The 72,089-nt window shown below is 41.1% G+C and overlaps 3 protein-coding genes, 2 long non-coding RNA genes and 1 pseudogene across 5 annotated transcripts; 2 read left to right on the top strand and 4 right to left on the bottom strand.

The window, feature by feature from the left end:
- Positions 1–15,137: 15,137 nt before the first annotated feature.
- Positions 15,138–16,811, bottom strand: LOC146693601 (spastin pseudogene; annotated as a pseudogene).
- A 6,081-nt stretch (positions 16,812–22,892) lies between these two features.
- Positions 22,893–26,248, bottom strand: LOC146693600 (uncharacterized). Its single transcript, XM_085478627.1, has 2 exons — positions 25,735–26,248; positions 22,893–25,592 (listed from the first exon to the last, which is right to left on the bottom strand). Exon 2 carries the CDS (start codon positions 25,545–25,547, stop codon positions 24,819–24,821), a length of 729 nt encoding a protein of 242 aa, XP_085334753.1. The 5' UTR covers positions 25,548–25,592; positions 25,735–26,248; the 3' UTR covers positions 22,893–24,818.
- A 14,538-nt stretch (positions 26,249–40,786) lies between these two features.
- On the top strand, positions 40,787–45,009 carry LOC146693599 (uncharacterized). The gene has a single exon (XM_085478586.1). The coding sequence runs from the start codon at positions 40,932–40,934 to the stop codon at positions 44,373–44,375; it is 3,444 nt and encodes a 1,147-aa protein (XP_085334712.1). The 5' UTR covers positions 40,787–40,931; the 3' UTR covers positions 44,376–45,009.
- Positions 45,010–45,572: 563 nt separating this feature from the next.
- LOC146693598 (uncharacterized) lies at positions 45,573–51,074 on the top strand. The gene is made up of 3 exons (XR_014923813.1): positions 45,573–46,498; positions 47,638–47,760; positions 50,532–51,074. It is a non-coding gene; the product is annotated as an uncharacterized LOC146693598 (long non-coding RNA).
- A 5,611-nt stretch (positions 51,075–56,685) lies between these two features.
- On the bottom strand, positions 56,686–62,110 carry LOC146693597 (uncharacterized). The gene has a single exon (XM_085478584.1). The coding sequence runs from the start codon at positions 61,958–61,960 to the stop codon at positions 57,320–57,322; it is 4,641 nt and encodes a 1,546-aa protein (XP_085334710.1). The 5' UTR covers positions 61,961–62,110; the 3' UTR covers positions 56,686–57,319.
- Positions 62,111–62,413: 303 nt separating this feature from the next.
- Positions 62,414–63,719, bottom strand: LOC146693596 (uncharacterized). Its single transcript, XR_014923823.1, has 2 exons — positions 63,660–63,719; positions 62,414–63,205 (listed from the first exon to the last, which is right to left on the bottom strand). It is a non-coding gene; the product is annotated as an uncharacterized LOC146693596 (long non-coding RNA).
- Between the last annotated feature and the right edge of the window lie 8,370 nt (positions 63,720–72,089).

Here is a 72,089-nt window from a genome sequence, read left to right as displayed (position 1 = left end):
ATGGTTTTACATATGAGCACTGGGAAATGGCTCTACAGCGCCACCTATGCCTTGTTAAATGCAGCCCTACGACCACATGGTTTGAGCTACATGTATGAAATTTGGCACACATGTGTATCATGCCAAGACGAACAAAAAAGTCTGTGGGCCCATTGACGCAAACCCAACAGGAAGTCCGCCATTTGGAAGAGAAGGTGACATTTTGGCTCTAATTTTGCCATTTCCATGCCTCGAACTTTTGCGAACTCCTCCTTGGGGTTTGATTTCATAACCTTCAAATTTGGACAGTGTCAACTACACCCTTGTGCCATGTTAAATTGCGGAGCTTTTGAGTTTTCACAATACTATGAGGCCGTGGCGCCATGGCGAATTTCGATGACTCGCCATCAAAATCTTATTGCCTCTCATTTTGTCATACATTTTCTGACCTTGACCAAAGTGAACACATATGATAAGGCTCCACCCCTGAACATATTTCAACTGCCATATTTGACGTCAGCGACAGCGCCACCTAGTGGGAACAGGAAATGTCATGTTTTACACTTTGGGGTACAGTATTGTGATGGGTGACATCTGCAGCCTCAAATTTCTCCAGGAAAGGCGTAAGGAGTTGGTCTTGGGGTACAGTGAAAACTGTGACTTTTCACGAAAGGGTGTGACCTCAGCAGCATGGCGAACTTTGATATCTCGCCATGAAGAAACAAATTAGTATAACTCCATGAAATCCAGTCTGATTAGTACCAGACTTTACAGGCATGATATCAGACCCGCCCTGAACAAATTGATGTGCCCATTGTCAGGAATATGAAGAGCGCCACCTAGTGGGAACAGGAAATGTCAAGTCTTACACTTTGTTGTACTGATTTTCACAGGTTCATTGTGGATACCTCAAAAGCGGTGAATGTCACCGTCAGTCCTTCATGATGCTGCAGTGCGAAAATTGTGACTTTATACTGAACGGTGCACCCTGGTGGCAACGCTGTTCACCATGAAAAATGAAGTGGTTTTTGAGGGGCTTGGAAAGTTTAAAAAGTCTTGAAATTTGGCCCACACCTCCAATGTGCTTAAGGCTTTGTTGTTATGTGATCATTTTCATTGAATATCCCAAAATGGCTCCACAGCGCCCCCTACAAAATTTCAAAACCACAGCCCCAGCTCTGTGTTTTATGTATGAGTCTGAAACCTGGTAAGCTTATAGGAGATATCAAGATGTACAAAAAAGTCTCTTGGAGCAATATCCCAAATACAACAGGAAGTCAGCCATTTTAAAATTAATGTGCAATTTTGGCAACATTTTCCCCTCTTTCCAGGCACCGTTCTTTGACGAACTCCTCCAAGGGATTTCATCATATTGAACCAATCTCCAGTGTGTGGAATCTAAAGACCTTTGTGATGTTAAATTGCGAAGCTTTTTACGTTCAGGGAAACGGGGTTGTCATGGCGGCACGTGGAGTTTCAATCACTCGCCAAAAAGCAGTAATCTGCTGTCACTCAAAATCAAAATGTCCAAACTCTCCCAAAGGTCGCAGGCGTGATGAGACACGAGCTAGGAAATGTTTGTTATGCCATTTGTCAGTAATGGTTAGAGTGCCACCTAGTGGGACGACTATAATGATGATTGAATGAGATGAAATGTTAGCTGGTGGTTAAATGCATGAATTCCATCAATGTGACATCAGATCGGAGGTGCTGGTTGTAGGTGTTGGGCGTGGCTCGACGCGATGGGGTGCGAGGGCCCTCATAACGCTGCTTGCAGCTTTAATTATTATTATTATTATTATTTCGGCAAATGAATTGGCCGTTTGAGGGCCTAAACATGCTCGAAAACTCATGAAATTTTGCACACGCGTCAGGTCTGGTGAAAATTTACGTATTTTAATGTTCTCAGACATGGCCAGGGAAAATTAGCTCAGTAGCGCCACCTAGAAAAATGAAAAACGCGAGCCCCCGATATGGGTATGACCTACATGTTTGAAAGTCGGTACACCTATATAACGTTCAGAGTCGAACAAAAAAGTCTATTATGGCAATGTCCTAAACCCAACAGGAAGTCCGCCATTTTGGATTGAAGGTGACATTTTGGCTCTGATTTTACCGTTTCCATGCCTCGAACTTTAACGAACTCCTCCTTGGGGTTTGATTTCATAACCTTCATATTTGGTCAGTGCCAACTACACCCTTGTGCCATGTTAAATTGCGGAGCTTTTGAGTTTTCACAATACTATGAGGCCGTGGCGCCATGGCGAATTTCGATGACTCGCCATGAAAATCTTATTGCCTCTCATTTTGTCATACATTTTCTGACCTTGACCAAAGTGAACACATATGATAAGGCTCCACCCCTGAACATATTTCAAATGCCATATTTGACATCAAGGACAGCGCCACCTAGTGGGAACAGGAAATGTCATGTTTTACACTTTGGGGTACAGTATAGTGATGGGTGACATCTGCAGCCTCAAATTTCTCCAGGAAAGCCTTAAGGAGTTGGTCTTGAGGTACAGTGAAAACTGTGGCTTTTCACGAAAGGGTGTGACCTCAGCAGCATGGCGAACTTTGATATCTCGCCATGAAGAAACAAATTAGTATAACTCCATGAAATCCAGTCTGATTAGTACCAGACTTTACAGGCATGATTTCACACCCGCCCTGAACAGATCGATGTGCCCATTGTCAGGAATATGAAGAGCGCCACCTAGTGGGAACAGGAAATGTCATGTCTTACACTTTGTTGTACTGATTTTCACAGGTTCATAGTGGCCACCTCAAAAGCGGTGAATATCACCATCAGTCCTTGATGATGCTTTAGTGCAAAAATTGTGACTTTAAACTGAACGGCGCACCCTGGTGGCAACGCTGTTCACCATGAAAAATGAAGTGGCTTTTGAGGGGCTTGGAAAGTTTATAGAGGCTTGAAATTTGGCGCACACCTCCATTGTGCTTAAGGCTTTGTTGTTATGTGATCATTTTCATTGAATAGCGCAAAATGGCTCCACAGCGCCCCCTACAAAATTTCAAAACATCAGCCCCTGCTCTGTGTTTCATCTATGAGTCTGAAACCTGGTAAGCTTATGGAAAGTATCAAGATGTACAAAAAAGTCTCTTGGAGCAATATCCCAAATCCAACAGGAAGTCAGCCATTTTAAAATTAATGTGTAATTTTGGCGACATTTTCCCCTCTTTTCAGGCTTCATACTTTGACGAACTCCTCCAAGGGATTTCATCATATTGAACCATTCTCCAGTGTGTGGAATCTAAAGACCTTTGTGATGTTAAATTGCGAAGCTTTTTACGTTCAAGGAAACGGGGTGGTCATGGCGGCACGTGGAGTTTCAATCACTCGCCAAAAAGCAGTAATATGCTGTCACTCAAAGACACAAAGTCCAATCTCTCCCAAAGGTCGCAGGCGTGATGAGACTCGAGCTCGGAAATGTTTGTTATGCCCTCTGTCTATAATGGTTAGAGCGCCACCTAGTGGGACGACTATACTCATGGTTGAACCAAATGAAATGTTAACTGGTGGTTAAATGCATGAATTCCATCAATGTGACATCAGATCGGAGGTGCTGGTTTCAGGTGTTGGGCATGGCTCGACACGCCGGGGGTGCGAGGGCCCTCATAACGCTGCTTGCAGCTTTAATTATTATTATTATTATTCACCCCAAACAAGGGCCTTTTTGAGGGCCTAAACATGCTCAAAAACTCATGAAATTTTGCACACATGCCAGGTCTGGTGAAAAATTTTGTATTTTAATGGTTTTACATATGAGCACTGGGAAATGGCTCTACAGCGCCACCTATGCCTTGTTAAATGCAGCCCTACGACCACATCGTTTGAGCTACATGTATGAAATTTGGCACACATGTGTATCATGCCAAGACGAACAAAAAAGTCTGTGGGCCCATTGACGCAAACCCAACAGGAAGTCCGCCATTTGGAAGAGAAGGTGACATTTTGGCTCTAATTTTGCCATTTCCATGCCTCGAACTTTAACGAACTCCTCCTTGGGATTTGGTCCTATAAGCTTCAAATTTGGACAGTGTCAACTACACCCTTGTGCCATGTTAAATTGCGGAGCTTTTGAGTTTTCACAATAGTATGAGGCCGTGGCGCCATGGCGAATTTTGATGACTCGCCATGAAAATCTTATTGCCTCTCATTCTGTCATACATGTTCCGATCTGGACCAAAGAGCACACATATGATAAGGCTCCACCCCTGAACATATTTCAACTGCCATATTTGACACCAGGGACAGCGCCACCTAGTGGGAACAGGAAATGTCATGTTTTACACTTTGGGGTACAGTATAGTGATGGGTGACATCTGCAGCCTCAAATTTCTCCAGGAAAGCCTTAAGGAGTTGGTCTTGGGTTACAGTGAAAACTGTGACTTTTCGCAAAAGGGTGTGACCCCAGCAGCTTGGCGAACTTTGATGTCACGCCATGAAGAAACAAATTAGTATAACTCAATGAAATCCAGTCTGATCAGTACCAGACTTTACAGGCATGATGTCAGACCCACCCTGAACAGATTGATGTGCCCATTGTCGGAAATACGGACAGCGCCACCTAGTGGCAACAGGAAATGTCATGGCTTTAATTTTGTTGTACTGATTTTCATAGGTTCATCGTGGCCACCTCAAAAGCGGTGAATATCAACATCAGTCCCTCGTGATGCTTCAGTGCAAAAATTGTGACTTTAAACTGAACGGCGCACCCTGGTGGTAACGCGGTTCACCATGAAAGATGAAGTGGCTTTTGAGGGGCTTGGAAAGTTTATAGAGGCTTGAAATTCGGCACACACCTCCAAATGGATGTAGGCTTTGTTGTCATGTGATCATTTTCATTGAATAGCGCGAAATTGCTCCACAGCGCCCCCTACAAAATTTCAAAACAACAGCCCCTGCTCTGTGTTTCATCCATGAGTCTGAAACCTGGTAAGCTTATAGGAGATATCAAGATGTACAAAAAAGTCTCTTGGAGCAATATCCCAAATCCAACAGGAAGTCAGCCATTTTAAAATTAATGTGTAATTTTGATGACATTTTCCCCCCTTTTCAGGCCTCATACTTTGACGAACTCCTCCAAGGGATTTCATCATATTGAAGCATTCTTCAGTGTGTAGAATCTAAAGACCTTTGTGATGTTAAATTGCGAAGCTTTTTCCGTTCAGGGAAACGGGGTGGTCATGGCGGCACGTAGAGTTTCAATCACTCGCAAAAAGCAGTAATCTGCTGTCACTAAAAAACACAATGTCCAATCTCTCCCAAAGGTCGCAGGTGTGATGAGACTCGAGCTTGGAAATGTTTGTTATGCTATTTGTCAATAATGGTTAGAGCGCCACCTAGTGGCATGACTATAATCCTGGTTGAATAAGATGAAATGTTAGCTGGTGATTAAAAGCATGAAATCCATCAATGTGACATCACATCGGACGTGCCGGTTTGAGGTGTTGGCAGTGGCTCGACGTGCCGGGGGTGCGAGGGCCCTCATAACGCTGCTTGCAGCTTTAATTAGGGCCCGAGCACTGACAGTGCGAAGGCCCTATTGTAATTGCTCTGTTTATTATTATTATTATTATTATTATTCCGGCAAATGAATTGGCCGTTTGAGGGCCTAAACATGCTCGAAAACTCATGAAATTTTGCACACGCGTCAGGTCTGGTGAAAATTTACGTATTTTAATGTTCCCAGACATGGCCAGGGAAAATTAGCTCAGTAGCGCCACCTAGAAAAATGAAAAACGCGAGCCCCCGGTATGGGTATGACCTACACGTTTGTAAGTCGGTACACCTATATAACGTTCAGAGTCGAACAAAAAAGTCTATTATGGCAATGTCCTAAACCCAACAGGAAGTCCGCCATTTTGGATTGAAGGTGACATTTTGGGTCTGATTTTACCGTTTCCATGCCTTGTACTTTAACGAACTCCTCCTTGGGATTTGGTCCTATAAACTTCAAATTTGGACAGTGTCAACTACACCCTTGTGCCATGTTAAATTGCGGAGCTTTTGAGTTTTCACAATACTATGAGGCCGTGGCGCCATGGCGAATTTCGATGACTCGCCATGAAAATCTTATTGCCTCTCATTCTGTCATACATGTTCCGATCTGGACCAAAGAGCACACATATGATAAGGCTCCACCCCTGAACATATTTCAACTGCCATATTTGACATCAAGGACAGCGCCACCTAGTGGGAACAGGAAATGTCATGTTTTACACTTTGGGGTACAGTATAGTGATGGGTGACATCTGCAGCCTCAAATTTCTCCAGGAAAGCCTTAAGGAGTTGGTCTTGGGTTACAGTGAAAACTGTGAGTTTTCGTGAAAGGGTGTGACCCCAGCAGCATGGCGAACTTTGATGTCACGCCATGAAGAAACAAATTAGTATAACTCAATGAAATCCAGTCTGATCAGTACCAGACTTTACAGGCATGATGTCAGACCCGCCCTGAACAGATTGATGTGCCCATTGTCGGAAATACGGACAGCGCCACCTAGTGGCAACAGGAAATGTCATGGCTTTAATTTTGTTGTACTGATTTTCACAGGTTCATCTTGGCCACCTCAAAAGCGGTGAATATCACCATCAGTCCCTCGTGATGCTTCAGTGCAAAAATTGTGAGTTTAAACTGAACGGCGCACCCTGGTGGCAACGCTGTTCAACAGGAAAGATGAAGTGGCTTTTGAGGGTCTTGGCAAGTTTATAGAGGCTTGAAATTTGGCACACACCTCCAAATGGATGAAGGCTTTGTTGGCATGTGATCATTTTCATTGAATAGCGCGAAATTGCTCCACAGCGCCCCCTACAATATTTCAAAACCACAGCCCCTGCTCTGTGTTCTATGTATGATTCTGAAACCTGGTAAGCTTATAGGGGATATCAAGATGTACAAAAAAGTCTCTTGGAGCAATATCCCAAATCCAACAGGAAGTCAGCCATTTTAAAATTAATGTGTAATTTTGGCAACATTTTCCCCTCTTTCCAGGCACCGTTCTTTGACGAACTCCTCCAAGGGATTTCATCATATTGAACCAATCTCCAGTGTGTGGAATCTAAAGACCTTTGTGATGTTAAATTGCGAAGCTTTTTACGTTCAGTGAAACGGGGTGGTTATGGTGGCACTTAGAGTTTGAATCACTCGCCAAAAAGCAGTAATCTGCTGTCACTCAAAAACACAATGTCCAATCTCTCCCAAACGTCTCAGGTGTGATGAGACTCGAGCTCGGAAGTGATTGTTATGCCATTTGTACATAATGGTTAGAGCGCCACCTAGTGGAACGACTAACTAATCATGAATGAATGAGTTGAAATGTTAGCTGGTGGTTAAATGCATGAATTCCATCAATGTGACATCAGATCGGAGGTGCTGGTTTTAGGTGTTGGGCTTGGCTCGACGCGCCGGGGGTGCGAGGGCCCTCGTAACGCTGCTTGCAGCTTTAATTATTATTATTATTATTATTCCGGCAAATGAATTGGCCGTTTGAGGGCCTAAACATGCTCGAAAACTCATGAAATTTTGCACACGCGTCAGGTCTGGTGAAAATTTACGTATTTTAATGTTCCCAGACATGGCCAGGGAAAATTAGCTCAGTAGCGCCACCTAGAAAAATGAAAAACGCGAGCCCCCGGTATGGGTATGACCTACACGTTTGAAAGTCGGTACACCTATATAACGTTCAGAGTCGAACAAAAAAGTCTATTATGGCAATGTCCTAAACCCAACAGGAAGTCCGCCATTTTGGATTGAAGGTGACATTTTGGGTCTGATTTTACCGTTTCCATGCCTTGTACTTTAACGAACTCCTCCTTGGGATTTGGTCCTATAAACTTCAAATTTGGACAGTGTCAACTACACCCTTGTGCCATGTTAAATTGCGGAGCTTTTGAGTTTTCACAATAGTATGAGGCCGTGGCGCCATGGCGAATTTTGATGACTCGCCATGAAAATCTTATTGCCTCTCATTCTGTCATACATGTTCCGATCTGGACCAAAGAGCACACATATGATAAGGCTCCACCCCTGAACATATTTCAACTGCCATATTTGACATCAAGGACAGCGCCACCTAGTGGGAACAGGAAATGTCATGTTTTACACTTTGGGGTACAGTATAGTGATGGGTGACATCTGCAGCCTCAAATTTCTCCAGGAAAGCCTTAAGGAGTTGGTCTTGGGTTACAGTGAAAACTGTGACTTTTCGCGAAAGGGTGTGACCCCAGCAGCATGGCGAACTTTGATGTCACGCCATGAAGAAACAAATTAGTATAACTCAATGAAATCCAGTCTGATCAGTACCAGACTTTACAGGCATGATGTCAGACCCGCCCTGAACAGATTGATGTGCCCATTGTCGGAAATACGGACAGCGCCACCTAGTGGCAACAGGAAATGTCATGGCTTTAATTTTGTTGTACTGATTTTCACAGGTTCATCTTGGCCACCTCAAAAGCGGTGAATATCACCATCAGTCCCTCGTGATGCTTCAGTGCAAAAATTGTGAGTTTAAACTGAACGGCGCACCCTGGTGGCAACGCTGTTCAACATGAAAGATGAAGTGGCTTTTGAGGGTCTTGGCAAGTTTATAGAGGCTTGAAATTTGGCACACACCTCCAAATCGATATAGGCTTTGTTGTCATGTGATCATTTTCATTGAATAGCTCGAAATTGCTCCACAGCGCCCCCTACAAAATTTCAAAACAACAGCCCCTGCTCTGTGTTTCATCTATGAGTCTGAAACCTGGTAAGCTTATGGAAAATATCAAGATGTACAAAAAAGTCTCTTGGAGCAATATCCCAAATCCAACAGGAAGTCAGCCATTTTAAAATGAATGTGTAATTTTGGCAACATTTTCCCCTCTTTTCAGGCTTCATACTTTGACGAACTCCTCCAAGGGATTTCATCATATTGAACCATTCTCCAGTGTGTGGAATCTAAAGACCTTTGTGATGTTAAATTGCGAAGCTTTTTACGTTCAAGGAAACGGGGTGGTCATGGCGGCACGTGGAGTTTCATTCACTGGCCAAAAAGCAGTAATATGCTGTCACTCAAAGACACAAAGTCCAATCTCTCCCAAAGGTCGCAGGCGTGATGAGACTCGAGCTTGGAAATGTTTGTTATGCCATTTGTCGGTAATAGTTAGAGCGCCACCTATTGGGACGACTATAATCATGGTTCAATGAGATGAAATGTTAGCTGGTGGTTAAATGCATGAATTCCATCAATGTGACATCACATCGGACGTGCTGGTTTTAGGTGTTGGGCGTGGCTCGACGCGCCGGGGGTGCGAGGGCCCTCATAACGCTGCTTGCAGCTTTAATTATTATTATTATTATTATTATTATTATTATTATTATTATTATTAGGGCCCGAGCACTGATAGTGCGAAGGCCCTATTGTAATTGCTCTGTTTATTATTAGGGCCCGAGCACCGAGAGTGCGAAGGCCCTATTGTATCTGCTCCGTTTCTTATTATTATTATTATTATTATTCACCCCAAACAAGGGCCTTTTTGAGGGCCTAAACATGCTCAAAAACTCATGAAATTTTGCACACATGCCAGGTCTGGTGAAAAATTTTGTATTTTAATGGTTCTACATATGAGCACTGGGAAATGGCTCTACAGCGCCACCTATGCCTTGTTAAATGCAGCCCTACGACCACATCGTTTGAGCTACATGTATGAAATTTGGCACACATGTGTATCATGCCAAGACGAACAAAAAAGTCTGTGGGCCCATTGACGCAAACCCAACAGGAAGTCCGCCATTTGGAAGAGAAGGTGACATTTTGGCTCTAATTTTGCCATTTCCATGCCTCGAACTTTTGCGAACTCCTCCTTGGGGTTTCATTTCATAACCTTCAAATTTGGACAGTGTCAACTACACCCTTGTGCCATGTTAAATTGCGGAGCTTTTGAGTTTTCACAATACTATGAGGCCGTGGCGCCATGGCGAATTTCGATGACTCGCCATGAAAATCTTATTGCCTCTCATTTTGTCATACATTTTCTGACCTTGACCAAAGTGAACACATATGACAAGGCTCCACCCCTGAACATATTTCAACTGCCATATTTGACACCAGGGACAGCGCCACCTAGTGGGAACAGGAAATGTCATGTTTTACACTTTGGGGTACAGTATAGTGATGGGTGACATCTGCAGCCTCAAATTTCTCCAGGAAAGCCTTAAGGAGTTGGTCTTGGGTTACAGTGAAAACTGTGAGTTTTCGCGAAAGGGTGTGACCCCAGCAGCATGGCGAACTTTGATGTCACGCCATGAAGAAACAAATTAGTATAACTCAATGAAATCCAGTCTGATCAGTACCAGACTTTACAGGCATGATGTCACACCCGCCCTGAACAGATTGATGTGCCCATTGTCGGAAATACGGACAGCGCCACCTAGTGGCAACAGGAAATGTCATGGCTTTAACTTTGTTGTACTGATTTTCACAGGTTGATCGTGGCCACTTCAAAAGCGGTGAATATCACCATCAGTCCCTCGTGATGCTTCAGTGCAAAAATTGTGACTTTAAACTGAACGGCGCACCCTGGTGGCAACGCGGTTCATCATGAAAGATGAAGTGGCTTTTGAGGGGCTTGGAAAGTTTATAGAGGCTTGAAATTAGGCACACACCTCCAAATGGATGAAGGCATTGTTGTTATGTAACCATTTTCCTTGAATAGCGCAAAATGGCTCCACAGCGCCCCCTACAATATTTCAAAACATCAGCCCCTGCTCTGTGTTTCATCTATGAGTCTGACACTTGGTAAGCTTGTGTAAGATATTAAGATGTACAAAAAAGTCTCTTGGAGCAATATCCCAAATCCAACAGGAAGTCAGCCATTTTAAAATTAATGTGTAATTTTGATGACATTTTCCCCCCTTTTCAGGCCTCATACTTTGACGAACTCCTCCAAGGGATTTCATCATATTGAACCATTCTTCAGTGTGTAGAATCTAAAGACCTTTGTGATGTTAAATTGCGAAGCTTTTTCCGTTCAGGGAAACGGGGTGGTCATGGCGGCACGTAGAGTTTCAATCACTCACAAAAAGCAGTAATCTGCTGTCACTAAAAAACACAATGTCCAATCTCTCCCAAAGGTCGCAGGTGTGATGAGACTCGAGCTTGGAAATGTTTGTTATGCTATTTGTCAATAATGGTTAGAGCGCCACCTAGTGGCATGACTATAATCCTGGTTGAATAAGATGAAATGTTAGCTGGTGATTAAAAGCATGAAATCCATCAATGTGACATCACATCGGACGTGCCGGTTTGAGGTGTTGGCAGTGGCTCGACGTGCCGGGGGTGCGAGGGCCCTCATAACGCTGCTTGCAGCTTTAATTATTATTATTATTATTATTATTATTATTTCGGCAAATGAATTGGCCATTTGAGGGCCTAAACATGCTCGAAAACTCATGAAATTTTGCACACGCGTCAGGTCTGGTGAAAATTTACGTATTTTAATGTTCTCAGACATGGCCAGGGAAAATTAGCTCAGTAGCGCCACCTAGAAAAATGAAAAACGCGAGCCCCCGGTATGGGTATGACCTACATGTTTGAAAGTCGGTACACCTATATAATGTTCAGAGTCGAACAAAAAAGTCTATTATGGCAATGTCCTAAACCCAACAGGAAGTCCGCCATTTTGGATTGAAGGTGACATTTTGGCTCTGATTTTACCATTTCCATGCCTCGAACTTTGACGAACTCCTCCTTGGGGTTTGATTTCATAACCTTCATATTTGGTCAGTGCCAACTACACCCTTATGCCATGTTAAATTGCGGAGCTTTTGAGTTTTCACAATACCATGAGGCCGTGGCGCCATGGCGAATTTCGATGACTCGCCATGAAAATCTTATTGCCTCTCATTCTGTCATAGATTTTCTGACCTTGACCAAAGTGAACACATATGATAAGGCTCCATCCCTGAACATATTTCAACTGCCATATTTTACATCAGGGACAGCGCCACCTAGTGGGAACAGGAAATGTCATGTTTTACACTTTGGGGTACAGTATTGTGATGGGTGACATCTGCAGCCTCAAATTTCTCCAGGAAAGCCTTAAGGAGTTGGTCTTGGGTTACAGTGAAAACTGTGACTTTTCGCAAAAGGGTGTGACACCAGCGGCATGGCGAACTTTGATGTCACGCCATGAAGAAACAAATTAGTATAACTCAATGAAATCCAGTCTGATCAGTACCAGACTTTACAGGCATGATGTCAGACCCGCCCTGAACAGATTGATGTGCCCATTGTCGGGAATACGGACAGCGCCACCTAGTGGCAACAGGAAATGTCATGGCTTTAATTTTGTTGTACTGATTTTCACAGGTTCATCGTGGCCACCTCAAAAGCGGAGAATATCACCATCAGTCCCTCATGATGCTTCAGTGCAAAAATTGTGACTTTAAACTGAACGGCGCACCCTGGTGGCAACGCTGTCCACCATGAAAGATGAAGTGGCTTTTGAGGGGCTTGGAAAGTTTATAGAGGCTTGAAATTTGGCACACACCTCCAATGTGATGAAGGCTTTGTTGTTATGTGATCATTTTCATTGAATAGCGCGAAATGGCTCCACAGCGCCCCCTACAATATTTCAAAATATCAGCCCCTGCTCTGTGTTTTATGTATGATTCTGAAACCTGGTAAGCTTATAGGAGATATCAAGATGTACAAAAAAGTCTCTTGGAGCAATATCCCAAATCCAACAGGAAGTCAGCCATTTTAAAATTAATGTGCAATTTTGGCAACATTTTCCCCTCTTTTCAGGCACCCTTCTTTGACGAACTCCTCCAAGGGATTTCATCAGATTGGACCGATCTGCAGTTTGTGGAATCTAAAGACCTTTGTGATGTTAAATTGTGAAGCTTTTTACGTCCAGGGAAACGGGGTGGTTATGGCGGCACTTAGAGTTTGAATCACTCGCCAAAAAGCAGTAATCTGCTGTCACTCAAAAACACAATGTCCAATCTCTCCCAAACGTCTCAGGTGTGATTAGACTCGAGCTCGGAAGTGTTTGTTATGCCATTTGTACATAATGGTTAGAGCGCCACCTAGTGGAACGACTAACTAATCATGAATGAATGAGTTGAAATGTTAGCTGGTGGTTAAATGCATGAATTCCATCAATGTGACATCAGATCGGACGTGCTGGTTTTAGGTGTTGGGCGTGGCTCGACGCGCCGGGGGTGCGAGGGCCCTCATAACGCTGCTTGCAGCTTTAATTATTATTATTATTATTATTATTCACCCCAAACAAGGGCCTTTTTGAGGGCCTAAACATGCTCAAAAACTCATGAAATTTTGCACACATGCCAGGTCTGGTGAAAAATTTTGTATTTTAATTGTTTTACATATGAGCACTGGGAAATGGCTCTACAGCGCCACCTATGCCTTGTTAAATGCAGCCCTACGACCACGTCGTTTGAGCTACATGTATGAAATTTGGCACACATGTGTATCATGCCAAGACGAACAAAAAAGTCTGTGGGCCCATTGACGCAAACCCAACAGGAAGTCCGCCATTTGGAAGAGAAAGTGACATTTTGGCTCTAATTTTACCATTTCCATGCCTCGAACTTTAACGAACTCCTCCTTGGGATTTGGTCCTATAAACTTCAAATTTGGACAGTGTCAACTACACCCTTGTGCCATGTTAAATTGCGGAGCTTTTGAGTTTTCACAATACTATGAGGCCGTGGCGCCATGGCGAATTTTGATGACTCGCCATGAAAATCTTATTGCCCCTCATTTTGTCATACATTTTCTGACCTTGACCAAAGTGAACACATATGATAAGGCTCCAGCCCTGAACATATTTCAACTGCCATATTTGACACCAAGGACAGCGCCACCTAGTGGGAACAGGAAATGTCATGTTTTACACTTTGGGGTACAGTATAGTGATGGGTGACATCTGTAGCCTCAAATTTCTCCAGGAAAGCCTTAAGGAGTTGGTCTTGGGTTACAGTGAAAACTGTGAGTTTTCGCGAAAGGGTGTGACCCCAGCAGCATGGCGAACTTTGATGTCACGCCATGAAGAAACAAATTAGTATAACTCAATGAAATCCAGTCTGATCAGTACCAGACTTTACAGGCATGATGTCAGACCCGCCCTGAACAGATTGATGTGTCCATTGACGGGAATACGGACAGCGCCACCTAGTGGCAACAGGAAATGTCATGGCTTTAATTTTGTTGTACTGATTTTCACAGGTTCATCGTGGCCACCTCAAAAGCGGTGAATATCACCATCTGTCCCTCGTGATGCTTCAGTGCAAAAATTGTGACTTTAAACTGAACGGCGCACCCTGGTGGCAACGCTGTTCACCATGAAAGATGAAGTGGCTTTTGAGGGTCTTGGCAAGTTTATAGAGGCTTGAAATTTGGCACACACCTCCAAATGGATTAAGGCTTTGTTGGCATGTGATCATTTTCATTGAATAGTGCGAAATTGCTCCACAGCGCCCCCTACAAAATTTCAAAACCACAGCCCCTGCTCTGTGTTCTATGTATGATTCTGAAACCTGGTAAGCTTATAGGAGATATCAAGATGTACAAAAAAGTCTCTTGGAGCAATATCCCAAATCCAACAGGAAGTCAGCTATTTTAAAATTAATGTGTAATTTTGACGACATTTTCCCCCATTTTCAGGTCTCATACTTTGACGAACTCCTCCAAGGGATTTCATCATATTGAAGCATTCTTCTGTGTGTAGAATCTAAAGACCTTTGTGATGTTAAATTGCGAAGCTTTTTCCGTTCAGGGAAACGGGGTGGTCATGGCGGCACGTAGAGTTTCAATCACTCGCAAAAAGCAGTAATCTGCTGTCACTCAAAAACACAATGTCCAATCTCACCCAAAGGTCGCAGGCATAATGAGACTCGAGTTCGGAAATGTTTGTTATGCCATTTGTACATAATGGTTAGAGCGCCACCTAGTGGAATGACTAAACTATCACGAATGAATGAGTTGAAATGTTAGCTGGTGGTTAAATGCATGAATTCCATCAATGTGACATGAGATCGGACGTGCTGGTTTTAGGTGTTGGGCGTGGCTCGACGCGCCGGGGGTGCGAGGGCCCTCATAACGCTGCTTGCAGCTTTAATCTCTTGTTGCTGCTTTTGTGCAAGCATTTCAGCGTTTTCACACTTCAAGTTGTCTGAGTTCAACAACATCTCATTAATGACCTCTGAGTGTTTTTTCGCCATTTCATTGATCCTACGCTGCATCTTTGAACATCGTTTTTCCAATACTTCTCCTTCCAGTTCAGGTGTTCTGTCCTTCATTGTATTAATTTGTTCAGTTGTAGATTTCTTCTCTCCAAGTCCTGGAGAATACGTTTTTTTTCTTTTTCCTGTTGCTCTTTCTCTTGAAGAAGCTCTTTATTTTTGCACTCTGTTTCATCCAGCCTGACTGGATTTGGATTTATTGAAGAAGGACCACCAAAATCTTTGTTCTATTTGGTGTACATGTTAAGAGTTGCTGGACTAACAGTTGGTTTGATTTGCTTCAGAGAATCCTCAAAGTCTTTTATCTTAATGTTGCGCACCTCAGCAGCAGCTATAACACGGACTTGTTCTGGTGCCAACTCTCTTATTGGGCCAAGTGCAGCATCTTTGGCTAATGCTGTCAAATCGCTCCCTGAATATCCTTCAGTCACTTTTGCAAGACAGGACAGTTCGTCTTGGCTCAGTGGACTCCCGTGCGTTCCCAAAAGATTTTTCAGCAGCGTAAATCTTGTCTTCTCATCGGGTAAGGTCACATATACTCTTTTTGCAAAGCGCCTTAATATTGCTTCATCGAGCTCCTGGGGCCTGTTCGTTGCTCCCATTACAAGTACTCTGTCATCCTTTCCTGACTGCAACCCGTCAAACTCAATGAGGAACTCAGTTTTTAAACGGCGAGAGGCGTCGTGCTCCCCCTCCCTCCTTTGACAGAGCAAGCCGTCCACTTCATCGATGAAGATTACTGAGGGCTGTCTCTCTCTTGCAACTGCAAAGAGTGCTCGTACGAGCTTCTCGCCTTCTCCCACATATTTGGAGGTCAAACTAGCAGCACTGATGTTGAAGAATGTTGCATTAGACTCTGCAGCAACTGCTTTGGCGAGCATGGTCTTCCCATTTCCTGGTGGGCCAAATAAAAGCAAGCCACGTGCAGGAGCTCTCAGACCAGTAAAGAGATCAGGTCTTAAGGCAGGAAGGATGACAATTTCTTGAAGTGCTTGCTTTGCCAGATCCTGCCCTGCGATGTCATCAAATGACACAGTCGCTCCACTGTATACAATTTCATTTGTAATTAAGCTGACCAGTTTACTGTCCACATTCTTTTTCATATCCCTCTTCGGGGGCTGTTTCACAGCTGCCGGTCTTCCATTCTGAGTTTTTCCCACCCGAGCGGTTTTCTTTGCATCAGTTATTCTTAATGGAGGTCTTACAGAAGTGGAGGGTCTGATGGTGGTGGAAACACCTGCGGGTTGACTTTTAGGAACTGACTTTGGCTTACTTGCAATTGTTTTGGTCGACATTTCTCTTGCGCGACTTCCCCCCTGTTCACAGTCATAACACGGTAAACTAGTCATAAACGAAAACGTTTAGGCTATTTATCGCATTTAAAGGTCTTTCTTTGGGACAACGTCACAGAACACAGAAACGTCACAGGGCTTTGGAGCGTGATGTTACAGAGGTTTACAAATACTTTCAAATATAGCTCTGGTCGAACGTTTGAAGGCTGCGAACAAACTGACTAAAACTTGCTGCTCCTGACCCCTATTTATAGAAAAACTTCAAAGGCTCAAAGGCATGTGCTTGTGACATCATCACATGTCCTTGTGACATCATCACATGTCCTTGTGACATCATCACTCTTCATGAATCAGATTGTCACATGACATTTTAGAATGGGGATGTTTTTTTTTAAACCGTTTTCAAATTTAACCCTCTGTGGTCCAGGGTATAATTGGCCGTTCTTGACTATTTTTGATTTTACCTCTATATTTCACCTTTAAAATATGTTTTTCTTGCCTTATTTGGCACCATTATTTTCAGCACAACCTCAAATATCTGAAATTTGAGTTATTGTTTTCATTTTGGTATACTATATTAGCACAGTTGATCTAAATTAATAACACAATAAATTGTGTGTGCATCTCCTGTTTTGTCATGGTTGTATGTCCCGGTTCGTGACAGGCTGCATGAGCTCATCTGGTGGGAGTGTAGTACTGTAGTATTTCAGGCATAAAAACGTGGTTTTCACAGACCTTGTCACAGGGTCTGAGTCTAAGATTTTTTTTTCACATTCTGTCTCTCACAGTTGAAGTGTACCTCTGGTGCAAATTACTGACCTCTGTCATCATTTTAGGTGGGGGAACTTGCACAATCGGTGGTTGACTAAATACTTTTTTGCCCCACTGTACCTATGAAAATATACTCACTGTATATATATATAATCAAAGCATTTCTTTAGCAAAGTGCACATACTAGCCCTTTTTAAGTTCATTGACATATGTGCACTCAAACAGGCCCAATGAGATTGAGGGTTATACCCCAATTATTTGTGTTAGGTTTGTAAGCTTTTCCAAATGAATACAGAAAATCAGCAAAACCACCATAAAGAAAGCTTATTTAAATAAAGCTGATATTGGGAGAACAAAGCCCAAGGGGTGGAAAATGAGTAAAAAACCTGTGAAGCAGAGAATAACATGAGGGACTGTTGCAGAGCGCATGAGTGAAACAAGCTCACAGATGAGCTGACAAAGATTGGCAGAAATCACTTTAGAGCAGCCGGGTAATAAGGAACAGGTGAACATAGAGTGGAGCAGATAATTACGAGCAAAAACCCAAACAAATACTTTCAGACAATCCTAAAGCTCTTATTTAGTTGCATAGAGCCATGTGTGAACATTTTGTCTTTACATTTTGCTTCCAAGGAACCGAACTGTCTTTTAATTCTGTAATTTATTTCACGTTCTTCAGGCTTTCTGAAGCTCCTTCAAATTTTTCTTTGGACATCATTTTATTATAATTTTCAGTGCAGTCCTTTATTTGTTTGTTCCTATGAATCATTCACACATAATAAAGGCACCTAACTCAAGGGACAAATTCGTTACTGGCACATTACCAGCAGCTTGTCACAAATACACAATTTGTTTCCTGCACAAAAAATGACAACGATAACACACCAGCAAGGTGATTACCAAAGAGCTATTAGCCAAAAACTTGACATATGTCAAGAAACTAAACAAGTAGAGGACAAAAGAACTGGCAGCTTAAATAAAAACATCTACAGCAGACGAACAGAATTTGAAAGTTGTGTCCTTAAGAAATAACACAAAACTGACACACAACCTGAGAGATGCATCTGGCATCTTATGTTTGCAAGTTTCAGTAAACTGCTGCATCTATTTCCCATTTTCCTAGCAAAATACAAAGACATGATGGCTTATTAGCTCATCCTATCCTAAATAACCACTAATGTATGCCAACTATTGTCACTGCTACACTATCAAAAGCTGAAAACAAACATAAAAAACATACAAATTCATCACCACAACAACACAGTTGATAAATAAAGAAATACAGAAGCACACATGCAAATAGAGAGATGACATAAAAGTTCTCACTCAGCTCCCTGCGGTGCTGTTTTAAGCTCCAACTCACTCTAAACAACACCAACGGGGGTCTACTGCTTCCTGAGCATCAACGACCGCGCCACCTTTTTAAGATAAGATAAGATAAGATAAGATAAGATAAGATAAGATAACCTTTATTAGTCCCACACGTGGGAAATTTGTTTTGTCACAGCAGGAAGAGGACAGTGCAAAGGTTATTCACTAGTTTCAGTTTTATAATAATATAAAACTTAATTATATAATTATATTCAGGTTACATGACACTTATTGTATAAGATAATTATTTCTGGGATGCTGAATGACAATTTGATGTGTATTTTGTTGCTTTCAGTAGAAATCCTGCTGATGACTCAGTGGATTTTAGATGGAAATTCTGTGTTTCACTCACTATAAACCATCTTCTAATCAGAGGGCGAAAAAGCCACTCTTCTTATTTGGTATTAGCTGAAGAAAATATTTAATCTATACTGACCGTCATCGCTGTTGTCGTCCACCAGGATGACCTCCTTGAGCAAGTGTGTGATTGACAGCTGAGTGGACTGAGCGCAGGATCACCGACAGAGCCTCGTTGACGAAGATGAAGATGAGGGAGATTTGGGGAAGGTCTCTTGAGTAGCTGACCTTTCTACATCTGTAGAAAGACACGACACAACACCTGTAAACTACTTGCATTAAGTAATACGAGGTGCCAGTGGAGCACTAGAGTGATGGTTTGGGAAAAGTAGTCTACAAAGTTATACAATTAAAAAGACAATCATGATTTTGTATTGATGAGCCCATTTACCATGATTTCTAACATTTCTGATCAATTGAATGTTGTATTAAATAACAAGGAATATGCCTTTCTTTTTAAAAAATGAGGACATTTCTCAGTGAACCTTAATTTTTGAGTGCTCGCATATTTAATTTTGAATTTGTAAAAAAGACTAAACTACCTCCATAGAGCTGCTGACGTCTTGTTCAATGGGGCTGAAAGGCAGAGCAAGTGCTGCTTCCTGTTCAACTATAATCACAAGGATTTATTTTCCACATTGGCCTTTTAACTGCATGTGCTGTTTCAGATAGAAACCCTATTTTAAACTTGTTTTGTTTAAACAGCTCTAATGAAGCGGAAAGCGGCAGGGTGAGGCTTTGGCTCTAAGTTTAGCACATGTGGGAAAGGAAGGGGCTTCTTTTATTGTCTCCTTTTCACGTCTTTTTTTCTTTTATCGATTATCTTATTTCCTCTGTGAAATAATAGCTAATTAGAAGTTATTCTATAACAAATCCAGTGTTTTCAATTCACGAGGTTGGAGAACACTTTTTTAGGGTTTTTGGCAGGAAACCATTAGAAAACAGAAGGCAACATTAACAAGATTAACCACGAAGAACTGGGACATTTGTCACCTTTTTTCTCCTTCTGATACAATATTGCAAAAGTCTTGAGGCATCCTCATTTCGTTATATTCTGCTGGGAAAATGGGAAATAGGCAGAGCAATTCACTGAAACGTGCAAACATAAATGGAAATACAGTACATAAGGCAAAAATGTACTTGAAAGTCAATATTTGGTATGGCCACCTTTACTATCGAACATAGCCTGGACTCTCTCTTTCCGGAACACACTGCTTTAATAAATGTTGAGGTCTGGGCTCTGGGGAGGCCAATCCATGACTGATCTAGGTATACGTTTACTGCATTCACCGTGTGTTTGGGATCATTGTCGTAATGAATAAAAATATGCCTTTTCCAACTAGATGCTTTTCAGCTGGGACTGCATGATTAATGAAAATCTTAATATCTGGTTCATATTTCCATCAGCTTTCTCAAGATTCCCAACACCACTGGCAGAGCCTTCATCGTGTTTTACAGATGGATGTAAACACCCTCTGTTGGAGTCATATCAACAATTATTTGAACCAAAAATGTCAAATATGAATTCATAATGCTGTAAGACCTGTTGCCACTGATATAGTCCAGTTCTCGTGTAATTTACCATACCTCAGCCTTTTCTCCCTGTTTCTCTTCACTAAAAATGGCTTCCTGACAGCCTTCCACTGAGACCGTTTCTGATGAGGCTTCAGCAAACAGCAGATGGATCCATTAAAGGGCCAGTGCATCTCTCAGGTACTTCAAGTCTTTGCTTTTCTTTATATTTTTCTACATCTTAAGGACATGATTTCCAGATACAGTTCATCTGCTGTACAGAGTTATTTAGTCCTGCTACTTTTCCGGTTTCCTCAATTTTTTTAAGGACTCACAGCACGCCAGATTTTTGGGAACCACCTAGTTGGTTCAAAATGTTATTTTTACCTATCAGATTTTGTTATCTTTTAGATTCTTAAAGTGCTATGCTGTGGTGTGCTGGGGGAGCAGCACAGCAAAGAAGGACTCATCCAGGCTGGAAAAACTGATCAGGAAGGCTAGCTCTGTGGTCGGCATGAAGCTGGACACCCTGGTGACAGTGGCAGAGAAAAGGACACTAAAGAAACTGATGGACATTATGGACAATGCCAGGCATCCTCTGCACACGGCCATTAACAACCAGAAGAGTCTGTTCAGTGACAGGTTGCTTCTCCCCAAGACAAGAACTAACAGACTTAAAAACTCCTTTGTCCCACACGCCATCAGACTGTTTAACTCCTCTCTGGAGGGGAGAGGGAGGGGAAACAGGAGGACAAAGGAGGGGGGAACAACTAAGCTGTAGTGCCTCTTCACCTCACTGTGCAATACCTTTTGTGCAATACTTTTGTAAATAGTCAACAGTGCAATAGACCTCAATACTCGATACTTTGGGAGCCATAAACATCATTAGACCAGTGCACATATTGGTAAATGGACTGGTTCTTATATAGCGCTTTTCTACTCTTCTGAGCACTCAAAGCGCTTTACACAACTTGTGCATTCACCCATTCACACCCATTCGCACAAGCACATTGTTCTAGGTGCTTTCTAAGTAACATTCACACACATTCATACTCCGATGGATGCATCGGAGAGCAATTTGGGGTTAATATCTTGCCCAAGGATATTTGGCATGCAGACTGGGGGAAGCCAGGAATCGAACCACCAATCTTCCGATCAGCAGATGACCTGCTCTACCGCCTGAGCTACAGCCACCCCCTTATTGTCTCTATTGTGCTCTGTCTTGGTTGTTGAGTTGACTAATGTGGAAATAAAATTTATCCAGCAGTAAACCTGAGTTTGCGGTGAGGGAAGCATCTTGTACAGTACAGCACTTTCCAGCAGGAACTTCGATAGAATGTAAAATAAAACATTTTGTGTATTTTAAAATGACATTCAGTGTGTTTTTGTTGTTGCTGCACTAATCAACCACTTACTACTAACTGCAATGGTAGTTTATTGGATTGGAAAGTGTGGCGATGCTCGCCACCTGGTCTCCCTTCTTGCTTGTTGGTGTGGGCAGGTCTCATTTGTAGGTGCTGAAGAGCTGCTGTGGCTCATTTCCATCAGTGGCACTGGCAATACCTGGGCTCATTCTGTCAGTGAGGTAGTTGAAAAACCCCAGTTGGGTAAAGCGTTTGGGGGTTTTTGTTAACAGACATGCTTATCTATTTAGTTGGTGTTATTTTTTTCAGCTAAATTTTTTAGTGCAATTAGCACTTTCAGCATCAATCCATAGCAATGTGTTGTATTTTTCACATTGTCTGTGTGTAAAATACATATGTAAGCATAGATTACACAAAGGATCCTGCACGCCAAGCTGGATACAAATAGAAATCCCTGGAAACAATTCTTTCTGCGCTTAAGAGCAGCTTCCTATTGCAACGCTGGAGGATTTGTCACCATTACTGGATACGCTGCAGAAGCACAGCAAAGCAGTGACTGTGTGGAGTCGAAAACTATTACACCAACTACACTACACAGTCACCCACATTACCCCAATCACTGGCGTGTTTACACAACAGAGACGCTGAGTCTTTGTTACGGGCGCCAGCCACTGTGGCCTCGTTGTGTGGACACAGAGAGACCTTGCTGTGACTCGCGTCTTCCCTGCTGTGGATTTCTGGAAACCGCGCTTAAAGAAAGCACAAGACTTCTTTCGTAAAATGTGCCTTCCTGAACTTGTTGGGAAATACTTCTCGAAACAACGTGCTGCTCTAAATAGCCTGTAATGTTTCATGTTGTGGTTAAAGATTGATGACAGCTGTGTGGTGCGATGTAAATAGTTTGCATTTCATTTTTATGTGATTGCTGTGTACATGTGAATAGATCTATAATAAAGAAAAACAAACAAATATACTATTCTTTTTTGTTTTATTAAAACAACTTCACACAAAGTACAACTATTTACAATGTACAGTACATCCAAAAGAACAGCTTTAAGAATACTCAACAGGAGCAAGTGTCATTTGGCCCTGGTTTGACAACAACACTGGGGCACATATTAACAAAAACACAGCAAACCTTAACGATCTTATCAAGAAGTGTTGTGTCTTCAGCCTCACATGATAAGAGTAATCAGACTGTGTGTAACATTTTGAACTTGTTGCGCAAACTACCTATTACTCGCTCAACATGAATTCTCAGGTGGGCAATTGCTCTCGTTTGTTCAACGTCCCTTGCATCAAGTTGACAGTAGCCTTTTGTGAAAGCTGGAATCTTGACCTCCGCACACATCATTCCTACAGCATCTCTGATGTCAAAGCCTCTGTCAGCCAATACTACGTCCCCTGGTAACAGCTTTTGAAGAATGCCACATCTCTCTATGATGTGTTTATCTGATGCACGACTAGGGCTGGGCCATATTATACCATTCACGGTAATACCGGTATAATGTTAGGCAACGATAGGAAAATGAAATATCGCGATAGAATGGGAGTAAAACGCGCATGCGCAGTGCCTTTGTTTTCATACGCACATGGCCGATTGTTGAGTGAAACAGATGAACCAGAATTGGTTTGTAAAAATGGTGCAACTTCCGTGATGTGGAACTGGTTTGGTGTTTGTCTGTCAGATACACGACAAAGCACATTTTTTTGCAGAACATGCAAGCGGTCGTCGTTATTGTCGTATTTGTCGGACTAAGATGCTCTTAAATCTGGGAGTAATCTGGGTCCTAAACTCCGTATGCTTCAGGTCAAACAACACTGCAGCATCACTGAGAGTTAAAAACTGTCTAAATTCTTTCATCTTTAGTAAAACGATCAGCATTGCTGCTTTACCAGGTGTAACTATAAAGTTTAACTTCCATGAAAACAAAAAGTTATTACATTTAATGGAGTTAGAAGTTAGCAGGAAGCTAGCGGAAGTTAGCTCGCTAGTTTCGCTAGTTACCTAAGCATGATTTAGCATGTTCTGACTGAGAGATTTCTGAAAAAAATCAAACGTACAGCTCTGCTATCACTTCCAACATAAATGAAGACAGGAAACTAAACAGCAGTGACGTTTGTAGGGTTACTGAAGTTGGGCTAGCTGGTATATAATGATGTGCTACGTGATCGCTAGCGACACAGCTATGTTAGCATAACATAAACAGTGAAGCTGGAGGACGAACACTAACACTTTTCCACTTATAAAAGTTAACGTGAAGGTTCTTCATGGTTAGAGACAAATGCAATCGCATGGCAGGATGCTGTAAACGGACCAAACTTCAGTCAGGAGAACAACTGAGATAATCTATCCACAATACCAGGTTAGTCATTAATATACTGCAACAACATGGGAATAGAGCAGCTGCCAGAGAATTCAACATTAATGAATCAATGGTACAGAAGTGGAGGAAGCAAGAAGAATGAGTTTAATAAAGTTTGATTTATCTGACTGCTTTGTTTCGCTTAATGTGCCTTATAATCCCGTGCACCTTATGGTCCGAAAAATGCGTACTGCACACTGCAGTTTAATGTTGCAAAGCACCTCTTTTTAACTTCAGTGGATATTATACATGGTTATGCTCAGGATATGTCAGCCCATTTCTACTGGAAATGCCTTTTGGTTAAACTTTCAGCAAGGAATTTGCATTTGCACTGTTACATTTTTATAAAGCTTTAATGTACATAAAAACCAGCTTCTTGTTTAGGTGAAAATAAATGGAAGGTTGTCTTTTTGCGCTAGTAATGTTGTGGAGTTGTATTTTGTCTCGCATCAATTATATCGTCGGTTATATCATTATCGCAAATTTTCAAATATATATCGTGATAAATATTTTTGGCCATATCGCCCTGCTCTATGCACGACCCCCCCATCCCCTGGAAATGAAAGAAATAGCTCCATGGGGTGTAATCCCGATGAGGTATTTTATGGTCTGTGTACCCTTGTAATGAGAGTATGTTTGTGCGCGTGCCTTTAAATTAGATGGTCTTTCTGTTCGAATCTCAAAACAGTCAACAATGATTGCTACTCGTTTTCCAAAAGTTTCAGTAAACTGTGGAGGCATTGTCGCCTGCAGACAGTGCCTCTCAGGCCAGTGCACCAGTGCTCCTAAGTGGGCATACAAAACATCAATGGTATCGGTGAAGACAGAAGACAGTGTTTTGTGCGACACATGGAATAGATGACAAAGATGCTGGACTGGAAGATCAAGTCTCAGACGCATTAGTGTGAGTAAGAGCATTTGGAAACCTGTCAGTTTCTTCGGTATTGGCAGGAAATCTTTGACAGTGTTGAAGAGGGACATTAAGACTGCATAACAATATAGTCCAGTGTAATATCTTACTTTTTCGGTATCGTCCTTTAAGAAAGTTTCATTCAGCTCTGTCTTTTGCAACTGTGCTCGAAGCAGTCTGTTCTCCTCCAACAGCCGGTTTATTTCTGCTCTGCCCTGTTGACTGCACACACAGTCCTTCGTCTGCCCTTCAGCTTCCGTGACGCTGTCACTCCCATCACCACTGTCCACATTTGCAGCTGGTACGTCAACCTCCACTTGTCCAACACAACTGCTGTCCACTGCCTCCATGACATGGTTGTTGTTCTTCTGTCAGACCTTCATCGATCATCAAGCCTGTAAGATAAAAAATAGTGCATAGACTTAAGGTTAATGTACACCAATATTCCAATGACAGGTGTGTGATTCATCTTTAAGTTATGTGCGGATTAGTGTACCATAAGAGCAATTTAGTATGTTTTCAGAGGGGGGTGTTTACCTGCAATGGGTGCTCTTTTTCGCTTCCGTTGCATACGCCTTGCGTGCCGGTCCGAGTCTGACACAGGTTTGTCGTCGTGCCCCATGTGCAGTGTTGGTGCCCAGTCTGGATTTGTTACATCCATTTCATATGCTGGTTTGCCTGCAATAATGCCAAATCAAAAGCTACTCAGTCGACATGACGTGGTTCTGCAGCATCACACATTAGCATGTTTTATCTCATTATCTATGACCGCAGCGCATTGAAAAAAACCCCACTAAAAGCCTTTTGGTTTGGTCCTTTTACAGCATCCTGCCATGCGATTACATTTGTTCCTGACCACCGAGAACACTCACGTTAACTTTTATCGAGTGGAAAAAAAGTTAGCGTGTTTATATTGTGCTAACATAGCTGTGTTACTAGCGGTCACGTAGCACATCATTATATACCAGCTAGCCCAAGTTCAGTAACCCTACAAATCAATCAATCAAGCTTTATTTATAAAGCACTTTTCATACAGAAAAAATGTAGCACAAAGTGCTTTACATAGTTAAAAGCAGCCCACCCCACCCTCCAACTCACTCCCCACACTCTCAATACACATATATCCCCCCACCCCCACCCACACACACACATACACACACGCGCACACTTAAAGAGTAAAAATTGGGCTGGGCTCGCATGAGCCAAGTGAGGAAACATTATAACAGAGAGCCGTCTGCACCGGGAGCCGGTCACAGACCGCAGCCTCCGGGCTGGGCACACAGCCGGAGGGAGGCCAAGGAGCCCCCCAACCAGGCTGAGAGGACCCCAGAGACCAGCAGCCACGGTCAATAACAGCCCCGGTGCAGAGAGCGCCCTCCGAGGAAACACTGGAGATATGACGCAATACGATATATACAGGGTAAAATGATAAAATAAATAAGAACAGGATACAATATAAATATAAATATAAATAGAGTAAGAAGATTAAAAAATGAATAAGAATAAAATCAAAAAATATTAGGTAAATCCTAAATTAATAATAGAATAACAGGATAGAATAAATAAGCATAAAAAATAAATAAACGCTAAGTAAAAGCTAAATTAAAAAGGTGGGTCTTGAGCCTGTTCTTAAAAACATGTACGTTCTCTGCGGCCCTGAGCTCCTCCGGCAGGCTGTTCCACAGACGAGGACCATACCACTGAAAAGCTGCCTCTCCGTGAGTATGTGTCCTGACTTTAGGGACAATCAAAAGGCCAGTACCAGAGGACCTCAGGGTCCGCGAGGGTTCGTATGGTAAAAGCAGATCTGAGAGATAAGAAGGCCCAAGACCATTAAGACATTTAAAAACCAATAAAAGAACTTTAAAATCGATCCTGAAACACACGGGGAGCCAATGCAGCGATTCTAAAACCGGTGTAATGTGGGCCCGCCCTCTGGTCTTCGTCAGCACACGAGCTGCCGAGTTTTGCAAGAGTTGTAAAGTTGAAATATTCTTCTTAGGAAGACCAGAGAGCAGGGCATTACAGTAATCAATGCGACTGGCAATAAAAGCATGCATCAGCATCTCCGTGTTGGCCCGAGAGAGAATAGGGCGGACTCTGGCTATATTTTTTAGATGATAAAATCCAATTTTGGTTACATGTTTAACATGTGGGATAAAACCAAGCTCAGAGTCAAAAATAACACCCAGGTTTTTCACTTGTAGCGAAGGACATAGTGAAAATGCCTCTAATTTAGACAAGAGTTTCTCTCTCTGAGCCTCAGGACCGACAATTAAAACTTCAGTTTTGTCCTGGTTAAGCTGTAAAAAGTTTTCTGCCATCCAAGATCTTATATCCAAGATACAGTTAAAAAGGGCATCCATTGGTCTGGTGTCATCAGGAGACACGGAGATGTACAGCTGCGTGTCATCAGCGTAACTGTGGAAGTTCACTCCATGCCTCCTGATGACACTGCCGAGAGGCAACATATACAAATTAAAAAGTACAGGGCCTAGAACCGACCCTTGAGGCACACCACATGTCATTTTATGGATCTTAGAGGAGCATGTATCCATACTCACCATAAAAGATCTGTCAGAGAGATAGGAAGTGAACCAGTTGTGTACAGCACCAGAGAGGCCCACCATGTGTTTTAGTCTGTTTAAAAGAATAGCGTGGTCTACTGTATCAAAGGCTGCGCTTAGATCCAGCAGCACCAGGACTGAGAGCTTTTGGGCGTCCCAGTTACATCTAAGATCATTTAAAACCTTTAGGAGAGCCGTCTCTGTGCTGTGGTTCACCCTAAATCCAGACTGGAATATCTCCAGGATCTGTCTATCATTGAGAAAATCAGTAATCTGAGTAAAAACAAGTTTTTCTAAGACTTTACTTAAAAATGGTAAGTTGGATACAGGTCTGTAGTTATTAAAATCATTACAATCCAAATTGCTCTTCTTCAGAAGGGGCCTCACCACCGCCGTTTTAAAGGCAGCAGGGAAGACACCCAACTGAAGAGAGCAATTCATCATGTATAAAAGCTCAGCCTCAAAAAATCCATAAAGTGTTTTAAAGAGTGAAGAGGGGATTGGATCTAAAAGACATGTGGTGGGTCTCACTGTGGAGAAAACCTTCTGAAAGTTCTCAGCATTAACCAGGACAAAGCTGTCCAGTGTCTCCTCAGGTACAATCGAGCCCTCAGATGTGTTTACAATCATATCGCGATTAGATAAAATATCAGATCTGATGGCGCTGATCTTTCCCCTGAAGTGGTCTGCAAACTGCTCACAGAGCGAGTCTGTGGGGGTTCTTTGGGAGCTGTTAAAATCAGGGTTAAATAAATGATCTATGGTGGAAAAGAGGACCTTGGGATTATTTTTGTTAATACTGATTATTTTGGCGAAGTATGAATTTCTTGACTTCCTTAATGTATTATTGTACATTTTAAATTGCTCGGAAAATATTTGATGGTTGATATTATTTTTATTTTTCCTCCATCTCCTTTCTGCTGCCCTGCAATTTCTTTTGAGTTTTTTGACTTCTTCGTTTCTCCAGGGTGATGCATGTTTTACGTTAATCTTTTTGGTGGTGAGTGGAGCAACGGAGTCAAGGCTTTTCTTCAGTTTGCTGTTAAAATAACTAAAAATCAAATCGCAGGGTGCAGGTAAAATCACAGGGGGGCATTTGACTAAAACCCTGGTAAAATTTGCAGCCACTGTCACTGCTGTTTAGTTTTCTGTCTTCATTTATGTTGGAAGTGATAAGAAAGCTGTACGTTTTAATTTGTTTCCAAAACCCCGCAGTCAGGACATGCTATATTGTATTTAGATAGAAGCTAGCGAGCTAACTTGCTGCTAACTTCTAACTCATATGTCATAAATTCCATTGTCATGGATGCCTGGATGTTTAACTCAGTTGTTACACCTGGTAGAGCAGAACGCTGATAATTTTATTAAAGATGAAAGACTTAAGACAGTGTTTTAACTCTCAGTAATGCCACAGTGATCATTTGATATATGGACCTGCAGCAGAGTTTAGGCCCAGACACGGCTAGTGACGTCAGACTCAACAATCGGATAGTGATATGAATTACTTTAGAACTCACCGGAGAGAAAATGCCGCGAGCAAACCAACAAAAAGCTGGGGATTGCACGGAACTCGATATCCGCTCGTCTCACCGCTGCAATCCATGCCTGGCGTCTTTGTTTGGTGATATCGGATACATGGGATCCCTCACGTTGCCGCCAGGATGGAAAACGATTAAAAGATTAATCCAGTTTCTTGCCTTCACGATCGTGAGATCTAACATTGCAACCGACTACACACGTACCACCATAGCTGAAGCTGTATCCTTTGTCTGGCCTACTGTGATGGCGGCAGGGGGCGCATTCTAAAATGTCATGTGACAATCTGATTCATGAAGAGTGATGATGTCACAAGGACATGTGATGATGTCACAAGGACATGTGATGATGTCACAAGCACATGCCTTTGAGCCTTTTCTATAAATAGGGGTCAGGAGCAGCAAGTTTTAGTCAGTTTGTTCGCAGCCTTCAAACGTTCGACCAGAGATATATTTGAAAGTATTTGTAAACCTCTTCAGAGTCACTGTGCACAGGATTAAAAATGTATCCACGAAAATGCCAACAAAGAATAAACAATCTTGCTGCCTCTCCTTCGAGGTCTGGCCGGCCACTCACTTCAAGAGGGAAGCCTGATATGACACGATCCATTGGTGCCTCATCAGTCCAAAGGACATTACAGGAAAACTCCGACCTACATGCAAAAATTAAACAAATTGAAGAAGAGAAGCTTCAACTGGAGGAGAAGTGCAGACAATTGGAAGCACGAAATCAAGAGCTGGAAAAACAACAGCAACGCCAGCCTTACACAAAAATTATTAGTGAGGCCTGGGAAGGAAAGTTTGGTGAAGCACGACAGAAGATTTTGTTCCTGATGAAGGAAAACAAGACAAAGAGTGCTGAATTAAAAGAAACGTCTGCCCAGCTTCAACGCGCGAATGCTACTATTGGGGAGATGCAAAGGGATCTCCAAAACATGGAGCAAAAGAATCAGGCGCTCCAAGGAACGCTTGATGAAGCTATGGAACAAACTGCACAAATCCTCGGACAGAAAAAGGAAGGGGTCACACAAATGCAGGACCAACTCAAAGGCATAAAGAAAAAATACGAAGTGCTGAAAGTCAGGCTGGATGAAACAGAGTGCAAAAAAAAAGAGCTTCTTCAAGAGAAAGAGCAACAGGAAGAAGAAAAAAAACGTATTCTCCAGGACTCAGACAACTTGAAGCGCGAAAACGCTGAAATGCTTGCACAAAAGCAGCAACAAGAGAAAATAAATGAAGACCTGCAGCGTAAGCTTCAAGAAATCACAAGAAGAAATGAGCAGTTAGAAAAGATGCACAAGGAAAAACAACAGCAAAATACAGACAAGTGCAATCTATTAAAAGAAATGGAGCAAAGATGCCAGAAACTTGAGAAGGAAGTTGAAGAAACAACCGATCAGTTGAGAACCCTCATCCTAGAGAAAAAAGTGGTCGTGGAAAAGCTCATGGAAAAGAAGAAAAAACGTTTCCGCTTCTTCTGGAGGAGGGACACTCCTGCTCTTTCTACTTTTTCTATTTTTTCTACTGCTGACGTCACCTCGTCTCCCTCCACCTCTGTTCCATCTTAATTTTCACCTCTCCTCTCCCCTTCTCTCCTAACACTTCTTCCCTCTCTCCTTCATCTTTTTTCACCCCAACCAGTCCCGGCAGTTGACTGCCCCTCGTGAGCCTGGTTCTGCCGGAAGTTTCTGCCCGTTTAAAGGCAGTTTTTCTTCCCCACTGTCGCCTAGTGCTTGCTCAGAGGGGATTGTTGGGGTTTTCTCTTTTCTTTTTTTTTCCCTTCTTATTACCATTTTCCTTTATTTACCGATTTGTTTTGTTTACTTTTCTTTTACGTTGTTTCTTTATTTACTTGTTTAACTTTTTTTCAACTTATGTAATAAACTAATAAACCAATTGAATTTATCCTCTGCGTATTTTACATCTAATCTTTAAAGAATATTTCCAAAACATTTTCAAACATCACGATCTGTCTTTTGTTTGCTTGTTAAAACCCCGTAAATGGTGAAGTAAAAACCCTGTGATATGGTTTAAAACATCAAAATAGACTAAACAACTAGTCTAAAACTAAGAGACACAGGATAAAGTTGGTGTGAAGGTTTCAGTCTGTGAATGAATCTAAGCACCATCACCTTAACTTTAAATTCATCTCTGTTACCCTCTTTGTGACTGAACTCTGACCGTGAGCACCACAGCCACTGCGCACCAGTCACACGCACTTTAAATCCATCACAGTAAACCAGTTAGTTTACCTCAGTTTGTTTTGCAGCACATTTCACAACATGCAAAAGCATAATGTGCCATGTACAGACTCAAAATCTGATTTAAAAACATGAGGACTGACCTGTAAGCTTTACATTTACAGTTTATCACATACCACTGAGCAGTTCTTACCTGTAATTCTAAGCCCTCTTCTTCCTTTTCTGGTTTAAAACATCAAATTAGACTAAACAACTAGTCTAAAACCAAGAGACACTTAAATATTAAGTTAAACCTCTGGGGTTGCCGGACGCGTCGGCGCGTCAAAATCACATGACCAATTTAAGACGACACAGCTACAAGATGCAGCGATTCAGAGGCTGTATCCCAATTCAGGGTCTGCAGCCTTAAAGGCCGCATTTTAAGGCCGATTACGTCACAGCGACGCGACGAAGGCCTAAAAATAAATGTTTGTTTCAGTTCTATGAAGTTCTATGAGTATTTTGGATTAGTAGCACTGCTGTGTTTGTTGCATCATATTGCTGTAATTGTTTATATGCTTTATATATTCTGAGGTAAGTTGATCTATAGTGTTACATCATATTCTATAAGGATGTTATGTGTTTGTGTACTTTCTGCCCAGTTTGACCCATTTAGCAGAAGTCAGCTTGGTTCCACTTGCCTCTTACCCGTGATTTCAGTGGAAATTTCAAATTCAGGATCTGACACACACTGTTTCATGTCCTACACAGTTCTTGCAAGTTCATAGAAATTTCTGTTCAATTAGAACCAAATATTTGAGTTGATGGTTGAAATTGTTGTTGTAATTTGTGTTTTAAATATTTTTAGATTGATGTTTTGTTTCCTTTACAATATTGTAAAGGAAACAAAACATCAATCTAAAAATTGTCCTCTTTTTTATTTTTTTATTTGGGCTTCTTAAATTTATTTTGGGCTACCAAAAACTGAAGAGTGCCTGCCCGAAGGGCTACCAGGGATTTTGAAATTTTGCGAGCCCTGCTTATGCAAGGTAAGTTTCATGTTGGACTCATGGTTCTTTGTTAGTCCAGTTTAGGATGACGTATGTATCATATCAAATATATGTCATATCAAAACAACCCCACACCTGCAGTTGTTTCAGTTTTTCACAGGTGTTTCCTGTCAGCTGGTCAACCTCACTCAGGTGGACATCCATATCAGCCAACCAAACGACAAGCTCCTCCCTTTGTGCTTCAAATCCCTCCCACTCTGAGACAAGGAGCTGAGAGAGAAAACAAGGGTCAATTATAAAGAAGAGAGAAAAGTGAAACCCTCCTGAGAAGGTCTGACTCGCATACCTGCAGTCGACCTATGATTGGCGTTCACGTCATCCCAGCGGCGGCCGCACTCCCTCGCCAATGCCAGCAGCCAAGTCTGCAGGGTGCCCTGGAAGAGCAGAGTTAATGTTCGACTCCTCCTGGTCAGGCTCTCCAGCTGGATGAGCCGAGGTCTCCCCTCTCGCCGCCGCCTCTGAACACACAAACACAAATTGCATGTGAAGCAGGAGGTGCAGATTTTTTTTGCTATTGTTTTCTAAATCCAGGCTTGATCACGTGGAGGTATTTGGAAAACTTTTTTTGGCCAGCGGACGACTGTTGTCTCGCAGAAAGTCAAATCAAATGTATGCGATACACAATCAATTCACAAGAACACATTAAAACAGAAGGTGCCTGATTTCAACTCAATTCTGCATCAAAACAGGGTAACAGAATTAAAACGAGTGTTTGCAGCAAATGTGAGCACAAAGCCTCACTTTGTACAAGCCTGCTATTAAAGTTCTCCTCTATGCAGACAACCTTCCTGTTTTCAAGGCACAACTTGGATCTGCTGCACAAATCTTATGGATACACGCTAAATGAAACAGTAGTGTGCACGACTCCAGATTCTGATCCCTCGTCCTAATATGGTCCTAAAAGGCTCACAAAAAACAACATAGCGATAGCAATAAAGCAAATGTTGAGGCTTCTAAATACAAAGTCCATAAACCAATGGCTGACATGGGTTTTATCATAAGGGTGATAAATATACAACATATGTTCTTAAGACTAAAAGTATAATACAGATTTTAGTCTGAGAGATCTGATGTTCATTTACCTGCAGATGCACTATACGTGCCTGCTCCGTGGTTTTCCACAACATTTTGCACATCACTATTTAATACAGGAAGTAGGTAGGTGAACTAAAACAAGTCATCTTTCTTTGTGAGAGGACAATATTAATGAAATAAACCTCAATGACATCATAGGGATCCCTAAAGATGCTCCTGCTGCTTTTCTTCCTCCTCATCCTAAACTTCCTTCTCCTCGACTTTCATCCAATTGTACTTCAATCTACTTGTGTTTCTCCCCCTCCTCTTCCTCATTTTGTTGGAGCTGTGAACAGAATTAGTGTGAATCTGAATTAATTTGTGCAAAAAAGTAAAATCTACAGCTTTTCAGTCAGAGGTGGTCTTTTGATTTAAGCCGGGTAGAGTAGATTTATGTGTTGATGCTGCCTGCTTCATCTCTGCGACTGGCTGCTGAGTGATATTTACACCCCGGCTGGATTACAAACTTTAACCACGTGCTGCACTTTGGCCCAGCGTTGATACCTCTTGTTAGTATAATGAACTCTTCTTGGCTTAATGTATGATGGTGGATAAATGAAATGTACAAAGAAAATTTAACTATATTACAAAAGGACATCTATCTTGGTAACATCAAATGACCGGAGCATAACTTGTTAACTAGTCTGAAAATAAGTTATACAGGAACAGTCACAGACACACCTTCTCATGTGTCACATTTCTATTCATTCAAAACACTTATGCATTGCTGTATTTTATACAGGCTGATGTGAGTATTTACACAAGCACACACACACACACACACACACACACACACACACACACACACACACACACACACACACACACACACACCAGCTTATTTCTCTCTTATCCAGAGAAATCCTTTCATCAGCCTTTCAATGCTGGGTAATCAAAGTATAAAGAACCATGCCAGTCTCCTATTGCCAGAGGCTGAAGTGTGTGTGCAGTCACCAGGTGATAATCTGATATCATGTACTTCCCCACTGATGTTAGTGGGGAAGTACGATAGTGGCTCAAGAGTTGGGAGTTCGCCTTGTAATCGGAAGGTTGCCGGTTCGAGCCCCGGCTTGGACAGTCTCGATCGTTGTGTCATTGGGCAAGACACTTCACCCGTTGCCTACTGGTGGTGGTCAGAGGGCCCGGTGGCGCCAGTGTCCGGCAGCCTCGCCTCTGTCAGTGCGCCCCAGGGTGGCTGTGGTTACAATGTAGCTTGCTATCACCAGTGTGTGAATGTGTGCGTGAATGGGTGGATGACTGGATATGTAAAGCGCTTTGGGGTCCTTAGGGACTAGTAAAGCGCTATATAAATACAGGCCATTTACCATTTACCATGTTAAGTAATATGAAAAAAAAAATGAATCCCACCTTAGGCCGAATGTGTGACTCTCTTCGTAGTGGAAGAGAGAATGAATCTTCCCATCCGAATTCACGGCAATCAGTCTGTCAATCAAATCCTGTGGAGTAAAATGAGAGGCTTTGAACAAGAATGCACCGGATAGGGTGCAAAACGAAAACTGTGTGGAAATTTACAATGGGTAAGGTGGAGAACGTATATCAGTCTCAGTGTGAGAGGGTTTATTTGAATGCGTTTGAAGTAAAACAAATGGGTGGGTGGTGTTTGGAGGCCAAATAAAAAGTGCAAACATGCCCTCAGATGGATGACAAAAAAAAACTGCAGTGTGTGGAAAAGAAGAAGAAGAAAAACACTTACAGGTATGGAGGTTGGCATCTCCCTCAGGGTGTATTCGCTTTTGTTGGCCAAAGACTGTCGGCCCAGCAGTTGCCACACCGACTGGGAAGAGGAGAGGAGGTTGACCAAGTACAGGAAGGACTGAAGAGGAAAGTAAATACAGCAGCTGTTAGAGAGAAAAAATGTATTTGCTTTTAAAGACCATTGTGAATGCATTTGTGCACGTCATGGATTGATCAAATCCTAACACATAATAATAATATAACACTATTCAACTACAAACACTACCGATAATATGACAAATAATATCTGTAGTATTCAAAGCAAAACAAAATGTAAAAAGAATTTATGATTGCAAAGATAAAACATGGTTTACCACACTCTCAAAACTGAATAAGACATATATTCTGAGCAGAGTGGTTGAGCAGAAACCTATTGCAGCCTGAAGAATATTAAACTACAGGAAAGCTCCCTGCATTTTTCACTGGGTCTGGTAGAACAGGGAAAACATATCATCAAAAGCATCAAAGGAAAAAAAGAGAGACACTTGCACAAACGAGCTACAACTTAGATTATATTAAACAGCTTCAAAGAAACGTAAAGAAAAAAACAAGATACGATGGATTTTTTTTTTCTAAAATAGAAATATCTATACTTTCATGTGTCTTCTGATGTTTCTGTGCATGTGTGAACTTATCTTCATATGTACTACCAAACCTCCTACTGTACTTAGCACAGATTAAAGCAAAGACTCGAGTTAATTCACCAAAGTGCTGGTGTGTGTATATTTAGTTTTCCTTTGACCTCAGCATATATGTATAACCCACTGATAAGGCAGACTTTAAAGTCGCCTGTGGCAGGACACAGTTTACACATCACTGGCTGTCCGTATTCACTTGGCTAGTCTCTCTGAGAGAGATGACTTGGCTGCTGTCAGAGGCCAAGCATCAGACACACACAGACAGGCTCACGCTGGAGCTTGTTGAAGCTTTCCTGAGAGAAATTCTGCCAAAAACATAACTAAAAATGCAGTCTTATGAAAGTAAGGCTTATTTGCCCAGACACCCATAAACCAATCAGCAAAAAGCCTTTCTTGTTAACAAAATCACTATTGCCAGTTTCTTAAATATGAATATTCACAAGTGAATTTTCTACATGGCTGCTGGTATCACAGCAACACATGGACCACTATTCTGAGTCCTGGGTTAATAATAATTGGAATCAATTTAATTTTAATCAATTTAAACACCTTTGTAACCAGTGAGCTAAAAACATGATGGAAAAGCAAAACTTCTAAGAGATCTGTGTCTGTACTATTATGTAGATATCTAAAAATTGGGGCATTGTGGGCTCCAGGAAGTTTCTCCTTCTCCCTCTCTCTCTCACACACACACGCACGCACATACATACAATACCTTAATGCAACTCCTATCTGTGGGGTCAATGGGAGTTGGTTTGGGACGGACCACTCTGATGTCGTCACTGCTGCACTCAAGAACAGACCATAGCTCTAGTACCAGGGCCCGAATAAAGCCTGAGACAGAACACGGAGAAATTTGTTGTACCAAACATTTATTTGAAATAGCAGCAACTAAAATTATTAACAGTGCTTTAATAAATAAACGACTGACTTTGTTATTGTGTCCAATCTTTTAAAGAAATCTGTCTTTGCATTGCTGGCACCGTTTTGATTGGAGGATTTGAATCTCAGGAAGGAAGGAATTTATAATGCCACTCCCTTTGATCCCATTTAATCTCTTCCCTGTTGCACTTTGGCCTGTCAGTAACTACATTTGAATTTTGCAGCTTCTGATTGGCTATACTTTTACAGTGTAAAAGTATAGCCTTTATTGCACATAAAGGCTGGATAAAAACGTTAATGCAATCAAAATGTACGCAGCCCTCGCTGGAAAACTGGGGATACAGTACAGTACATAAATGATGAAGCAAAGACAAAACATTAGTGTCATGGAAGAAGAAATAGTCAGTGCATCACGGGAAGCTCCCAGCAATAAAACCTGCATTTGTATTGACACATAAACCTTAATTTGTGAGCAATTTTCAGTGTATTTCAGTTAAATTAACGAGACAAATATAACAAAAGGGATTTTATACTTAGAAGAATATGAAATTGAAATATTAAACTAAGAAAACTATAAATACTGCAGTTCTAGAGTTACAGATATACAATTAAGCTTTGCATATCAGTGCTGTATAACCCAGGGAATGTACTTTTTTTTTTATAATTGAATAGTAATGGAAATCATGAACTGTTTTTCAGAGGTCATAGATCAAATGAGCAGTAGAGTTTTTCTCACAGAATGGTTCTTTCACATAGAAAGCAGTGTGTGCTGCAGGTTTAGCAAATGGCCCATCATTTGTAAGCTCTGTCTGGACTATATCACTTTTTGAGGTCATCCTTCTTTCTGTCAGTCTGCCCAAAACATCAACGGTATCGGTGAAGACAGAAGACAGTGACACATGGAATAGATGACAAGGATGCTGGACTGGAAGATCAAGTCTCAGACGCATTAGTGTGAGTAAGAGCATTTGGAAACCTGTCAGTTTCTTCGATATTGGCAGGAAATCTTTGACAGTGTTGAAGAGGGACATTAAGACTGCATAACAATATAGTCCAGTGTAATATCTTACTTTTTCGGTATCGTCCTTTAAGAAAGTTTCATTCAGCTCTGTCTTTTGCAACTGTGCTCGAAGCAGTCTGTTCTCCTCCAACAGCCGGTTTATTTCTGCTCTGCCCTGTTGACTGCACACACAGTCCTTCGTCTGCCCTTCAGCTTCCGTGACGCTGTCACTCCCATCACCACTGGATTTGTTACATCCATTTCATATGCTGGTTTGCCTGCAATAATGCCAAATCAAAAGCTACTCAGTCGACATGACGTGGTTCTGCAGCATCACACATTAGCATGTTTTATCTCATTATCTATGACCGCAGCGCATTGAAAAAAAAACCCACTAAAAGCCTTTTAGTTTGGTCCTTTTACAGCATCCTGCCATGCGATTACATTTGTTCCTGACCACCGAGAACACTCACGTTAACTTTTATCGAGTGGAAAAAAAGTTAGCGTGTTTATATTATGCTAACATAGCTGTGTCGCTAGCGGTCACGTAGCACATCATTATATACCAGCTAGCCCAAGTTCAGTAACCCTACAAATGTCACTGCTGTTTAGTTTTCTGTCTTCATTTATGTTGGAAGTGATAAGAAAGCTGTACGTTTTAATTTGTTTCCAAAACCCCGCAGTCAGGACATGCTATATTGTATTTAGATAGAAGCTAGCGAGCTAACTTGCTGCTAACTTCTAACTCATATGTCATAAATTCCATTGTCATGGATGCCTGGATGTTTAACTCAGTTGTTACACCTGGTAGAGCAGAACGCTGATAATTTTATTAAAGATGAAAGACTTAAGACAGTGTTTTAACTCTCAGTAATGCCACAGTGATCATTTGATATATGGACCTGCAGCAGAGTTTAGGCCCAGACACGGCTAGTGACGTCAGACTGAACAATCGGATAGTGATATGAATTACTTTAGAACTCACCGGAGAGAAAATGCCGCGAGCAAACCAACAAAAAGCTGGGGATTGCACGGAACTCGATATCCGCTCGTCTCACCGCTGCAATCCATGCCTGGCGTCTTTGTTTGGTGGATACATGGGATCCCTCACGTTGCCGCCAGGATGGAAAACGATGAAAAGATTAATCCAGTTTCTTGCCTTCACGATCGTGAGCTCTAACGTTGCAACCGACTACACACAGTCACTGCTTTGCTGTGCTTCTGCAGCATATCCAGTAATGGTGACAAATCCTCCAGCGTTGCAATAGGAAGCTGCTCTTAAGCGCAGAAAGAATTGTTTCCAGGGATTTCTATTTGTATCCAGCTTGGCGTGCAGGATCCTTTGTGTAATCTATGCTTACATATGTATTTTACACACAGACAATGTGAAAAATACAACACATTGCTATGGATTGATGCTGAAAGTGCTAATTGCACTAAAAAATTTAGCTGAAAAAATAACACCAACTAAATAGATAAGCATGTCTGTTAACAAAAAAACCCAAACGCTTTACCCAACTGGGGTTTTTCAACTACCTCAGGGACAAAGCTTTACCAAAATCTTCCAACTCAGACCCTGTGACAAGGTCTGTGAAAACCACGTTTTTATGCCTGAAATTCTACAGTACTACACTCCCAGCAGATGAGCTCATGCAGCCTGTCACGAACCGGGACATACAACCATGACAAAACAGGAGATGCACACACAATTTATTGTGTTATTAATTTAGATCAACTGTGCTAATATAGTATACCAAAATGAAAACAATAACTCAAATTTCTCATGTACACTTTCTACAGAGGCACCATCGAGAGCATCCTGTCGAGCTGCATCACTGTGTGGTTTGGAGCCTGCAATGCGTCCTGTCATAGAACCCTCCAACGCATAGTGAGAGCTGCAGAGAGGATCATTGGTGTCTCTCTCCCCTCCCTCCAGGACATTTACAGCACCCGTCTCACTAAAAAAGCCCTTTGCATAGCGGCTGATCCCACGCACCCAATGCAAAGCTTCTTCAAGCTGCTGCCGTCAGGGAGGAGACTGCGGAGTCTCCAGGCCAGGACCAGCAGACTGAAGGACAGCTTCATCCATCAGGCTGTCAGGAAGCTTAACTCCCTCCCGATTCTGCCCCCTCTCCCCTCCTCTCCTCCATGGTCTCACTGAACTCTGTCACATACACACACACACACTCACTGGCCTGCACCAGTTACCAGTCACTTTGTGGAGCATTGGACTGCCATTACCTCATAAGACTTTGTTGTTATACTATCTCTAACCGTATATTACTAGATGTCCATTTGCACTATTTGCCTATTTGCACTACTCTGCCTGGTTTACACTCAATGTCATTTACCCATACCTGAATATTGTATATTGTATATTGCATAGCTTTCTTGTTAAATTGTATTGTATTTATTTAAATTTTTACTTTTTAATTATTTTATTTGCATTTTTTAATCACTCTCTTATATTTAAATGTTCATTTGCTATTTCATCTAGGGTTTGAGAGTAACGAAATTTCTATTCTCTGTATGTCCTGTACATGTGGCAGAATTGACAAATAAAGTTGACTTTGACTTTGAGATATTTGAGGTTGTGCTGAAAATAATGGTGCCAAATAAGGCAAGAAAAACATATTTTAAAGGTGAAATATAGAGGTAAAATCAAAAATAGTCAAGAATGGCCAATTATACCCTGGACCACAGAGGGTTAAATTTGAAAACGGTTTTAAAAAAAAACATCCCCATTCTAAAATGTCATGTGACAATCTGATTCATGAAGAGTGATGATGTCACAAGGACATGTGATGATGTCACAAGGACATGTGAGGATGTCACAAGCACATGCCTTTGAGCCTTTGAAGTTTTTCTATAAATAGGGGTCAGGAGCAGCAAGTTTTAGTCAGTTTGTTCGCAGCCTTCAAACGTTCGACCAGAGCTATATTTGAAAGTATTTGTAAACCTCTTCAGAGTCACTGAAATTTTTTTTAAACGTTCTCACCAATTCACTGAGCAAACAAACACATTTCAGTCAAGATGACTTTCACCTCAAATCATCTTGAAATATGTAAAGGGACCCTTTTGGGAGGTCACTACAAGGTCGAGGGTTTCCTTGAAGAAGGGGGCTTTGGTATTGTAACCAAATGTTGCAATACAAAAACCAACAAAGTCGTTGCTATTAAAGTCAACAAGAGCGACCCTGAAATTCTGCAACAGGCGAAAATGGAAATTTACATACTGGAGAAGCTGCGAGGCTTGGATGCAGATAGATGCAACATTGTTAAATGGAATGACTTTTTCATCGACAGTGACCGCATCTGCTTAAATTTTGAACTCCTCGATGAAAGCCTGTGGCAGTACATGCGGTACCGGAGGAACCGGGTTCTCCCAGTAACAGAAATCAGGCCAGTGTTATTTCAGCTCGCAAATGCCCTGTCCCACCTGGGTTCTTTGGGAATAGTGCATGCTGACCTCAAACCTGGAAACATAATGGTTGTGGACCGCTATGAGTGTCCCATCAAAGTCAAACTTACAGACTTTGGTTTTGCATGTCCCGCATCTACAGTGATTCCTGGTGACTGTGTGGGGACGGTTGGTTATAAAGCACCTGAGGTTATGATTGGTAGTCTATTTAATGAAGCAATAGACATGTGGTCCCTGGGGCTGGTAGCTGTGGAGCTTGCTACTGGGTATCCTTTCTACCCTGGGAGAAATGATTATGATGTTTTGAAATTCATCATACAGACCCAGGGACAGCCACCAGATCATGTTTTAGACTCTGGCTTTTACACTGATAACTATTTCATAAAAGACAACTACAACGGACAACACTGGACATTTAAGACCGAAAGACAATTTCAAGATGAGACAGGTTGTCAGTCCAAGGACACTCGATGCATAAAACTTAAGTGCCTCGATGACCTTGAACAACTACTGAAGATAAGGGGGTGTTGGGAAAAAATCCAAAATGTATTTGTCAGCCTAATCAAAGAGATGTTAGCATTGGATCCAAACCAGCGCATAACACCCTCGGAGGTTCTCCACCACCCCTTTTTCAATCCTGGCCTCTCTAAGAGTTCTCCCTGCACTGACATGAGTAGCACAGGGGGACAAAACCTTGTGGTCTCTCAGCAGCCTTCTAGTTGCAAAAGAGAAGAATCACAGAAAATCAGCTGCAGTTCCCAAACCTCAGAAGAATTTTCTCAACAAGAATACGTCAACGCATCAGCCAACACATCCTCCTCTATAGATGATCTTGAAATATCTAAAGGGACCTTTTTGGGAGGTCACTACGAGGTCGAGGGTTTCCTTGGAGAAGGGGGCTTTGGTATTGTAACCAAATGTTGCAATACAAAAACCAACGAATTTGTTGCTATCAAAGTCAACAAAAATAACCCTGAAATTCTGCAACAGGCAAAAATGGAAATTCTCATCCTGGAGCAGCTGCGAGGCTTGGATGCAGATAGATGCAACATTGTTCAATGGAACGACTTTTTCATCGACGGTGACCGCATCTGCTTAAATTTTGAACTCCTTGACCAAAGCCTGTGGGACTACATAGAGGACCCGGAAAACCAGGGTCTCCCCATAAGCGAAATCAGGCCAATTTTACATCAACTCACAAATGCCCTGTCCCACCTGGGTTCTGTGGGAATAGTGCATGCTGACCTCAAACCTGGAAACATAATGGTTGTGGACTGCTATGAGTGTCCCATCAAAGTCAAACTTATAGACTTTGGCATTGCATGTCCCGCATCTACAGTGATTCCTGGTGACTGTGTGGGGACGGTTGGTTATAAAGCACCTGAGGTTATGATTGGTAGTCTATTTAATGAAGCAATAGACATGTGGTCCCTGGGGCTGGTAGCTGTGGAGCTTGCTACTGGGTATCCTTTCTACCCTGGGAGAAATGATTATGATGTTTTGAAATTCATCATACAGACCCAGGGACAGCCACCAGATCATGTTTTAGACTCTGGCTTTTACACTGATAACTATTTCATAAAAGACAACTACAACGGACAACGCTGGACATTTAAGACCGAAAGACAATTTCAAGATGAAACAGATTATCAGTCCAACGACACTCGATCCATAAAACTTAAGTGCCTCGATGACCTTGGACTAATGCTGAGTATAATGTGGGGCTGGGAAAAAATCCAAAATGTATTTGTCAGCCTAATCAAAGAGATGTTAGCATTGGATCCAAACCAGCGCATAACACCCTCGGAGGTTCTCCACCACCCCTTTTTCAATCCTGGCCTCTCTAAGAGTTCTCCCTGCACTGACATGAGTAGCACAGGGGGACAAAACCTTGTGGTCTCTCAGCAGCCTTCTAGTTGCAAAAGAGAAGAATCACAGAAAATCAGCTGCAGTTCCCAATACTCAGAAGAATTTTCTCAACAAGAATACGTCAACGCATCAGCCAACACATCCTCCTCTATAGATGATCTTGAAATATCTAAAGGGACCCTTTTGGGAGGTCACTACGAGGTCGAGGGTTTCCTTGGAGAAGGGGGCTTTGGTATTGTAACCAAATGTTGCAATACAAAAACCAACAAAGTTGTTGCTATTAAAGTCAACAAAAATAACCCTAAAATTCTCCAACAGGCAAAAATGGAAATTCTCATCCTGGAGCAGCTGCGAGGCTTGGATGCAGATAGATGCAACATTGTTCAATGGAACGACTTTTTCATCGACGGTGACCGCATCTGCTTAAATTTTGAACTCCTTGACCAAAGCCTGTGGGACTACATAGAGGACCCGGAAAACCAGGGTCTCCCCATAAGCGAAATCAGGCCAATTTTACATCAACTCACAAATGCCTTGTCCCACCTGGGTTCTTTGGGAATAGTGCATGCTGACCTCAAACCTGGAAACATAATGGTTGTGGACCGCTATGAGTGTCCCATCAAAGTCAAACTTATAGACTTTGGCATTGCATGTCCCGCATCTACAGTGATTCCTGGTGACTGTGTGGGGACGGTTGGTTATAAAGCACCTGAGGTTATGATTGGTAGTCTATTTAATGAAGCAATAGACATGTGGTCCCTGGGGCTGGTAGCTGTGGAGCTTGCTACTGGGTATCCTTTCTACCCTGGGAGAAATGATTATGATGTTTTGAAATTCATCATACAGACCCAGGGACAGCCACCAGATCATGTTTTAGACTCTGGCTTTTACACTGATAACTATTTCATAAAAGACAACTACAACGGACAACACTGGACATTTAAGACCGAAAGACAATTTCAAGATGAAACAGATTATCAGTCCAACGACACTCGATCCATAAAACTTAAGTGCCTCGATGACCTTGGACTAATGCTGAGTATAATGTGGGGCAAGGAAAAAATCCAAAATGTATTTGTCAGCCTAATCAAAGAGATGTTAGCATTGGATCCAAACCAGCGCATAACACCCTCGGAGGTTCTCCACCACCCCTTTTTCAGTCCTGGCCTCTCTAAGAGTTCTCCCTGACATGAGTAGCAAACGGGGACCAAACCTTGTGGTCTCTCAGCAGCCTTCAAAACAGAAAGATCATAGAGAATCAATCTCCAGCATTGCTTCAACCACGGACAAAAATGACAAAAACACAAACAGGGATTGTAAAAAGCCATTAACAGCAGATTACATTGCAAGAATTAATTAAGCTGCTCCAATAATGATCACTTTGGCTTTTTTGTCTTTTTTAATTTTCACTCCCCCCACCCCAACCAGTCGCGACAGATGGCTGTCCCTTTAAGAGCCTGGTTCTGTCGAAGGTTTCTTCCTTTTAGAAGGGAGTTTTTCCTTCCCACTGTCGCTCATTGCTTGCTCATAGGGAATCACTTGATTGTTGAGGTGGCCAAAACTCTAGGGGAACTAGCAATTCTTGTGAAAATTGAAAAGGGAAAAAAAGCCTAAAAACATAAAAACAACTGATGAATATGTTCTTGAACTAAGGCACAATTTTGCTTAAAATCCATTAAGTAATCTCTGTGTCAAGTTCTTACCAATATTCAAAGCGGAGCAGCGGACAACTTACCATTACATCAGTCCTTCAATCAGACATAATTTGATCCAAATTGGAAATAAACTGGATGTTTATTAAATAAACCAGCTTTAAGCATCATCTAATTGTTGTTTGTAACTCTTTTTAAATATAGTGCTAACCTTTAGCCTCCTAGTAGACATACATGTTTTATAAATGGGAAAATCCTCTTTTCTTTAGAAAAGTTAAGCTCTGACCTTGAAGTCAAGGTCCCTGAGATTTAAACCTTACAGAGATTTTTAGTAAATGCTACCATGGTATTAATTAAAAAATTCTACATTGTCTCGTTCTTGAGCTATTGCATTCACAAACTTGGGTGTCCACAGCGCCCCGCCATATACCAGACTCAAAAGATTATGAGGTAGGTGTTTTGTTTTTGTTTGTTTGTTTTTTAAGTTTTTTCATAAAGATTACAACATAAAAATAACACAATTGGGAATATTATTGTCATTTTTGAAAACACTATTTTGATGTTATCTAATGCAGTGCAAAAAATAAATAACTAAATTGATAACTGGCACTGAGTCTTCTGTGTGCACACATTCTGCATCAACACACAGGGAGACACTGAGACTTCAGAAATTTTTCACTGTGTTTGTCTATACAGCCACAACTTTCAGATTTTTCACAAACAAGCAGCATGGATTTTGTCCTCATCATTTCAGCTAGAAGTACTTTATAAGGGGGTCTTTCAAGTGAACATTGAACAGGTACAGGTGCTTGAAATCCTTGAAAATGCTCGTTCAGGAGTTAGGCCTTTTTCATACAATCCCCCCATTTTCAAAGGCTCAAATTGGATTGAACAAGCAAGTTTTTTTGTTAATAATTGACCGTTTGGAGTGTAGAACTCATAGATATCAAATGTTGTTTCCTCCCTTGCGAGGCCTTTACTGTATCTGCCTTCAGTTCTGGTTGCTTTGCACTGTGAAGCTATTTGAAAGTATTTGTCAAAGAACAATGAGCACTAGATATCCACTAGATGGTGTTATAGTAAAACACAAGCATAACCCTCACTTAGACAATTTTACCTGATACACAGTTTGTGACCATGTATTTACTCTTCTGGCACTTTGCCTTCACAATTTTGTATTAATTTCACTACCTTTTGGCATGATCACCTTTTAATTTGTTTCTCACATTTGTGACAAAGACACTGCACTGGAGGCAAACAAGACTGTGTAAATACATTCAGCAAGTTGGATTAGTTTCCAGTTTCTGCTGAATACAAGCAAAAACCAGTCACTTCAGAAAGATGTTCAGAATAAAATCTGTAAAACTGCCAAAGAGCAGCACGTGAAGGTAACCGACATGAAGATAACAACAGGGTAACAAATGCAAGTGAATATGAGCATCTTTTTATTTCGCAGCCTTCCGTAAAGACGCTGAAACACACACTGTAAAAAAAATCCGTAAAAATACAGTACTATCTACTGTATAAACGTGAAGGAATTTTCCGTATTAGTCATTTACAGGTATTTTTCTGTATTTCTCAACTACTGCAATGCATTCTTTCAGGCTTCATCTGGATTTTGGACTCTGAAGTTGGAGAAACTGTCTTCAAATTTCTGTGGTAAGTATTAAAACTCATGTTTCCTTTTATCAAAATAATATTTTTCAAAAGACTCTGCGTTTTTATTTAGAAAGAATTGTTAATTTATTTGTTAACTGGTTTCGGCTGTCTCCAGACAAGTCAGGAATATTTTGCTGACTCATTTTTAAAAAAATAATTGTTATTTAGGTTTAACATGACTTAAGCTTTATTTTAGTTAATGTTAAAATAATTTTTACTGTGATACCACCAGTTTTGCCCTTCAGTGGCTGAACCAGTTTTCATAAATATTATAGTTAGCTGTCTGTGTCTCTCTGGGTATTACACAGCTGTGACTGCTAACTAGCTAATTAGCGAAAGTCAGCGATGTGGATAACTGGGGAAAGTGAGAACTTATGGTCCTAGAAATTATTCTAGGACTCTCATAAGTACTGTATCAATACCCATGTTTTACAGTTGGCTCTACTGTACACTTTAAAGGGTTTCGGGCAAAGTTACACTAACCCTAGTTTAACCCTCAGACCTTCCTGGCTGACGCTAGCAAATGCTAATGTAGCATTAGCTTTTGCTGATGATACTTTAGCAGCACTCTGATTTGGGCTGCTAAAGTAAATACTTTTAGCTAGCTGACCAGCATAGATTATTTCGGTGGTTAACAGACTGTAGTGGTAATATTATTGAAAGTATAGTTTCACCTCACCACATGTCTATTTTGTAGCACATAGAAATGTTTAGTTAATATTTATAGACAGACACATTTTCCCTGTAACTGTGTTTTTACTCCAGCATTTGTTGAAAATGTAATTTATGAAATGTTGAGCAGCATTTCTAGTATGTGGAATACTTTTGTCACCCCACTGTGCAAATATGATTAAATACTAATAATTATTACTAAAAAAAATTCAATAATAAATCAATAATAACTATTTCTTGATTGAACTATAATGTAAGCGCAGTGCTGGTGTGCAGGGGCTTTATATGCCTTGTCTATATCAAGCTTTTAGCCAAATATAAGCAGAGATATTTGTATCTTTCTTAAAAATCCAGATCCTTACAGATTATTTGAGAAATGGTTCAACAGCTATCACTACTTGACTCTAAGTCCTGCAGTGGAAAAATATCCCTTATTTCACCTTTGATCACACACTTTGGTTTTCCAGTGCAGAGCAATGAAAGACTTCACCAAGTGAAAAAAAAGATGAAGATACAAGCTGGTAATGATCCAGAGCAGCTGGTCTCAGGAAATGAAGAAAAACCCTGACCACCTTCTCTACAAACACAAGGTGAGTTTAATGTTGTGGTTGATTTCGTTTTTCAAGGTACCGGTATGTATGTTACTTTAATTATAAACTGCTTTTGTTGCAACAGAATGGTGTTATGTGTATGCAACTACGTGAATTATAATCCTTTGTAGGGCTGTGTGATATGACCAAAATCTCACATCCCAATATAAGACATTTCTCTCCTGATAACGATATATATCACAAAATAGTGCATTTTCTGTAAATTCTGTGATTCTCGGGCAACTCGACTTATGTGAAGTGTTTTCAGTTGGGCGTCGTGTACCTGGAGTCGAGTGTTTTGACCGATGCATGAAACGATACATTTTTAGACATGAGTTTAAACGGCTGCCATTTTCTTTCTGAGTATTTATTTCACGGCGTGCTGCGAGGAAAAGCCTGTTCTAACGTTTGAGTCTAAGGATTATTTTGAGCATTTTCATTAATGAAGTGAATGTAATTCAGTAATCAAAGGTGTTTGGCTATAACTGACTACATGTGTATACTGTATCATAAGTGGACAGACATGGATGTAAACCACACCTTAACCATTTGGCTGAGGCAAAACTACCACAAGGCAGTGATTCTAACTAAAAGGTACTATGGATATTATTACATGTGAACATATAGTTAAATATGACATTTTTTGTTTGTCGGGTGTCCTGTTTGAAGAAAACACTTGGTAGCCACTTGAATGAATGTAAATAAACACATTTACATGAGGGCAACCTGATTTTAAGGAAATAAAAATGCTCAAATTTGAAAGCTTGTGAGTTATTTTGTTCATGTATCAGCTGTTTAGTAGTTTTATGACAAGATGGATGCTGTCATTATATTTTAGTATAGTTTTAGAGTTGAGGAGAATAAAAGAATATTTAACATTAATTGTACCAATGTTGTTGTGTACGAAGCACAAATTAATTTAAGTTTTAATTTATGAATTTTTGAGTACATGGTGTACTAGGTTGTAATTGCATAGAAATGTACGTTCAAGGATATAAAGAACTATATTTAATGAGTTACAGTGAAAAGAAGTGCTTGGAAATAGTAATATAAACAGAAATTTCAAATTTTCTATTTACGGAAAATATCAGTTAATGATACAGAAAATATACTGTGAATAAACGGAATCTTCCGTTTTATAGCTGAAGGAAATGTCCGTAAATAGTACAGAGAGTATACTGTAAATCTACAGAATTTTCCGTTTTATCGTTTACAGAAAAGTCCGTCAAACTTCCGTAAAAAAACAGAAAATGTACTGGCAGAAAATTACCAGGACATTTTCCGTTTTTCTACGGAATATTTTTTTACAGTGTGGTTCTGCCAGAGGTTTCTTCCTGTTAAAAGGGAGTTTTTCCTCTCCACGGTCGCTCATAGGGATCAATTGGGTACAATAACTTTGTTGCTTTTTGGTCCGTCACATTGACCAAAAAGCAACATGTTCTTAATAGAGTGGCAAGTGAGTGTTTTACATTTTCCATCTGTGAACGGTAGCTTCTACTGCTCATTTATTGATTTGGCACCAATTTGGCACAAAATAAAGAAAACTTTAAACGACAACAAATGTTCTCGTCTTTCTTCAAGTCATTTTCAATAAACAAATTCAATAAATCAAATTGCATTCAGTTATTCTTGTATTTCCTCGCGTAATTAGTGGCTATCTAGTCAGTAGCCCAAAGTGCAATATGTTAGCTACTAATAATATCTTTGTATTGTTTTTCTTTGGACCGATGCTCACATCGATGCTTCTGTTTGTTGTTGTGGAAAAATAATTTAAACATCGAAACCAAACCGATTTTCTGAGATTTATTTTAAGAAATTTCAAACCTCTGCAAAGGGATCAATAAAGCCGTCGTGTGGATACAATCTTGTCTATTCAGTGGTTGGGAGTGAAGTTCTCACCTTCATGTAGGCACCAGCGTGATAATTAAGTGTGTCAGCAAGACCAGGTATTTAAGGAGCGGCTGTGGCAGCAGCCAAAGTAACTGCTGTTTCCCTTTCAAGCTTCCTAGTTTTTCCTGGAGTTCAGCCTTCAAGTTGATTCTTCCCTCCCTTAATTCAATTTACTTATTTGTAAGCTACATGTATGCTCACTAACAAAGCTAAATGAGCTAAAGCTAACGGTGCTCTTTAAATTTGAAGAAAATCCAGTTCACTTTCTTTTCTCATCAGTCCTCTCGATTGTGTCTTGTAGCAGGTTTTTGGCTTTAACACATCAAAGATCTGATGGGTTGAGTTGGCCATAAGGCTCGTCAAAGTTTAATAGTGGTGGCTTATTGGGAAAAACAGTCCTGACAAAGTCAATCAGCCCCTCCTCCCAAACATTAATGGATGATGCATGCATGAATACTCAGCAAACATCATCTATAAAAAAGGATCTGTATGTTCTGTATGTTCTGTATGTTCTGAATCACCATAAAGTTGCTAATAGCAAGAACACAACACAGCCGGGTGTCTGCTACTCTTTGTTTATTCAGATCTCTTTTCACACAATACTCTTGTTGCTTCTGAGCCTCTCGTTTTACTAAAGGTTATGATGGAGCAGCAAGACTGAACCAGTGGCTGGATAACATGAGGAGGAAGGAGTGGAGACCTGCACAAACATCATGTCTTTAAAGTGCTCGCTTTAAAACAGAATGCTTTCTAAGAGTGAAAGTTTAAGAAAATCTAACTGTAATATTTAACATGCCTACTCTCCTTTCCCCCTATTTGTACTAATTTAGGGAGCACAGCAGTTGCAGCCATTTTAAGGTTTGTTTTTTGTTTTTTCTCAGGCGAGGTCATCTGTCAGAGGGGCAAGAGGCAATATTTTGGTAAGTACTGACACAGAGGTAAGTGACTCTCCAGGTTTATTAAAGAAGGAATCAGAGTTTGGCAGTGCTGTTAAAAATTCAAAATGATTAAATTTAAAAAATAGAATTTCTTTCATTTCAATATTAGAAAACCAGACTGTTTATATTCAGTGTTATTTATGTCATTTAAATTTAAATGCTCATTTTTGTTTTGTGTGTGTTGTTGACGAGTATTAAGACTAAGACACAGATTATTTTCTGTCCCAAGGAAGGTCGATACGTTGGCCTTTAGCCAAAAGCAGACTCAATAAAAAAAGATATTTTCACGGGAATACAAAGTTTCGTTTGTTACAGGAATCTTAATCACATGAACGTGGGTGAGAAACACTGGCAAGGACTCCAGTGTAACAGAGGGAGAGCTTGGTTAATAATGGGCAGGACACACTGGGAGCAAAGGTGAAGCACAACAGCTGATTTTGTTACTTGTCTATGAGCTCCTGGAGTAAACCAATGTGCCAGGTTGGGGAAGATTCACTCTTGGTGTTTCTAATTTATATGCAATTGACTGAAGCATATACATATTGAATTATTCATAGGACTTTGTACAAAATATAAATGTCTTCCATGTGTTATATTGTGGTTTGATGTTTGCATATGTGGATGTTTTGTTCCTCATTTGGTTTGCTTCCCCCAGACTTGGGCTATTCCAGATGCTCACCTGAATGATAGAGAATAAAAAGAAGCCAGTTGCTGTTACAGGGGTTGGGTTCTTTGGTGTGTTTTGGTGGGTACACTCATGCTTTCATTAATAAAGATTACTAGATGATAAATATTTTTGCAGCCTCGTGCCATTTTGTTTGAACCTATACGTGACTGCTGGCCAAACTGATATAAATAGTAAGTGAAGTAAATAAACTGCCTGTGGCTTCTCAGGAAGTCCTGCATTTGGGTCCTGTTATTCACTCAAACCTGACAATAACACATCACCCTGTTTTATCCACAACTGTAAATTTTCGGAGACATCCTGTTACATTTACTGAGATCAGCAACAGACTTGCTGAATTCAAACCTCAATAAAAATGTGAAAATGACTCAGCTTTTCCTTCTTTTGTTTTTACAGCATTATGGACTATAAGTTAAAGCAATTAATGATGCAGTGAATGATGGTCAAAGGGTTGATCTTTACACAGAGCACGTCTGTCCCTTTTTATTAGCCCATTACAATTATTCCCCCATCACTTTAAAAAGGCAACAAAACATGCATGAAACATTTCTTCAGAGATGTAATTCAGTTTTAATTATATAGCGCCAAATCAACACAACAGTCACTTCAAGGTGCTTTATATTGTAAGGTAAATACACTAAGTAATACAGAAAAAAAAAAAACCCCCAACAATTGAATGATCCTCTTTGAGCAAGTACCTGGCAACAGTGGGAAATAAAAACTCCCTTTTAACAGGAAGAAAGCTCTGGGAGATCAAGGCTCAGGAAGGGGCAGCCATTTGCCACAACTGGTTAAGGGAGAGCGGAGCAGGACAAAAGAAACACACTGTGGAAGAGAGACAAGTTAGTGTCACAATCTAAATGTTGAAGTTGGTCGACATTTTCAGATCAGACTTATGGTCTTTAAGCCAAGTTTAAAATTTGTTTTGAATGTCCTTGGTGTAGTTATTGATGCCATTTCTTTTTATGACAATCTGTTCTTAAATTGTGTTTTATTTCTCACAAAAGTGAAAAGATTATGGAAGAAAGTTGAGCCAAAGAACAGAGCTGGCTCTTAGACTTTGAGTATAGGAGGCCCTCAGCAGAACTTTTAAAGAGAATAAGAAACACAGAAAACCGTAGATAAGGAGGTGTGCTCTGACAGTGCAGCGCAGCACCCAGAAAGCTATTTGGCATTGGCAGAGAAGACTTAGGAAGTTATTCAGGAGCAAAACCCTGGTACTCAACTTTGCTGCTCAAACCTCAAATATATTGATACTTTTACGCCAATATACAATTTATTTCCAAAATTGTTACAACAAAGAAATAAAAAACCAAACATAGATTTCATAACTTTTTATGCTAATTATTATTTGAAAAGTCATTACAAAACAGGCAGTTTTTGAAAATTCAGATGTAACTCTAACTACAGTCATGAATAAGCGAACATGAATGGAGACTATGTGCTGTCTTAAGACGTTCAAGCAGGGCTCTAGAGTGCGACCAATTTGGTCGCAAATACGACCAAATTTTTCAGTGGTGCGACTAAAAAGAAATATTTGGTTGCACCTGTGCGACCAACTGTTTGGGTAGCAAAAAAAAATAAAAAATCTGCAACCTTCCCTGTGGTCAACAACATACATTTTGCCCCTATCGTGGACTAAACCAATCAGAGATAGTAAGGGGCGGGACCTCTCTGATTCGCCGTGGTCCAGATGAAGGTGCAGGTGGTAGTGGGAGGAGTAGCTTGAATAAAGCGATATCAATTCATTAAATCCTGAATGACTTTTAAATATAACTGTGTTTTGCCAGAAACGCCAGATTCTCAGATTAAAGCTCACAAAACCATTTCAACAACAACCAAACAGCAAATGAGAGCAGGTACACGGATTCACACAAAGACGTAAACACAGACCCGACGCATCAGAATCAGCTTTGTCTTTCTCGGCTTTCTCACCTGACGGCCTTAGACGGACACGCTGTCGGAGCTCAGCGATTCTGATGCGTCCGGTCTGTGTTTACGTCTTTTTGCGCTGATTCTGAGCTGCAGGTTTTGTCTCTTTCAACCAAAATTCATCGAGCCAGCAGCAAAAGAAGCAGCAAACTGCGCTTCACATTTGATCAATGTCGTCATGAATTTTGCTGTTTTGCTTCCACGACTATTAAAATCACACTCCATGCACAGCTAGCTCTCTCTCTATCTCTCTATATTATATAAATTATTATAAAATTTGTGTGCGCCTAACTTTTGTGCCGGTATGCCTAACTTTTTAAAGTTAGGCGTACTGGTACGCCCATGGCAAAAAGTTAGTCTAGAGCCCTGTCAAGGATCAATCGGTGTCAATTAGCAGAATGAAAGTGTTTCATGGATAAAATTGTAACTCCTGCGAGAGAAACAGAATGACGTTCTGTATAGTTTCATTTCAATTTGGCCATAAAAATATTACTTTTGTTTAGAAGATGGTGTAAACACTGTAAATAGTTATTTTAAAAGTTTTGCTCTATTCACTCCAATTCACTGAGGACCATCTTGAAAATGTCCTGAACTGAAGCCATTTTCCGAACTATAACAGGAAGGGAAAAGACTCTTCTTAGATTGGTTTTGGTGTTTCTGTGTGAAATCAGTAAAAGTATGAACATAATCGCCATCTAGTGGCAGAGAAAAGGAATTAAAACACTTTGTGAATGAGCTGCCACAGCAGTGGTCCAATCTTCTACTGTGTCAGGAGTATTCAGACAATTTTGACATACTTTTTTTCCACAATGGTAAAACCAATATTAGGTACATAATTCATGACAAATAAACATGTAAAAGGGGTTGATGATATAAAACAGCTCTGTATCAAAGGCAGTGTGGAGTAAGCAGACCTGCTTCTGTTCACTCTGAAGATGAAGCTACTTTAAGAAAACCCTCAGAGTCCCAGAGCTTCTTTCTTCACGCTGCAACCCAGCAGGACATTTCCAGCATCCACACACTCTGACACACACGGTGCTAAAAACACAAAACAGATATTAAAATAATGATTGTGGGAGGAAAGCTGTAGAATGAAACAGTTTTTTAAAGCTGTTATTTTATCTGTTACAATCATTGCTAGTACCATTGTGAGCACAGAGCCACGAGGCAGCCTTCATAGCCAGAAGCTCCCACTCGTCCTTTGCATCCATCTTGAAACCATGAAGCCAGATCAGAGCCAGAATGGTGGCCCACACTTCACTGCTGGTCTAATTCCCCAAATCAAAATCAATCAAATAAAACAGACAGAACACACATTTTACTTTCTACAACCAGTAATATTACATATGTTTGTGTACTTCTTTGTCACACGGGGTCACCAAGGTGGGCAGCTCTGCATATTTGATTTGGCAGATTATTACACTGGATGCTCTTCTGATGAAATCCCAAACTGTGATATCATAAATGCTCTAAAATAATGTGCTGACATGTTTTTACAACAACTGATGAGGAAAATAATTTCTGCTGCCGTGTGGTTTCTGGATAATATCAGACGCTGGTGCAGCTCAGTGGGAGGTTAGGAGTGTGATTACCACCAGTGTTTTAGCTTCTGATATGCAGATGTTTATTCTCAGGCTGTGAGGCAGGCCTACGTTTAGTTTGACTTCATTTTATTTGTTTTATGGTGTGTTTTTAATTTTATCATGTGTTTTTGTTCAAATTATAGAATCAAATCTGTTTTATCTCACATCATCATTTTGTGTTAATATTTAAATTGACAGCAGTGCATCTTTTCAGGCTTTGACTTTTCCACCTCCTCGTTGGTCTGTCCCAGTGCAGCAGCCAGAGCTGGATCAAGCAGCCAGCAGCCAGACGCCTCCTGCAGGGAGACTAACTGCAGCAAAGGGTCTCTGGGTGGCTGCTCAGGCACAGCAGCTGGAAAATCTAAGATGCAATAAAAACAAAACCTGATTATGGTGCTAGATGACAAACAGAACTCTACATGATAACTCAGTGCATAAAACACCGCACTGTAAACTATGCAACAGATAAATATTATGTTTTTCACTTGAAAATTACATCTTAAAAATGTAATCATTACATAAGAGCTCCACATCAAACACATTAATCACATCATCTTTGTAGTGAAATAGCTGATGACTCATTAAACGTTTCCATGCAATTTATCCACAGTGAAAAATATCCACTTTGCTGGATCTGAAAATCACGTTTTCCGAGATCAGACGAGAGCGGGCGTGTTCAGTTCACGTGCTGCTCTTTGGCAGTTTTACAGATTTTATTCTGAACATCTTTCTGAAGTGACTGGTTTTTGCTTGTATTCAGCAGAAACTGGAAACTAATCCAACTTGCTGAATGTATTTACACAGTCTTGTTTGCCTCCAGTGCAGTGTCTTTGTCACAAATGTGAGAAACAAATTAAAAGGTGATCATGCCAAAAGGTAGTGAAATTAATACAAAATTGTGAAGGCAAAGTGCCAGAAGAGTAAATACATGGTCACAAACTGTGTATCAGGTAAAATTGTCTAAGTGAGGGTTATGCTTGTGTTTTACTATAACACCATCTAGTGGATATCTAGTGCTCATTGTTCTTTGACAAATACTTTCAAATAGCTTCACAGTGCAAAGCAACCAGAACTGAAGGCAGATACAGTAAAGGCCTCGCAAGGGAGGAAACAACATTTGATATCTATGAGTTCTACACTCCAAACGGTCAATTATTAACAAAAAAACTTGCTTGTTCAATCCAATTTGAGCCTTTGAAAATGGGGGGATTGTATGAAAAAGGCCTAACTCCTGAACGAGCATTTTCAAGGATTTCAAGCACCTGTACCTGTTCAATGTTCACTTGAAAGACCCCCTTATAAAGTACTTCTAGCTGAAATGATGAGGACAAAATCCGTGCTGCTTGTTTGTGAAAAATCTGAAAGTTGTGGCTGTATAGACAAACACAGTGAAAAATTTCTGAAGTCTCAGTGTCTCCCTGTGTGTTGATGCAGAATGTGTGCACACAGAAGACTCAGTGCCAGTTATCAATTTAGTTATTTATTTTTTGCACTGCATTAGATAACATCAAAATAGTGTTTTCAAAAATGACAATAATATTCCCAATTGTGTTATTTTTATGTTGTAATCTTTATGAAAAAACTTAAAAAACAAACAAACAAAAACAAAACACCTACCTCATAATCTTTTGAGTCTGGTATATGGCGGGGCGCTGTGGACACCCAAGTTTGTGAATGCAATAGCTCAAGAACGAGACAATGTAGAATTTTTTAATTAATACCATGGTAGCATTTACTAAAAATCTCTGTAAGGTTTAAATCTCAGGGACCTTGACTTCAAGGTCAGAGCTTAACTTTTCTAAAGAAAAGAGGATTTTCCCATTTATAAAACATGTATGTCTACTAGGAGGCTAAAGGTTAGCACTATATTTAAAAAGAGTTACAAACAACAATTAGATGATGCTTAAAGCTGGTTTATTTAATAAACATCCAGTTTATTTCCAATTTGGATCAAATTATGTCTGATTGAAGGACTGATGTAATGGTAAGTTGTCCGCTGCTCCGCTTTGAATATTGGTAAGAACTTGACACAGAGATTACTTAATGGATTTTAAGCAAAATTGTGCCTTAGTTCAAGAACATATTCATCAGTTGTTTTTATGTTTTTAGGCTTTTTTTCCCTTTTCAATTTTCACAAGAATTGCTAGTTCCCCTAGAGTTTTGGCCACCTCAACAATCAAGTGATTCCCTATGAGCAAGCAATGAGCGACAGTGGGAAGGAAAAACTCCCTTCTAAAAGGAAGAAACCTTCGACAGAACCAGGCTCTTAAAGGGACAGCCATCTGTCGCGACTGGTTGGGGTGGGGGGAGTGAAAATTAAAAAAGACAAAAAAGCCAAAGTGATCATTATTGGAGCAGCTTAATTAATTCTTGCAATGTAATCTGCTGTTAATGGCTTTTTACAATCCCTGTTTGTGTTTTTGTCATTTTTGTCCGTGGTTGAAGCAATGCTGGAGATTGATTCTCTATGATCTTTCTGTTTTGAAGGCTGCTGAGAGACCACAAGGTTTGGTCCCCGTTTGCTACTCATGTCAGGGAGAACTCTTAGAGAGGCCAGGACTGAAAAAGGGGTGGTGGAGAACCTCCGAGGGTGTTATGCGCTGGTTTGGATCCAATGCTAACATCTCTTTGATTAGGCTGACAAATACATTTTGGATTTTTTCCTTGCCCCACATTATACTCAGCATTAGTCCAAGGTCATCGAGGCACTTAAGTGTTATGGATCGAGTGTCGTTGGACTGATAATCTGTTTCATCTTGAAATTGTTTTTCGGTCTTAAATGTCCAGCGTTGTCCGTTGTAGTTGTCTTTTATGAAATAGTTATCAGTGTAAAAGCCAGAGTCTAAAACATGATCTGGTGGCTGTCCCTGGGTCTGTATGATGAATTTCAAAACATCATAATCATTTCTCCCAGGGTAGAAAGGATACCCAGTAGCAAGCTCCACAGCTACCAGCCCCAGGGACCACATGTCTATTGCTTCATTAAATAGACTACCAATCATAACCTCAGGTGCTTTATAACCAACCGTCCCCACACAGTCACCAGGAATCACTGTAGATGCGGGACATGCAATGCCAAAGTCTATAAGTTTGACTTTGATGGGACACTCATAGCGGTCCACAACCATTATGTTTCCAGGTTTGAGGTCAGCATGCACTATTCCCACAGAACCCAGGTGGGACAGGGCATTTGTGAGTTGATGTAAAATTGGCCTGATTTCGCTTATGGGGAGACCCTGGTTTTCCGGGTCCTCTATGTAGTCCCACAGGCTTTGGTCAAGGAGTTCAAAATTTAAGCAGATGCGGTCACCGTCGATGAAAAAGTCGTTCCATTGAACAATGTTGCATCTATCTGCATCCAAGCCTCGCAGCTGCTCCAGGATGAGAATTTCCATTTTTGCCTGTTGGAGAATTTTAGGGTTATTTTTGTTGACTTTAATAGCAACAACTTTGTTGGTTTTTGTATTGCAACATTTGGTTACAATACCAAAGCCCCCTTCTCCAAGGAAACCCTCGACCTCGTAGTGACCTCCCAAAAGGGTCCCTTTAGATATTTCAAGATCATCTATAGAGGAGGATGTGTTGGCTGATGCGTTGACGTATTCTTGTTGAGAAAATTCTTCTGAGTATTGGGAACTGCAGCTGATTTTCTGTGATTCTTCTCTTTTGCAACTAGAAGGCTGCTGAGAGACCACAAGGTTTTGTCCCCCTGTGCTACTCATGTCAGTGCAGGGAGAACTCTTAGAGAGGCCAGGACTGAAAAAGGGGTGGTGGAGAACCTCCGAGGGTGTTATGCGCTGGTTTGGATCCAATGCTAACATCTCTTTGATTAGGCTGACAAATACAGTTTGGATTTTTTCCCTGCCCCACATTATACTCAGCATTAGTCCAAGGTCATCGAGGCACTTAAGTTTTATGGATCGAGTGTCGTTGGACTGATAATCTGTTTCATCTTGAAATTGTCTTTCGGTCTTAAATGTCCAGTGTTGTCCGTTGTAGTTGTCTTTTATGAAATAGTTATCAGTGTAAAAGCCAGAGTCTAAAACATGATCTGGTGGCTGTCCCTGGGTCTGTATGATGAATTTCAAAACATCATAATCATTTCTCCCAGGGTAGAAAGGATACCCAGTAGCAAGCTCCACAGCTACCAGCCCCAGGGACCACATGTCTATTGCTTCATTAAATAGACTACCAATCATAACCTCAGGTGCTTTATAACCAACCGTCCCCACACAGTCACCAGGAATCACTGTAGATGCGGGACATGCAATGCCAAAGTCTATAAGTTTGACTTTGATGGGACACTCATAGCGGTCCACAACCATTATGTTTCCAGGTTTGAGGTCAGCATGCACTATTCCCAAAGAACCCAGGTGGGACAGGGCATTTGTGAGTTGATGTAAAATTGGCCTGATTTCGCTTATGGGGAGACCCTGGTTTTCCGGGTCCTCTATGTAGTCCCACAGGCTTTGGTCAAGGAGTTCAAAATTTAAGCAGATGCGGTCACCGTCGATGAAAAAGTCGTTCCATTGAACAATGTTGCATCTATCTGCATCCAAGCCTCGCAGCTGCTCCAGGATGAGAATTTCCATTTTTGCCTGTTGGAGAATTTTAGGGTTATTTTTGTTGACTTTAATAGCAACAACTTTGTTGGTTTTTGTATTGCAACATTTGGTTACAATACCAAAGCCCCCTTCTCCAAGGAAACCCTCGACCTCGTAGTGACCTCCCAAAAGGGTCCCTTTAGATATTTCAAGATCATCTATAGAGGAGGATGTGTTGGCTGATGCGTTGACGTATTCTTGTTGAGAAAATTCTTCTGAGGTTTGGGAACTGCAGCTGATTTTCTGTGATTCTTCTCTTTTGCAACTAGAAGGCTGCTGAGAGACCACAAGGTTTTGTCCCCCTGTGCTACTCATGTCAGTGCAGGGAGAACTCTTAGAGAGGCCAGGATTGAAAAAGGGGTGGTGGAGAACCTCCGAGGGTGTTATGCGCTGGTTTGGATCCAATGCTAACATCTCTTTGATTAGGCTGACAAATACAGTTTGGATTTTTTCCCAGCCCCACATTATACTCAGCATTAGTCCAAGGTCATCGAGGCACTTAAGTTTTATGGATCGAGTGTCGTTGGACTGATAATCTGTTTCATCTTGAAATTGTCTTTCGGTCTTAAATGTCCAGCGTTGTCCGTTGTAGTTGTCTTTTATGAAATAGTTATCAGTGTAAAAGCCAGAGTCTAAAACATGATCTGGTGGCTGTCCCTGGGTCTGTATGATGAATTTCAAAACATCATAATCATTTCTCCCAGGGTAGAAAGGATACCCAGTAGCAAGCTCCACAGCTACCAGCCCCAGGGACCACATGTCTATTGCTTCATTAAATAGACTACCAATCATAACCTCAGGTGCTTTATAACCAACCGTCCCCACACAGTCACCAGGAATCACTGTAGATGCGGGACATGCAATGCCAAAGTCTATAAGTTTGACTTTGATGGGACACTCATAGCGGTCCACAACCATTATGTTTCCAGGTTTGAGGTCAGCATGCACTATTCCCACAGAACCCAGGTGGGACAGGGCATTTGTGAGTTGATGTAAAATTGGCCTGATTTCGCTTATGGGGAGACCCTGGTTTTCCGGGTCCTCTATGTAGTCCCACAGGCTTTGGTCAAGGAGTTCAAAATTTAAGCAAATGCGGTCACCGTCGATGAAAAAGTCGTTCCATTGAACAATGTTGCATCTATCTGCATCCAAGCCTCGCAGCTGCTCCAGGATGAGAATTTCCATTTTTGCCTGTTGCAGAATTTCAGGGTTATTTTTGTTGACTTTGATAGCAACAAATTCGTTGGTTTTTGTATTGCAACATTTGGTTACAATACCAAAGCCCCCTTCTCCAAGGAAACCCTCGACCTCGTAGTGACCTCCCAAAAAGGTCCCTTTAGATATTTCAAGATCATCTATAGAGGAGGATGTGTTGGCTGATGCGTTGACGTATTCTTGTTGAGAAAATTCTTCTGAGGTTTGGGAACTGCAGCTGATTTTCTGTGATTCTTCTCTTTTGCAACTAGAAGGCTGCTGAGAGACCACAAGGTTTTGTCCCCCTGTGCTACTCATGTCAGTGCAGGGAGAACTCTTAGAGAGGCCAGGATTGAAAAAGGGGTGGTGGAGAACCTCCGAGGGTGTTATGCGCTGGTTTGGATCCAATGCTAACATCTCTTTGATTAGGCTGACAAATACATTTTGGATTTTTTCCCAACACCCCCTTATCTTCAGTAGTTGTTCAAGGTCATCGAGGCACTTAAGTTTTATGCATCGAGTGTCCTTGGACTGACAACCTGTCTCATCTTGAAATTGTCTTTCGGTCTTAAATGTCCAGTGTTGTCCGTTGTAGTTGTCTTTTATGAAATAGTTATCAGTGTAAAAGCCAGAGTCTAAAACATGATCTGGTGGCTGTCCCTGGGTCTGTATGATGAATTTCAAAACATCATAATCATTTCTCCCAGGGTAGAAAGGATACCCAGTAGCAAGCTCCACAGCTACCAGCCCCAGGGACCACATGTCTATTGCTTCATTAAATAGACTACCAATCATAACCTCAGGTGCTTTATAACCAACCGTCCCCACACAGTCACCAGGAATCACTGTAGATGCGGGACATGCAAAACCAAAGTCTGTAAGTTTGACTTTGATTGGACACTCATAGCGGTCCACAACCATTATGTTTCCAGGTTTGAGGTCAGCATGCACTATTCCCAAAGAACCCAGGTGGGACAGGGCATTTGCGAGCTGAAATAACACTGGCCTGATTTCTGTTACTGGGAGAACCCGGTTCCTCCGGTACCGCATGTACTGCCACAGGCTTTCATCGAGGAGTTCAAAATTTAAGCAGATGCGGTCACCGTCGATGAAAAAGTCGTTCCATTTAACAATGTTGCATCTATCTGCATCCAAGCCTCGCAGCTTCTCCAGTATGTAAATTTCCATTTTCGCCTGTTGCAGAATTTCAGGGTCGCTCTTGTTGACTTTAATAGCAACGACTTTGTTGGTTTTTGTATTGCAACATTTGGTTACAATACCAAAGCCCCCTTCTTCAAGGAAACCCTCGACCTTGTAGTGACCTCCCAAAAGGGTCCCTTTACATATTTCAAGATGATTTGAGGTGAAAGTCATCTTGACTGAAATGTGTTTGTTTGCTCAGTGAATTGGTGAGAACGTTTAAAAAAAATTTCAGTGACTCTGAAGAGGTTTACAAATACTTTCAAATATAGCTCTGGTCGAACGTTTGAAGGCTGCGAACAAACTGACTAAAACTTGCTGCTCCTGACCCCTATTTATAGAAAAACTTCAAAGGCTCAAAGGCATGTGCTTGTGACATCATCACATGTCCTTGTGACATCATCACATGTCCTTGTGACATCATCACTCTTCATGAATCAGATTGTCACATGACATTTTAGAATGGGGATGTTTTTTTTTAAAACCGTTTTCAAATTTAACCCTCTGTGGTCCAGGGTATAATTGGCCGTTCTTGACTATTTTTGATTTTACCTCTATATTTCACCTTTAAAATATGTTTTTCTTGCCTTATTTGGCACCATTATTTTCAGCACAACCTCAAATATCTCAAAGTCAAAGTCAACTTTATTTGTCAATTCTGCCACATGTACAGGACATACAGAGAATAGAAATTTCGTTACTCTCAAACCCTAGATGAAATAGCAAATGAACATTTAAATATAAGAGAGTGATTAAAAAATGCAAATAAAATAATTAAAAAGTAAAAATTTAAATAAATACAATACAATTTAACAAGAAAGCTATGCAATATACAATATACAATATTCAGGTAAGGGTAAATGACATTGAGTGTAAACCAGGCAGAGTAGTGCAAATAGGCAAATAGTGCAAATGGAGATCTAGTAATATACGGTTAGAGATAGTATAACAACAAAGTCTTATGAGGTAATGGCAGTCCAATGCTCCACAAAGTGACTGGTAACTGGTGCAGGCCAGTGAGTGAGTCAGAGAGTGTGTGTGTGTGTATGTGACAGAGTTCAGTGAGACCATGGAGGAGAGGAGGGGAGAGGGGGCAGAATCGGGAGGGAGTTAAGCTTCCTGACAGCCTGATGGATGAAGCTGTCCTTCAGTCTGCTGGTCCTGGCCTGGAGACTCCGCAGTCTCCTCCCTGACGGCAGCAGCTTGAAGAAGCTTTGCATTGGGTGCGTGGGATCAGCCGCTATGCAAAGGGCTTTTTTAGTGAGACGGGTGCTGTAAATGTCCTGGAGGGAGGGGAGAGAGACACCAATGATCCTCTCTGCAGCTCTCACTATGCGTTGGAGGGTTCTATGACAGGACGCATTGCAGGCTCCAAACCACACAGTGATGCAGCTCGACAGGATGCTCTCGATGGTGCCTCTGTAGAAAGTGTACATGAGAAATTTGAGTTATTGTTTTCATTTTGGTATACTATATTAGCACAGTTGATCTAAATTAATAACACAATAAATTGTGTGTGCATCTCCTGTTTTGTCATGGTTGTATGTCCCGGTTCGTGACAGGCTGCATGAGCTCATCTGGTGGGAGTGTAGTACTGTAGAATTTCAGGCATAAAAACGTGGTTTTCACAGACCTTGTCACAGGGTCTGAGTTGGAAGATTTTGGTAAAGCTTTGTCCCTGAGGTAGTTGAAAAACCCCAGTTGGGTAAAGCGTTTGGGTTTTTTTGTTAACAGACATGCTTATCTATTTAGTTGGTGTTATTTTTTCAGCTAAATTTTTTAGTGCAATTAGCACTTTCAGCATCAATCCATAGCAATGTGTTGTATTTTTCACATTGTCTGTGTGTAAAATACATATGTAAGCATAGATTACACAAAGGATCCTGCACGCCAAGCTGGATACAAATAGAAATCCCTGGAAACAATTCTTTCTGCGCTTAAGAGCAGCTTCCTATTGCAACGCTGGAGGATTTGTCACCATTACTGGATACGCTGCAGAAGCACAGCAAAGCAGTGACTGTGTGGAGTCGAAAACTATTACACCAACTACACTACACAGTCACCCACATTACTCCCTCCAACAGAGGTGGACAACGTCTTTGGGACAACGTCACAGAACACAGAAACGTCACAGGGCTTTGGAGCGTGACGTTACATGAGGCGGGCCACGCCCCCTGCCGCCATCACAGTAGGCCAGACAAAGGATACAGCTTCAGCTATGGTACGTGTTGTGTAGTCGGTTGCAACGTTAAAGCTCACGATCGTGAAGGCAAGAAACTGGATTAATCTTTTCATCGTTTTCCATCCTGGCGGCAACGTGAGGGATCCCATGTATCCACCAAACAAAGACGCCAGGCATGGATTGCAGCGGTGAGACGAGCGGATATCGAGTTCCGTGCAATCCCCAGCTTTTTGTTGGTTTGCTCGCGGCATTTTCTCTCCGGTGAGTTCTAAAGTAATTCATATCACTATCCGATTGTTGAGTCTGACGTCACTAGCCGTGTCTGGGCCTAAACTCTGCTGCAGGTCCATATATCAAATGATCACTGTGGCATTACTGAGAGTTAAAACACTGTCTTAAGTCTTTCATCTTTAATAAAATTATCAGCGTTCTGCTCTACCAGGTGTAACAACTGAGTTAAACATCCAGGCATCCATGACAATGGAATTTATGACATATGAGTTAGAAGTTAGCAGCAAGTTAGCTCGCTAGCTTCTATCTAAATACAATATAGCATGTCCTGACTGCGGGGTTTTGGAAACAAATTAAAACGTACAGCTTTCTTATCACTTCCAACATAAATGAAGACAGAAAACTAAACAGCAGTGACATTTGTAGGGTTACTGAACTTGGGCTAGCTGGTATATAATGATGTGCTACGTGACCGCTAGCGACACAGCTATGTTAGCATAATATAAACACGCTAACTTTTTTTCCACTCGATAAAAGTTAACGTGAGTGTTCTCGGTGGTCAGGAACAAATGTAATCGCATGGCAGGATGCTGTAAAAGGACCAAACTAAAAGGCTTTTAGTGGGGGTTTTTTCAATGCGCTGCGGTCATAGATAATGAGATAAAACATGCTAATGTGTGATGCTGCAGAACCACGTCATGTCGACTGAATAGCTTTTGATTTGGCATTATTGCAGGCAAACCAGCATATGAAATGGATGTAACAAATCCAGTGGTGATGGGAGTGACAGCGTCACGGAAGCTGAAGGGCAGACGAAGGACTGTGTGTGCAGTCAACAGGGCAGAGCAGAAATAAACCGGCTGTTGGAGGAGAACAGACTGCTTCGAGCACAGTTGCAAAAGACAGAGCTGAATGAAACTTTCTTAAAGGACGATACCGAAAAAGTAAGATATTACACTGGACTATATTGTTATGCAGTCTTAATGTCCCTCTTCAACACTGTCAAAGATTTCCTGCCAATATCGAAGAAACTGACAGGTTTCCAAATGCTCTTACTCACACTAATGCGTCTGAGACTTGATCTTCCAGTCCAGCATCTTTGTCATCTATTCCATGTGTCGCACAAAACACTGTCTTCTGTCTTCACCGATACCGTTGATGTTTTGGGCAGACTGACAGAAAGAAGGATGACCTCAAAAAGTGATATAGTCCAGACAGAGCTTACAAATGATGGGCCATTTGCTAAACCTGCAGCACACACTGCTTTCTATGTGAAAGAACCATTCTGTGAGAAAAACTCTACTGCTCATTTGATCTATGACCTCTGAAAAACAGTTCATGATTTCCATTACTATTCAATTATATAAAAAAAGTACATTCCCTGGGTTATACAGCACTGATATGCAAAGCTTAATTGTATATCTGTAACTCTAGAACTGCAGTATTTATAGTTTTCTTAGTTTAATATTTCAATTTCATATTCTTCTTCTAAGTATAAAATCCCTTTTGTTATATTTGTCTCGTTAATTTAACTGAAATACACTGAAAATTGCTCACAAATTAAGGTTTATGTGTCAATACAAATGCAGGTTTTATTGCTGGGAGCTTCCCGTGATGCACTGACTATTTCTTCTTCCATGACACTAATGTTTTGTCTTTGCTTCATCATTTATGTACTGTACTGTATCCCCAGTTTTCCAGCGAGGGCTGCGTACATTTTGATTGCATTAACGTTTTTATCCAGCCTTTATGTGCAAGCTTGAGCTGCAAAATTCAAATGTAGTTACTGACAGGCCAAAGTGCAACAGGGAAGAGATTAAATGGGATCAAAGGGAGTGGCATTATAAATTCCTTCCTTCCTGAGATTCAAATCCTCCAATCAAAACGGTGCCAGCAATGCAAAGACAGATTTCTTTAAAAGATTGGACACAATAACAAAGTCAGTCGTTTATTTATTAAAGCACTGTTAATAATTTTAGTTGCTGCTATTTCAAATAAATGTTTGGTACAACAAATTTCTCCGTGTTCTGTCTCAGGCTTTATTCGGGCCCTGGTACTAGAGCTATGGTCTGTTCTTGAGTGCAGCAGTGACGACATCAGAGTGGTCCGTCCCAAACCAACTCCCATTGACCCCACAGATAGGAGTTGCATTAAGGTATTGTATGTATGTGCGTGCGTGTGTGTGTGAGAGAGAGGGAGAAGGAGAAACTTCCTGGAGCCCACAATGCCCCAATTTTTAGATATCTACATAATAGTACAGACACAGATCTCTTAGAAGTTTTGCTTTTCCATCATGTTTTTAGCTCACTGGTTACAAAGGTGTTTAAATTGATTAAAATTAAATTGATTCCAATTATTATTAACCCAGGACTCAGAATAGTGGTCCATGTGTTGCTGTGATACCAGCAGCCATGTAGAAAATTCACTTGTGAATATTCATATTTAAGAAACTGGCAATAGTGATTTTGTTAACAAGAAAGGCTTTTTGCTGATTGGTTTATGGGTGTCTGGGCAAATAAGCCTTACTTTCATAAGACTGCATTTTTAGTTATGTTTTTGGCAGAATTTCTCTCAGGAAATGTCAATGGTTTATTTAAATTAAACAAGACATTCTACAGGTTGAATAAAAACACTCAGACTGTTGTTCAAGGTTCAACAATGAAGACGTGCACGGGTGGAAGCTCGAAGGAGATCCACACCCGAGGCCTTGCAGTCAGATTTATTTATACAAAGGGACAGTTGCATTTCCTGTTTTTCAAGCATATTTATCAGCATGTGTGTGTGTTCTGTGTGTGTGTGTGTGTGTACGTGACAGGATGTAATGGCATGTGATACACAAATATATGAGCATTGCAATACATTCGAAAGCTTCATAACGGAGGTATCTTTTAATAATAGACATCTGCAGTTTAAACTTTAAGAGTTACTTCTAATGTCCCTGTGAAATATATGAACATTCTGAAGCATGCTAAGTAATAAAACCTTAATGCATAAGTGAATAAATCATAGTACAACTTAAATTCTTCTAACATTCCCTCCTGTTGTTCAAATATTTCATCTGTAACTTTATTGAGTTCAGTAGACAATCACTTGTGAAACATTTTCAATTGCCACGTCATTGACTAAGTACAGACGGAAACTACACATAGTCGTCATCTTCTTCACTGTCCGGGTTCTGATCGCTGTCATAGGCTGCGGGATTATGCACTGCTACATAAGCATTAACGGAATGAGCTATCATATTTGACACCATTTTCTTAAAGCAGGGTATTACACAGGTTGTGAAAACACACATTAATAAGAGTAAGGAGGCAATTCCAACAAGTCCTTTAATCAACAGGGACCTCCACGATCCGTTCAATAACCATGTTAACCAATCTTCAGGATCTAATATTTTGTCTTTTTGTTCTGCATTTCTAATTTGTTTCAGCACGTTTAGAGCGTCGGTCATGTTAGGTGAGTGTATGTTGTCTGGAATGTATGTGTTCTATCGTACACATAGCGGTACCAAGCGTTGTTCATCCAGGGGTGGTCATGGTCCTGTGTCAGGTCACATAGGTGTGAATCGTCGTGTGTCCATCTTTTACTGTGGGTGATCTCTTGGTCTTGTTTCCATAGGTCGCAGGGGTTGGTGCCATTGGGGTCAACACCATATCCTCTTGGACAGTAGGGATTGCAGGGGTTGTCCCTGCAGGCTATGTCCATGCAGATGGCGGCGAGTGCTGTAAACACTGAGATGATGAATAGAAAACACAGGGTTATGCATATGGTCAAGTAGCAGTTTTCAGACCAGTTCTGGGGGTTTAAGCGATCTCTCCATTGTGGGCTTCTGGGGGCTTCTTCTTCTGGGCTGCTCGTCTGCTCCTCCTCCAGCTCCTCTAATTCCTCCATCTCCATCTCCATGTCAGGCATCACGATTGGTCCCCACACCGGGCAGGTAGGCTAGGTTTGAGTCAAGGGAGCGATCTTCCCGACTGCAGCCTCTTTAGGCCTCCCGTGTGGCGACCCCTGGCCAGAGGAGCGAAATCACCTGTGTTGCCACCTGTGACCCTACTCCCCACCAGGCGGTACACAAAGAGGTTTGGAGAGAGCTGGAGTCTATGTGTTGGGCTCAACCTTCTTAGTGTGACTCTGGTGTATCCACGACGGCCTTTCAGCTATTTTGCAGGCTGTAGGGGTCGTCAGAAGAACCTGATAGGGGCCTTCCCACCTTGGTGTGCTCCAGCTTTTCCGCTGGAGGACCTTGATCAGGATCCAATCACCTGGCTTCAATCTGGAAGAAACTGGAGAAGAATCATCCGGCAGTTGGTTGTTCAGTACTATGTCTTTGTTTTTTTAACAGTTCAGTCATCCATTCTGCTAGTGTGGTTTCTCTGATTGACTTGTCTATGGGTTCGCTAGTTAAAGGTCATCCAGTTTAGTGGACGTTACCATTCCTCTGTTTTGCCATATCTTAGCGAAATGATGAACTGCAGCGAAAACGTATTGGCTGTCAGTGTGGATGTTTATTGCTTCGCCTTTGTGTAGCTCACAAGCTCTAATAACAGCAGTTAGCTCAGCACTCTGGGCTGAGTGAGAGGAGGTGAGGGGCTCTGCCTCTATTACAGTATCAGTTGTGGTTACTGCATAACCCACACGGCTTTTCCCCAAGCTATCTTTTGCTGCAGAGCCATCTACAAAAACGTTCTTGTAGCTTTGCTGTGGTGTGCTATAGATATCTGCTCTTGGTTTCGTGTCCTCATCTAATTTTTGCATACAACAGTGTTGTTCACCATCCTCCTCTGTGGGGAGGAGAGTGCTTGGGTTTGGCTGACCACATTTCTCGATTGTGATGTGCGACTGTGACAATAGGATGCCTACATATGAAAGCTGTCTTGCATGTGTCAGATATGATAGATTTGCTTGCAGTAGGATCGAGGTCACAGCGTGTGGCACCTTGATAATCAGGGTGTGTCCGAGGATAAGGTCAGCGGACTTTTTCACTGCTTCCGCTGCAGCCGCACAAGCTTGCACGCACGACGGTAGTCCTGCTGCTACTGAGTCTAATCTGCATGAGTAAAATGCTAGAGGCCTTTGCTTCTCGCCAAATGCTTGAGTTAGCACTGCTCTCATGTAGCCTGAGCCTCCGTCTACATGCAAATAGAAAGGCTTGTCATAGTCTGGCAATGCTAAAACTGTACGTGTTTGTAGCGCAAGTTTTAGATCATGAAATGCTTTTTCTGCTTTTGGTGTCCACTCTATTTTGTCTTTTAGAGCTAAGTGTTTGCCATAGATCAGATCCTGCAGAGGCTGCACTAAAAGTGCGTATTCGGGAATCCAGCATCTGCAGAAATTACATAGGCCTAAATAGCTCATCATTTGCTGCTTTGTGAGAGGTTTTGCTGCGTTCTGCACTGCTAGTTTTCTGCTGTCTAACAGTGTCCTGCCCTCTCCTGTGAGTTTGTGGCCAAGGTATGTAACTTCCTGGCTCCAGAGCTGTAGCTTGTGTTGTGAGACTTTGTGACCCTGTTCTGCCAGATGTCTCAATACCTTCAAAGTATTTGCTTTGCAGTCGACCTGCGTGTGTCCGGTGACCAGGATGTCGTCTACATATAATAGGAATTGTCCTGGAGCAGGCAGAGTGCAAAAAGACATAGATTTCTTTAAAGCTTCTGCATACAGGGTGGGGCTGTTTTGGAAACCCTGTGGTAGCCTTGTGTAGGTGTATTTTTGCCCATCAAATGTGAAACCAAACAACCCGCGTGAGCCAGGGTGCAGTGGTACAGAGAAGAACGCGTTTGATAAGTCTATCACTGAAAACCACTGTTCTTTCCGTGTCACTTGATTTAAGATGGTGTGAGGATTGGCAACTACTGGTGGAATTTGCTCAGTTATCTCGTTGATGGCTCTCAGGTAATGTACAAGCCTATACTTTCCTGTGTTTGCCTTTTTAATTGGGAAGATAGGCGTGTTACAAATTGTTTCATTTGTTTTTACTAATATTCCCGCTTTTTCCATGTCTGCAATCACTGGGCGAATTCCTGCCTTTGCTTCTGCAGATAGTGGATATTGCGGCTTCATTGGTCTGTGTTTTGAAATTACCTTTACTTGTATTGAGTCAGCGTTTTTTATCAGGCCGACATCTGTTGGTCCAGTGGACCATAGGGATTTTGGCAAGTTTGCAATGTCTGTTTCATCTACAGGTGCCAACAGCGATCATTCTGCCCTCTCAGTTACAAGGCATGTTTAAATAATTTCTTGTTTCTCAAAGAATTCACACATTTCACTCATCTTACATATTTCAACTTTGAAGTTAAAGTTTTCTTATTCCATCTCTCTCTCTCTATATATATATTTAAACTTTGAATTGCTCACAGTTTACAGCTCTAAAACTGGGCATTGCCACAAATTTGTTTCCAAACCGACAAAATAAAATAATCAAATAAAACAAAAAACAAAAACAAAACATACATGAGTCAGGACACAAAAAGAAAAATGCTGCTACTGAAACAGAGCAGAAGTGTGAGGGAAAACTGAGCTCACATTCTATCACTCATACAAATAGTAAGCTGTTCTTCATTGCGCATGTTTGTGTTCTTAGCCCGGTTTAATCAGTCTCTATGCATTAATCTCCACGAGCTTGTCCTTGTAAGGTTAATGCATTTTCTGCTTGTCCAGGTCTGTTTTGCTCCTGAAGAAACACAACTAAGACATTTTCATTATTATCCTGAGTACTTAAACTACCCGTTTCCCTCTCTCTGGTCAGAAATACCAACTTATGTTATGTGTATAAGTGTAAGCAGGTCTTCAGTACTTTTCCTATGCATGTTAATGTTCAGTGAGTGTAAGCTGCTTTCTTCATTGCCTCTGCATGTTATAATCAGGTGTAATTCATGCATCTTTTCACTGATTTCTTAATTCAAAACCATCCCACTTCTGATTCTTTCCAAAAATAATCTCACATGTAACACTTTGTGTATGTGTGTTTTCTATTCATTGATAGACTGCTCCCTGTGCAGCTTCCGCTCGGAAACAAATAAATAAAAACGTTTAACTCGCTCATTAGCTTAGTAGTGTCCACATATTTAAATCAGCTTCTCAATCTTGTAGCTTTAGCTGTTATCTACAGGGTTTGGCTTATTAGTTGTCATTATAAATGTGCTCTACATCTCAGTAATATTTATCTAGGCTAAATGACAAGTTTTCAAGCAGGTTAAGTGCCTCTATGCACCTAATTGGTTTAGATATTGCCTTTATTTTCTTCATCTCATATGTCATTATACTGAGTTTGAGCAAACCTTAAACTTGATGCAGACTACTTCATAACAATTATCCATCTCACATCATACTGACTAGGATACTTCTTGTCATTAATATTATATTTTTATTAATATTATCATCTTTTTCTTTCTATATAATGACAACAGTATATTACAACATTTATCAGTGTAAATCACTATACTACTACTGAGCCAATTTAATAGTTTAGGATCATCTTACTCAGCAAACAGATAATTTAGTATTCATCCAATCTGTACAAATTTGCTTTTTCTCTGAACAGGTTTGTGCCTACTTTTTAGACTGGTCTTCTGTTTGCCTCATCTCCGATCCAACCTTCAGTCACATTCATTCTCTCTGTTGCCTGTCGAACCAAGTAATTTATTATTTTTTTTGTTTCTATATTTTATTTTGTATCCATCAAGGGCTCTGGGTGGGCTGCAGTCCCACCCGTCATCCAGGCTGGAGACATTTACCTTTTCACACACTTTCCTTGGCTGAACAATGACACAGCCTTAATCTACCTTATGCATCTCTCTTTTTATAGAAAAGGTTTTCATGTGAATGATTTCCTTTTATTTATTTTACACAATCTGGGCATGATCGTCATGCCAACTATATTTCATTGTTTAG

This window comes from Copadichromis virginalis, linkage group LG14 (genome assembly GCF_057382275.1).
Source record: "Copadichromis virginalis isolate Kocher_CV1m ecotype Utaka linkage group LG14, C_Virginalis_male_GT1.1, whole genome shotgun sequence".
Lineage (NCBI taxonomy): Eukaryota > Metazoa > Chordata > Actinopteri > Cichliformes > Cichlidae > Copadichromis > Copadichromis virginalis.
Note: the sequence above shows the minus strand (reverse complement) of the source record. Positions and strands in the feature narration are given on the sequence as shown.

Bases quoted from the DNA above. Each gene is read 5' to 3' on its own strand.
- LOC146693599 (XM_085478586.1), top strand. From the start codon at position 40,932: ATGACTTTCACCTCAAATCATCTTGAAATATGTAAAGGGACCCTTTTG.
- LOC146693600 (XM_085478627.1), bottom strand. From the start codon at position 25,547: ATGGAGGCAGTGGACAGCAGTTGTGTTGGACAAGTGGAGGTTGACGTA.
- LOC146693597 (XM_085478584.1), bottom strand. From the start codon at position 61,960: ATGACTTTCACCTCAAATCATCTTGAAATATGTAAAGGGACCCTTTTG.